At 52.0% G+C, this 60948-nt stretch overlaps 1 protein-coding gene across 1 annotated transcript; it reads left to right on the top strand.

The window, feature by feature from the left end:
• The first annotated feature begins 3513 nt into the window (after positions 1–3513).
• On the top strand, positions 3514–13107 carry LOC309328558 (maestro heat-like repeat-containing protein family member 7). The gene is made up of 5 exons (XM_081838550.1): positions 3514–3867; positions 4177–4358; positions 5183–5320; positions 12517–12631; positions 12862–13107. Exons 1-5 carry the CDS (start codon positions 3856–3858, stop codon positions 12898–12900), a joined length of 486 nt encoding a protein of 161 aa, XP_081694676.1. The 5' UTR covers positions 3514–3855; the 3' UTR covers positions 12901–13107.
• Positions 13108–60948: the final 47841 nt, after the last annotated feature.

Here is a 60948-nt window from a genome sequence, read left to right as displayed (position 1 = left end):
TGAATGGGGTAACTGTGCCCCTGAAGGACCAGGTGCGCAGCCTGGGAGTCATTTTGGACTCACAGCTGTCCATGGAGGCACAGGTCAAATCTGTATCCAGGGCAGCTGTTTACCAGCTCCATCTGGTACGTAGGCTGAGACCCTATCTGCCTGCAGACTGTCTCGCCAGAGTGGTACATGCTCTGGTTATCTCCCGCTTGGACTAGTGCAATGCGCTCTACGTGGGGCTACCTTTGAAGGTGACCCGGAAACTACAACTAATCCAGAATGCGGCAGCTAGACTGGTGACTGGGAGCGGCCGCCGAGACCATATAACACCGGTCTTGAAAGACCTACATTGGCTCCCAGTACGTTTCCGAGCACAATTCAAAGTGTTGGTGCTGACCTTTAAAGCCCTAAATGGCCTCGGTCCAGTATATCTGAAGGAGCGTCTCCTCCCCTATCATTCTGCCCGGACACTGAGGTCCAGCTCCGAGGGCCTTCTGGCGGTTCCCTCACTGCGAGAGGCCAAGTTGCAGGGAACCAGGCAGAGGGCCTTCTCGGTGGTGGCGCCCGCCCTGTGGAATGCCCTCCCATCGGATGTCAAGGCGATGGACAACTACCTGACATTCAGAAGACATCTGAAGGCAGCCCTGTTCAGGGAAGTTTTTAATATGTGATATTTTAGTGTATTTTTCATCTCTGTTGGAAGCCGCCCAGAGTGGCTGGGGAAACCCAGCCAGATGGGCGGGGTACAAATAATAAATTATTATTATTTATTATTATTCTGCCGGTCAACTCTGCCAGTCCCATATATTCTGTCATCTTCATCTGCCATTCTTCCAGGGTGGGTAGATCTGATGTCTTCCAATACTTTGCGATAAGGATCCTTGCTGCTGTAGTAGCATACATAAAAAAAGTTCTATCCTTTTTTAACACCACATGGCTTACCATACCCAGGAGAAAGGCCTCTGGTTTCTTCAGGAAGGTATATTTAAATACCTTTTTCATTTCATTATATATCACACAATATCATTTCCCAGAAAGCCTTAATCCTTGGGCATGTCCACTAGAGGTGAAAAAATGTACCTTCATTTTCTTTACATTTCCAACATTTATTATCTGGTAAGTGGTAAATTTTTGCAAGCTTGACTGGGGTCATGTACCACCTATAGATCATTTTCATAATATTCTCTCTCAAGGCATTACATGCCGTGAATTTCATACCGGTGGTCCACAACCTTTCCCAGTCAGCAAACATAATGTTATGACCAATATCTTGAGCCCACTTAATCATAGCTGATTTAACTGTTTCATCCTGTGTATTCCATTTCAACAGCAAGTTGTACATTTTTGACAAATTCTTAGTATTGGGTTCTAGCAACTCTGTTTCCAGTTTTGATTTTTCCACCTGAAAGCCAATTTTCCTGTCCAACTTAAAGACCTCCAATATTTGATAATAATGAAGCCAGTCTCGCACTTTATCTTTTAGATTCTCAAAACTCTGCAATTTCCACTTATCACCCTCCTGTTCTAAAATTTCACAATATTTTGGCCATTTAACCTCCATATTGAGTTTTTTCAAAGCTTTTGCCTCCATTGGTGACAGCCACCTTGGAGTTTTGTTCTCCAGCAAATCTTTATATTTGATCCAGACATTATATAATGCTTTCCTGACAATATGGTTTTTAAAACCTTTATGCACCTTAACCTTGTCATACCACAAATATGCATGCCATCCAAAAGAATTGTTAAATCCTTCCAAATCCAAAATGTCTGTGTTCTCGAGAAGCAGCCAGTCCTTTAACCAGCAGAAAGCTGCTGATATTTTGGCTAAAAGATTAAAAAGGGTGTTAGTAGAAGAAATTCATAAAGACCAAGCGGGCTTTCTCCCGGGCAGACATTTGTCTGATAATACGAGGAATATAATTTATATTCTAGAAAAATTACAAGTGAATATCAATACTAAGGCAGTTTTGATTTTTGTGGACGCAGAGAAGGCCTTTGACAACATTTCTTGGAGTTTTATGAAGAAGAATCTACAGGGGATGGGGGTAGGTCAAGGTTTTGAAAATGGTATAGGTGCAATTTATTCAGAACAAAAGGCAAAATTAATTGTGAACAATGCAGTGACAGAAGAGTTTAAGATTGAGAAAGGAACGCGACAAGGTTGCCCAATCTCTCCATTGCTTTTTATATCGGTCCTGGAGGTTTTGTTAAATATGATCAGAAAGGACCAATTGGTTAAAGGCATACAAGTGGGTGCTAAACAGTACAAACTGAAAGCATTTGCTGACGATTTAGTATTGACTTTGCAGGAGCCAGAATCTAGTACCAAAAGGGTACTGGAATTGATTCAAAACAAAGATCACCACAGCCAATCACAAACAAACAACCACACCCTAGGCCAACCCCAACCTCTCTCACCACCAAAGGAACACAAGTGAACGGCAGAGAACCGGCACGAGTAACGCTGACACCAAACCCCACATACATTAAGCAAAATAGAAACAGGTTCACCACACTTTCTCATCCTGGTCTTCTTTTATCTTCTTCCAGCTGCCTATGGTTGTGAAGGAGATTTACAACCGTCTCCACCAGATCCCCGACACCCGCACTAAGGAAGTGACACTTTCGGCTATTGTCAGCCTAGCCACCAAGCGCATGCAGCCGGTCGTAGACAGCCTGTTGGACTGTTCGATGGAGTGTGATGAGTAAGTGTCAGAGCTGCCCGAGGTCCCAGCTCACAAAGGACCAACGCCAGTTCTTGTTATATACAAAAGTCTTTATTGAAGTTCAGTTTCGATTCCAAAGCCGCGCCGCGCAGCTCTACGTCTTGAACTCTAGACCGCTGAAGCTCCGTCTGAATCTTCTCCCCCCAGACACCAGTTTAAGACTCTAGCCTTGCTCCACCTCTTCCTTTGCTCTTTCCTCCTCTGGGTCCGCCTGTCCACTGGGGTCTTACCCTTTCTAGACTCTTCTGACGCTGAGTCCCCTGAGTCTTCCCCCTGCCGACCTGGTTCCCAATCCGGGTTTTCTGCCGTCCCACGCGCCTGTACATTTGAACTTGGCGCGCTCGCCCAGCCGGCAACCTTTCTCCTGACCGTTACACTGCTCCTGTCACTGCTTCCCCCTTCGGGGGGGCTAGCTGGACCTGACTCCCCCTCCGTTCCCTCACTCTCTGATAGAGGCGTGGTCAGCCCGGACTCATCTTCTCTCCCTACTGGAGGAGACGCTGGCCCTGATACATGGGACTCTTCCCCCCCACTACGCTCTGGTGGGGGAACTGGTCCTGATCTCCCGCTGCTGCTTTGGGAGTCCCCGCTGGCTCCTTGCTTCTGGTGCGTCCCCCCTGGGACCCCCCTTGCCCTGGCCATCGGCGCCCCCCTCTGGGAATCTTCTGAATCGCTGGAGAAGCTCATGGAATCTCTCGGGCCACTGTCATACTCCCCTACGCTGCCCTCAGATTCTTCCCCTTCGCTCTCCGTTTCCTCTCTCCCCTGTGCCTCTGCTCCTGAGCCCCTGACAGTAAGTTTTTGTGATGTGAAAATGGGGAGGGGTAGATTTAAGGGGTTTCTTAATTTATATTTATTTATATTGAATTTCGTACTTGCAAAAAATTGTGCTCCGAGTTGTGGTTTCCTTCTTTGCTAATGTATGTGCAATATAAAGAAAATATCAAAGGCCTGACTTTTTTTAAGAAAAGGAAAAAGGAAAAATTCTGTTTTGAAAAATTGCAGAAGTGCCACGGTGATCTGGAAGGCCTTGGTCGCTGATCAGTATTCCAGCGTCAAGCTGCTGAGACCCCTCCTGAAAAGGCTGCAGGATGAAGACCCCAAAGCGGAAGTCACTACCAGGCGACGCAGCACTTCTCAAATGCCAATGGCGGTACGAAACCACTCAGTTTCTCTCTCCTGGATTGTTTTGAATGGGAGCTGGATGGGGCTGGGGGCTTCTTGCTGGGAGGGGGTGCATCTTAATAAGTGGTCCATCCTGTGAGCACCTGCTTTGTATGCAGAAGGGCCCCAGCATATCCATGTCGGGGAGTTCCTTGCCTGAAACCCTGGACAGCCACTGCTAGTCAGTGTAGACAACACTGAGGGAAATGGACCGGGGCTCTGAGTCGCGTCTGAGTCTGAGATCTTGATCTGACGATGACCTCTGCTGAATGCCGTTATCCTGTCCTTGTCCCTCCAGGCTACCAACGCTCTGTGTCATATCCTGTCGTTCCCTGAGGCTGCAGGTATCCTGAAGAGCAAGTTCCACCACCTGCTGTTTGCACTTAGCACTCAGATCTGTTTTGTCCATGAGGCGAGAAGAAGAGGTTCGAGGGCGGCAAGTCTAATCCCGGAGCCCTCTTCGCATCTCGATCCACTGATGTAAGGGACCTGCTAATGCATTTGGGGGGGCCCTCCCTTCTCTCTCTGACCCATAGCGGTGATGGCTCAGCCCTCCCCCAAGAGATAGGCTTCATTTGGACATGGAGGTTCTGCTTAGGTTAGATAGCTAGGAGACCCAGGCTTCCCCAACCCCTGTGCTCTTCAGTCACTTTGGACCACAACTCCCACCAGCCCCAGCCAGCACAACTGGGCTGAAGATGGGAGTTATTGTAGCCCAAAACATCTGAAGGACACTAGGATGGGAGAGGATGTTGGAGACTCTCCCGCATGATGGGCTGATTTGGGCGTGGTGGGACTCACGTGTCATGAAACCTTAAGTCTCCATCACAGCCGAAAGGTTGCCGCTTGTGCTGGAAACATGGGGGAGGCTGCAGGGGGTGATGGTTGGGGTTGGACTGCAAGATGTCAAGGACCTAAAACTCCCCAGATGAACCTACCCAGACCTTGTGCTCATCATCGGAAGCCCCTTTTCACGTGCCCCCTCCACACAAGAAGGGGCCTTTTCTGTAGTGGCTCCCCATTAGTGGGTTGCTCTCCCCAGGGAGGCTTGCCTGGTGCCTTTAGATGCCAGGCAAAAATGGTCCTCTTCAATCATGCCATTGGCTGATTAATCTCCTATGCCCTTTCAACTGCGTTTGTTGGAGGGAGAGGAGTTATTGGTTTGCTTTGGTTCTTGTTTTTATTCTGTATTTTGTGCTTTTTAACTTGCATTTTTATGTTGTGATCTGCCCGGAGATCTACGGGTGAAGGGCAGTATACAAATTTTTAAAATATAATATTCTTATTTCCTTCACTTGACTCAGGACCGCTGTGCAGGCCCTGAAACAACTGATTGGGCGTGTTGAATACCTTGACGATTTTGAGGTTTTGGGGTTGCAAAGCTGCTGGGATATGCTGTCAAGTCCAGAAAGCTTTTTCAAAGGCATTCGTCTTCTGGCAAGGTAAGAAGGTGAAAAGGACTGGCAGGTGAGGCATGAAGAGCAAGGCCTGCTTTCTGGGGAAATGGGGATAAACTTCTTATTTATTTCAGAAAATGTACCATATTGTTCACTCTATGAGACGCACTTTCCCCCTCCTAAAAAGTAAGGGGAAATGTGTGTGCGTCTTAGGGAGCGAATGCAGGCGGGAGGCTCTGCTCAGCGTTCAAGTAACCTGGTGGTGGTTGTTGTTGTGCAGGAACGCTGGGTGGTTCTTCCTGCCAGCTTCAGACTTGTAAATTCTTTGTCTCTTTCTCGAAGAATGAGCTCCTTGAACATTCTGAATGATATACTGCCAGGCGCAGTAAAGCCAAATGATATTACTTCTGTAGATTATTTGCATCATGATGGCTGTTCTATGAGAGCAATGATCACATTTAGAGACCTGAACCTGGCCAAGTTTATTTACAGATCAAGATATATATTCTTAAAGGCCCAGATACAAATTCTCAGATTTTTTGAAAATAAGGCACCACTGAATCCCCTTCTGGAAGCTAAGCACGCAAACCTTAGTAAGGAGAAACAACCTCCCAAATCCCGGCCTGGTCCCCAGAAACAAGTGCCTCTAAACCTAAAAAGGAAATACGTTCACCTGCAAGACCCGCAATTCCAAGCGAACGAAGATGAGGACCCCTTCTCTATGGAAGAAAATACCTTAATCAGGCAATTTTGCCAATTTCCATCTCCAATACAAACTGAAATATTAGAAAGATTAGACATGCTAAGAATTAAGCTGGCTGGGAGAGATATAAATAAGGAAATCAATGTGGACGCCCACAAAAAGGACCAGACTTCCTTTAATTTGAACTCTATACAAGAACAAAACCCGGCGGCCTGTCGGCCACGTTACCTTCAGACAATGGCTGAGATTAATCTACTTCCAATCAAGGAAGCCCAGCACACCGAAGAGTACACTACATCACCTCCAATAGGGAGAACCATCCCCAAGGTGAACTCACCAGGCTCTTGGGACAAGCTGTGGTACCTAGACGAGGCAGAGTTAGGCCACAATCAAGTCCCGGAAGAACACCTACGGAAAGAGATAACATACTTCAAAGGCCCGGTGACCACTAATGTCAGTATTCAACATTTACCAGCCGAAACTATAGAACATTTGGCCAGTTTGCCATGCCCGGAAAACAATGGGCCGGCTCATAAAAGAGTAATCCCTAAAAGTTCCTTGGGAAATAATTGACAAAGATCAGACCAGAGGCAAACACCAGCCGGCTCCCTATCTCCGCGGAAATTCGACACCATTAGAAACAAACAGGCTCAATCCTTACCCACAAATCAAGCAAAAGTAGTTCTTTCCCCGAAAGGCGCATCCAACCCACCCCAGAGCCTTAAAATTGTCTCCTGGAATGTTAACGGCTGGGCGACAAAGCAAATGGATCCTGAGGCAATAAACTTTATCTCTTCTTTTGACATTGTGTGCCTCCAAGAGACCTGGTCCCAACAAAGTATCGCTCTCCCAAATTATTGTTCCTTTAGCTCCTGTGCTCGCAAACTAGCTGTCAGGACTGCCTCTGGGTCCCAGCTCACAGAAGACCCACGCCCGGTGGATGTAATATACAAAAGTCTTTATTGAAGTTTAGTTTCCATTTCAAAGCTCTGGGCGCGCAGACCCACGTCTTGACGCTAGATCGGCTAAGTCCCCTCTGACTCACTGCTCCTCCCACACCAGTTTAAGATCCTAGCCCGGCTCCACCTCCTACGCTGTTCTTTCCTTCGCTGGGTCCTTCTGCCCTCTGGGGTTTCCTCCTTCCTGGACTCCTCAGACGCTGACCCCCCTTGGTCTTCCCTTTCCTTCCGGCGGGCTTTAGGACCTGGCTCCCTACCCGGGCTCCCTGCTGTGCCGCTCGCCTGTACATTTGAACTTGGCGCGCGCGCCCAGCCGGTAACCTTCCTCCTGACCGTTTCCTCACTTCCTGATGTGGGCGTGACCAAACCTGACTCCTCTCCTCCCGCTGGTGGTGAGAGCCCTGGTCCCGCTTCCTGGGACTCCCCCTCCCCACTGCGCTCCGGTGGGGAAGCTGGTCCTGATTTCCAACTGCTGCTCAGGGACTCCCCGCTGGCCCCTTCCTCCTGGGGCTTCCCCCCTGGAACCCCCCTTGCTCTGGCCACCGGCGCTCCCTTCTGTGAGTCCTCCGATTCGCTGGAGAGGCTTGTGGAATAACTCTTTCCACTGTCACTGCCTGCACCCCCCTCGGACTCCTCCTCCTCACCCTCCATTTGCTCCCCCTCCTGTGCCTCTCCTTCTGAACCCCTGACACTAGCTAACAGGGGTCGCCCTCAAGTTGGCCTCGCCTGTCTTATCTCAACCAGCTTATCCCTCACTATCTGCGAGGAACTTAAATCTTCCCCTTACTTTCTCACTATAAAGATCCACCTTCCAAAGACCAAAAGCCCATGGTTGATAACTACAGTATATCTGCCTCCAGCAATTAATGATTCCGACCGTAATGAAAGGTGGTCTGAACTTTCGTCTTGGCTTCATGATCTTCAAACAACCAACCCAGGACTTCCTCAAATCCTCTTAGGCGACTTTAACGCAAGAATAGGTCCCAACAACGATGCTATATTATCTTCCGCAGCACTCCTGGACAATCCCCTGCAGCCCCCCTGGGGAAACAGATGCTCTCTTGATCCCATAACAAATGCGTCGGGGAGGCTGATGGCCCAATTGGCCATCGAAAACGATCTCTGCATCGCAAATGGCAACGTTACTCCCTTGTCCTTGCAGCAGTTAACGTGCATCTCTTCCCAGGGGACCAGTGTTGTCGACTACATTCTATTGACGCCAGAGCTATTCTCAATTTCTACAAAAATGGAAGTGGCTGAATATTTTGGTGGTGACCACCTTCCATTGACTTTAATGTCAAACCTAATAGAGCCATTCTCAGTCCCCTCAAACTATAGTTCCACCGTACAAAGCTACCCTGTATATAAAACAAAGAAATGGACAAGCCTCAGCTCCTCTCTTGCCCTGGACATACAAAAATCACTTGATATGCCTACAGTTCTTTCTGACTCAATTCCGCCCGCTGACCAATACCGGAAATTAATTGATGCTTTTTCAACAACTTACATAACCATCACCTCGCCTACCCACCAACGCTTCTTCTCTGAATCACCTTGGTTTGACAAGGAATGTAAAGTCCTAAGAAGGCGAATTAGGAAAATGGTCAGAATCATCAAATTTTCCAACGACCCCCAAACCCGTGCAGAGCTTCTAGTTACTAAAAGGACATACAGAAACATGATTCATTGCAAGAAACAGCAACACATCCTTGAGGCTTGGTCCACTCTTCGTTCAGCTGTAGAGAGGCATGACTCCTGCTCCTTTGGGCGCTTAGTTAGGCCTTCGGCACCACTCAATTCAGCCATCCTGATTTCCGCTGACGAATGGATCGCTTATTATTCAGCCAGTTTCGCCTCTCCAAATCATCTTACAGATCACCTTCAATCCCCGTCGGACCTCTGTTCCTGTTCTCTTAGTTCCACCTCCTCAGTAAATTTTACCTCAACCCGCATCTTCAACATCATAATGTCCATGTGTAGGAATAAGGCCCCCGGCCCAGACATGGTCCCGTTGGACCTTTTCCTGACTGATCCTCTTTGGTGGAGTGAACAGCTGACTCCTGTATTCACCGCTATCTCCTCCGCCTTAGACATCCCCGACTCCTGGAGAGAAGCTACAATAGTTCCGATTTTCTTTTTTTTGTATATAAATTTTTATTAAAAAAATTTTTCCATGAAAAACTCCAATCATACCAGTTTACACATCACATATTTTAGCTTATTGGACTTCCCTCAACTTCTCTGACAATCATTCGTGGTTAAAATCCTATCTTCACATTCCTTAGTTTCAATATTGCCATTAGATACTATATTTCTGTCCTTATTTACTTTCTTACAATATTCCTTATATTTTCACAAAGCTTCTTTAAAGCACACTAGCGTTGTACATTCCTCACATACAGTTTTCAAATACTCTGTAAATTTTCTCCAGTCCTCAAAAAACCTATGATCCTTTTGGAATCTAATTTTCCCAGTTAATTTGTCCAGTTCTGCATAATCTGTTAATTTTGTTCTCCATTCTTCCAAAGTCGGTACTTCTTCCTGTTTCCATTTTTGGGCCAACAATGTTCTTGCTGCTGTTATTGCATACTGAAAAAGTTTACAGTCTCTCCTATTTATGTCCCTTCTTGTTATTCCCAGCAGGAAGGTTTCTGGTTTCTTAACAAAGCTATATTTTAGCATTTTCTTTAGTTCGTTATATATCATCTCCCAGAACCCCCTTACTTTCTTACAATCCCACCACATATGCATAAATGTACCTTCTTTCTCATTACATTTCCAACATTTATTGCAAGTTTTGTACATTTTTGCTAATTTTACTGGTGTCATATACCACCTATATACCATCTTCATAACATTTTCTTTTAATGTGATACATGCTGTAAACTTCAGGTTTTCATTCCATATTCTTTGCCAATCATCCATTTCTATGTTATATCCTAAATCTTTGGCCCATTGAATCATTACCACTTTTACTTCCTCATCCATTGTATGCCATTCCAACAAAATTTTATACATTTTGGAAATTATCTTACAATCATTATTGACAATTTCTGTTTGAAATTTTGAGTCTTTTTCTTTATACCCTTTTTCTTTCACATCCTTTTTAAACATTTCACTTATTTGATAGTAGTGCAGCCAGTCAAAAACATGTTCTTTTACTTGTTCGTATGGTTTCAATCTCCACTTCCCCCCTTCCTTCACCACCAAATCTCCATAGGTAATCCAATCACTTCTCATATTGGTTTTTTTGACACCTATAACCTCTAATGGGGATAACCAATGTGGAACCCCCATTTCTAATATGTTTTTGTATCTGTCCCAAACTTCCAATAGCGATCTCCGGAAGATATGGTTTTCAAATGATTTGTAACCCTTTTTCTTTTCTTTCCAAAGGTGCGCATGCCATCCAAATCTGTTGTCAAATCCTTCCAAATCCAGGAGCTTTGTATTTTTAAGTTCAATCCATTCTTTTATCCAGCAAAGACATGATGCTTCATAGTATAACTTCAAATCTGGCAGGGCAAAGCCTCCTCTTTCTTTTGCATCTGTTAGTAGTTTATATTTAATTCTCGGCTGGCCGCCTTTCCGGTTTTCAAAGGCGGCCAGCCAAACATCCCTAGGAACTATCGCCCCATCAGCTTACTATCTATTCCGGGGAAAATATTTGCCGCTGTCTTACTGGAAGAACTTCTTTCATGGGTCCATGAGAGAAACATTCTACCGCCAGAACAGATTGGCTTCCGGAAGTCAGCATCAACCATGGACCACTGTCTAACTCTTTATCACCTTGCCAGTAAATACACTGCACCAAGGCAAGGCCACCTGTTTGCCGCTTTCATGGACCTGGAGGCCGCCTTTGATTCCATCCCTAGGCAGAGATTATGGTCCAAACTTGCCCATTTGGGAATTGATCCGCACCTCCTTTCCCTAATTATTTCCCTTTATTCAAACACCACAGCTCGCGTTCGAATTGGTCCCAACGGCTACCTTACCACTCCATTCCCAACGGCCAGGGGCGTCCGACAAGGTTGTCTCTTGGCCCCTTTACTGTTTAATCTTTATCTTCATGATGCCCTTTCCCCTTTGAAGCTAGCAACTAAGTACCCTCCTCACTTAGCAGGCCACCCCGTTGCTTCCCTTTTCTATGCGGATGATGCCGTCATCTTATCCAGAACAGCTGCGGACCTAGCAAATGCAGTTAATGCATTTATTGCCTATTGTAAGGCGGAAGCTCTTAATATTAATTATAAAAAATCGAAAGTTCTCCACTTCACTCGTTCCCGCAAACTCAAGCTGGAGCCGCTTAAGATCACAGGTGGCTACTTAGAAAAGGTAAAAGCCTCTAAATATCTAGGCTTAATATTTACTTATAATCTCTCCTGGACCATCCATCTACAATCTGCCTCTCTTGCTGCAACCACGACCTCTAATGCCATTGTCCGATTCTATCACCAGAAGGGCGGCAAACACCTTCCAGCAGCAATTCAAATGTTTAATGCCAAAGTTGTCCCTAAACTATTATATGGCTGCGAAGTATGGACTACAGCAATATCAGGTAACCTGGATCGCCCACTTCACATGTTTCTGAGATCTCTTTCCGGTGTCCCAAGATGTGTCTCAGGTGCAGCCCTACGACTTGAGTTCGCCCAGCCCTCAATTGTAAAACGAGCATGGAGTCCAGCCATTTCCTACAGCTCCCACCTACTACCATCAGATGCTCGAATTAGAGGTGGTTTCTCCAATCTGATCCTAAGAGATATTCATAATTCTCCTTGGAAAACTACAATTAATCTCAAATTCCGCTCTCTTCTCAATTTGAACCGCAAAACTGTTTTTAATTTAGAGTGTATTAGCCCGGCGGCCCTACCTCTAATCAAAAAGAAGCTACAGCAACTTGACTTCTCTAACACAGCTTCCCATGCAAGAGGGCCGTGTTCAGGCTTAGCCCTAGCTATTCCACCCCCTGAAGGGATCCCTCTATACTGCTTTACAATTCCTTCGGAGGCTAAACGAAGGGCCTTTACCTGTGCCCGTCTCAACTGTTTTCCTACAGCAGTTCTGTCGGGTCGTTACTCCAGAGTTCCCATCGCAAATAGAACATGCTCCTGCAATGACACGGCTCTGGAGACTATGGAACATGTAATGCTCTTCTGTCCCAACTGGACAGATGAAAGATCTCGGTTTCTAACTCCTCTCGTGAACAAGCTTCATCTCCCAATCCAGCCTTGGATAGTGTCCCTTCTTCTGCAGGATTCTGACTGTTGGATTACCGAGATGACAGCTAATTTCCTGCTTAGTGTGATGAAGAGGAAAGCGGCACCAACTCCTTCCTCAATACCACAGATGTAGTCGATACGCCGCACAATCGAACCTGTTTTTTGTATTCTCTGTCACTTGATGTTTTAAATCTCCCGTTACCTTTGTTATCCCCATTTTCTCAAAGTATTCGCCCAGGACGACATACACTTTTATCTCCCCACCCCCATTTTATGTTGTTATTTCTATGTATATTATGCTATGGCCGCATGGCTAATGCAATAAAATCATTGTTGTTGTCTCTTACTCTTATGTTTCAGGACCTTGTTCAGCTCCTCAACAGAACAGTACAAGAGGATTGCCCGACTGGCTCGGGAATATATGTGCTGTCCGAACAACAAGAAGAGAGCCATTGGCATGGCGTTTTACTTGGAGGTAGGAACTGGAAACAGGGAATGCCTGTTCTAATGTTTCTAATGGTTTCTTTATTCCTCACAATTTAACTGTCAAATGTTCTTTAGTATTTACACATTTTTTATTTAATTGTACAACTTCAGCTGCATTCACTGCTATCATGTCTAATATATATGGACAGTGTTTTTTTGATAGAAGATGAATGTATACATAATAAAAGATGCACTTACAGTGGCTTTGCTCCAACTTAGGGGATGTCCGACTCTGATACAGACACTTCCATGACCTAGCGCGCAAGTTACTGCAGGCAGCAATCATACAGGTATTCCGTTAATGGATGAGCAAGTCTTCACCTTTGGAAGGCTAAGATTTTTCTTAAAATTACATTTTTATATGTACTATTGGAAACACCTTAAAGCTGGTATAAGTTCATATGTATTTATTTTTGCCTGCTTTAAAGATTGATTTTTGTATGTCTGCTGGTTTATTATATATCTTTTTTCCTCTTTGTTCCACTATGTATCGGGGTGGGGAGACATAATAATAATGTCAGGGGCTCAGGAGCAGAGACACAGGGGAGAGAGGAAACGGAGAGCGAGGGGGAGGAATCTGAGGGCAGCGTGGGATAGTATGACAGTGGGCCAAGAGATTCCGTGAGCTTCTCCAGTGATTCAGAGGATTCCCAAAGGGGGGCGCCGATAGCCAGAGCAAGGGGGGTGCCAGGGGGGACACACCAGGAACAAGGGGCCAGCGGGGACTCCCAAAGCAGCAGTTGGAGATCAGGGCCAGCTTCCCCACCAGAGCGTAGTGGGGGGGAAGAATCGCAGGCTTCAGGGCCAGCATCTCCTCCAGGAGGGGGAGAAGAGGAGTTAGGGCTGACCACGCCTCCATCGGAGAGCGAGGGAACGGTCAGGAGGAAGATTGCCGGCTGGGCGCGCGCGCCAAGTTCAAATGTACAGGCGAGCGGCACAGCAGGTAGCCCGGACAGGGAACCAGGTCCTAAAGCCCGCCGGAGGGTGGGGGATGAATCAGGGGATTCAGCGTCAGAGGAGTCCAGAAAGGGGGAGACCCCAGCGGACAGGAGGACCCAGAGGAGGAAGGAGCAAAGGAAGAGGTGGAGCAGGGCTAGAGTCTTAAACTGGTGTCGAGGGGGAGGAGACTCAGACGGAGCTTCGGCGGTCTAGAGTTTAAGACGTAGAGCTGCACGCCATGGCTTTGAAATAGAAACTGAACTTCAATAAAGACTTTTGTATATAACAAGAACTGGCGTTGGTCCTTTGTGAGCTGGGACCTCGGGCAGCCCTGACAAATAATAATAATAATAATAATAATAATAATAATAATAATAACAGCAGCAACAACAACAACAACAACAACAACAACAATAATTCTTTGCTCGTCCAAATAAGCTTTTTTCATATATTTATTGAGGCCACTGAGTCTTCTCCAGTTTCAAACGTCATCTCATGCTCTTTATGAGCCAAGTCCAAACCCTCCTGCAGTTCAGACCCAGCTTAGGATGTGTTTGGTTCAGCATGATTCCAACCAGCTCATACTCTTTCCTTCCCTTTCCCACCAAAATGTACCTGACTGTGAGAGCAGAGGTGAATTAGATTGGGAGGGCCATGCCCAGCCCTAGAGGTTGGAAGGTGGGGTCCAGGCCGACCAGAAACCAGCAGAGAACTCCATAGTTCCAAATGGAAGCACCAGCCCAGCTTCTGCTGCAGCCATGCTGGGATGAGAAGGGGCAGGAGGGGACATGCGTGGCTGGGTGCTTCTTGCTGGAGACCATTGAACTGAAGTGAGCTGCTTTGGGGGCCAACCTGAATCAATCCCAAAATAACCCGTTCAAGAGGTGCTTTTTAGAAACTGAGCTCACACTAAAACTGTAAAACCATGAAAATATATGCTTATGAAATACATGATATTTGTTGTCTGATAAGGGGGGGGGGGGGCGGCAGCTCTATACTTTCCATTGGTCACAACAAGCCTGGGGGTCAAAACAAAGCACCACCATCTCAGGTGAATATCAGGATTGAGTCCATTGCTCAACTTTATCTGGTGTCACTTAGGCTCTGCCAGTGAGACCACTTGTGCTGCTGCCGCTGCCCTGTCTGGCTGTCAAAGCCTCAACGACCTGCGCTGCTGCTGCAGCACCTTCTGACGGTCAAAGCCTCGATGACCTGCGCTGCTCCCGCTGCCCTGCCTGGCTGTCAAAGCCTCGACAACCTGCGCTGCTGCCTCTTCCTTTTCTGGCTGTCAAAGCCTCGAAGATCTGCGCTGCTGCCGAAGCACCTTCTGGCTGTCAAAGCCTCAACGATCTGCGCTGCTGCCGCTGCCCCTTCTGGCTGTCAAAGTCTCAATGATCTGCGATGCTGCCTCTTCCTTTTCTGGCTGTCAAATACTCGACGACCTCCGCTGTTGCCGCTTCCCCTTCTGGCTGTCAAAGCCTCAACGACCTGTGCTGCTGCCGCTGCCCCTTCTGGCTGTCAAAGCCTCGACGATCTGCGCTGCTGCCTATGCCTCTTCTGGCTGTCAAAGCCTCGATGACCTGCACTGCTGCCTCCGCCTCTTCTGGCTGTCAAAGCCTTGACAACCTGCACTGCTGACACTGATGCTTCTGGCTGTCAAGGCCTCGATGACCTGCGCTGGTGCCGCTGCCCCTTCTGGCTGTCAAAGCCTCGACGACCTGTGCTGCTGCCTCTGTCGCTTCTGGCTGTCAAAGCCTCAACGATCATCGCTGCTGCCTCTGCCTCTTCTGGTTGTCAAAGCCTCAACGACCTGCACTGCTGCCTCTTCCCTTTCTGGCTGTCAAAGCCTCAACGATATGCGCTGCTGCCTCTGCCTCTCCTGGCTGTCAAAGCCTTGACGACCTGCGCTGCTGAACGCTTCTGGCTGTCAAAGCCTGGACGACCTGCTGCCTCTGCCGCTTCTGGCTGTCAAAGCCTCGACGATCTGCGCTGCTGCCTCTGCCTCTTCTGGCTGTCAAAGCTTCGACAATCTGTGCTGCTGCCTCTGCCTCTTCTGGCTGTCAAAGCCTCGACGACCTGTACTGCTGCCTCTTCCTTTTCTGGCTGTCAAAGCCTCGACGACCTGCGCTGCTGCCTCTTCCTTTTCTTGTTGTCAAAGCATTGATGACCTGCGCTGCTGCCGCAGCCCCTTCTGTCTGTCAAAGCCTCAACGATCTGCGCTGCTGCCACAGCCTCTTCTGGCTGTCAAAGACTTGACAACCTGCGCTGCTGCCTCTGCCTCTTCTGGCTGTCAAAGACTCGACAACCTCGTCAAAGCCTCGATGACCCGCGCTGCTTCCTCTGCCTCTTCTGGCTGTCATAGCCTCGATGACCTGCGCTGCTGCGACTGCCCCTTCTGGCTGTCAAAGCCTCAACGACCTGTGCTGCTGCCTCTGCTTTTCTGGCTGTCAAAGACTCAACAATCTGTGCAGCTGCTGTTGCCCCGTATGGCTGTCAAAGCCTCAACAACCTGTGCTGCTGCCTCTGCCTCTTCTGGCTGTCAAAGTTTCGACAACCTGCGCTGCTGCTTTTGCCTCTTCTGGCTGTCAAAGCCTTGATGACCTGTGCTGCTGCCGCCGCCCCGTCTGGCTGTCAAAGACTCGACAACCTGTGCTGCTGCCTCTGCCTCTTCTGGCTGTCAAAGACTCGACAACCTGCGCGGCTGCCTCTGCCTCTTCTGGCTGTTAAAGCCTCAACGACCTGTTCTGCTGCCGCTGCCCGGTCTAGCTGTCAAAGCCTCGACGACCTGCGCTGCTGCCTCTGCCCCTTCTCACTGAGAAAGCCTCAATGGCCTGCGCTGCTGCCTCCGCCCCTTCTGGCTGTCAAAGCCTCAACGACCTGTGCTGCTGCCTCTGCCTCATCTGCTTATCAAAGACTCGACGGCCTGTGCAGCTGCCTTTGCCTCTTCTGGCTGTCAAATCCTCGACGACCTGTGCTGCTGCCTCTGCCTCTACTGCTTGTCAAATCCTCGACGACCTGTGCTGCTGCCTCTGCCTCTTCTGGATGTCAAAGATTCGAAAACCTGCGCTGCTGCCTCTGCCTCTTCTGGCTGTCAAAGCCTCGACGACCTGCACTGCTGCCGCAGCACCTTCTCACTGTCAAAGCCTCGATGACCTGCGCTGCTGCCTCCGACCCTTCTGGCTGTCAATGCCTCAATGACCTGCGCTGCTGCCTCTACCTCTTCTTGCTGTCAAAGACTCGACGACCTGCGCTGCTGCCTCTGTCTCTTCTGGCTGTCAAAGCCTCGACCACCTGCACTGCCGCCGCAGCCCCTTCTGGCTGTCTAAGCCTCGACCACCTGTGCTGCTGCCTCTGCCTCTTCTGGCTGTCAAATCCTCGACGACCTGTGCTGCTGCCGCTGCCCCTTCTGGCTGTCAAAGACTCAATGATCTGCGCTGCTGCCTCTTCCTTTTCTGGCTGTCAAATACTCGACGACCTCCGCTGTTGCCGCTTCCCCTTCTGGCTGTCAAAGCCTCAACGACGTGTGCTGCTGCCGCTGCCCCTTCTGGCTGTCAAAGCCTCGATGATCTGCGCTGCTGCCTATGCCTCTTCTGGCTGTCAAAGCCTCGATGACCTGCACTGCTGCCTCCGCCTCTTCTGGCTGTCAAAGCCTTGACAACCTGCACTGCTGCCTCCGCCTCTTCTGGCTGTCAAAGCCTTGACGACCTGGGCTGCTGACACTGATGCTTCTGGCTGTCAAGGCCTCGATGACCTGCGCTGGTGCCGCTGCCCCTTCTGGCTGTCAAAGCCTCGACGACCTGTGCTGCTGCCTCTGTCGCTTCTGGCTGTCAAAGCCTCAACGATCATCGCTGCTGCCTCTGCCTCTTCTGGTTGTCAAAGCCTCAACGACCTGCACTGCTGCCTCTTCCCTTTCTGGCTGTCAAAGCCTCAACGATATGCGCTGCTGCCTCTGCCTCTCCTGGCTGTCAAAGCCTTGACGACCTGCGCTGCTGAACGCTTCTGGCTGTCAAAGCCTGGACGACCTGCTGCCTCTGCCGCTTCTGGCTGTCAAAGCCTCGACGATCTGCGCTGCTGCCTCTGCCTCTTCTGGCTGTCAAAGCTTCGACAATCTGTGCTGCTGCCTCTGCCTCTTCTGGCTGTCAAAGCCTCGACGACCTGTACTGCTGCCTCTTCCTTTTCTGGCTGTCAAAGCCTCGACGACCTGCGCTGCTGCCTCTTCCTTTTCTTGTTGTCAAAGCATTGATGACCTGCGCTGCTGCCGCAGCCCCTTCTGTCTGTCAAAGCCTCAACGATCTGCGCTGCTGCCACAGCCTCTTCTGGCTGTCAAAGACTTGACAACCTGCGCTGCTGCCTCTGCGTCTTCTGGCTGTCAAAGCCTCGACGACCTGTGCTGCTGCAGCAGCACCTTCTCACTGTCAAAGCCTCAATGACCTGCGCTGCTGCCTCCGACCCTTCTGGCTGTCAAAGCCTCAATGACCTGCGCTGCTGCCTCTACCTCTTCTTGCTGTCAAAGACTCGACGACCTGCGCTGCTGCCTCTGTCTTTTCTGGCTGTCAAAGCCTCGACGACCTGCGCTGCTGCCGCAGCACCTTCTCACTGTCAAAGCCTCGATGACCTGCGCTGCTGCCTCCGACCCTTCTGGCTGTCAAAGCCTCAATGACCTGCGGGGCTGCCTCTGTTCCTTCTGGCTGTCAAAGACTCAACGGCCTTTGCAGCTGCCTCTGCTTCTTCTGGGTGTCAAAGCCTCGATGACCCGCGCTGCTTCCTCTGCCTCTTCTGGCTGTCATAGCCTCGATGACCTGCGCTGCTGCGACTGCCCCTTCTGGCTGTCAAAGCCTCAACGACCTGTGCTGCTGCCTCTGCTTTTCTGGCTGTCAAAGACTCAACAATCTGTGCAGCTGCTGTTGCCCCGTATGGCTGTCAAAGCCTCAACAACCTGTGCTGCTGCCTCTGCCTCTTCTGGCTGTCAAAGTTTCGACAACCTGCGCTGCTGCTTTTGCCTCTTCTGGCTGTCAAAGCCTTGATGACCTGTGCTGCTGCCGCCGCCCCGTCTGGCTGTCAAAGACTCGACAACCTGTGCTGCTGCCTCTGCCTCTTCTGGCTGTCAAAGACTCGACAACCTGCGCCGCTGCCTCTGCCTCTTCTGGCTGTTAAAGCCTCAATGACCTGTGCTGCTGCCGCTGCCAGGTCTGGATGTCAAAGCCTCGACGACCTGCGCTGCTGCCTCTGCCCCTTCTCACTGAGAAAGCCTCAATGGCCTGCGCTGCTGCCTCCGCCCCTTCTGGCTGTCAAAGCCTCAACGACCTGTGCTGCTGCCTCTGCCTCTTCTGCTTATCAAAGACTCGACGGCCTGTGCAGCTGCCTTTGCCTCTTCTGGCTGTCAAATCCTCGACGACCTGTGCTGCTGCCTCTGCCTCTTCTGCTTGTCAAATCCTCGACGACCTGTGCTGCTGCCTCTGCCTCTTCTGGATGTCAAAGATTCGAAAACCTGCGCTGCTGCCTCTGCCTCTTCCGGCTATCAAAGCCTTGATGACCTGCGCTGCTGCCTCTGTCTCTTCTGGCTGTCAAAGCCTCGACGACCTGCACTGCTACCGCAGCACCTTCTCACTGTCAAAGCCTCGATGACCTGCGCTGCTGCCTCCGACCCTTCTGGCTGTCAAAGCCTCAATGACCTGCGCTGCTGCCTCTACCTCTTCTTGCTGTCAAAGACTCGACGACCTGCGCTGCTGCCTCTGTCTCTTCTGGCTGTCAAAGCCTCGACCACCTGCACTGCTGCCGCAGCCCCTTCTGGCTGTCTAAGCCTCGACCACCTGTGCTGCTGCCTCTGCCTCTTCTGGCTGTCAAATCCTCGAGGACCTGTGCTGCTGCCTCTGCCTTTTCCGGCTGTCAAAGATTCGAAAATCTGCGCTGCTGCCTCTGCCTCTTCTGGCTGTCAAATCCTCGATGACCTGTGCTGCTGCCTCTACCTCTTCTTGCTGTCAAAGACTTGACAACCTGCGCTGCTGCCGCTGCCCCTTCTGGCTGTCGAAGCCTCAACGACCTGCGCTGCTGCCGCTGCCCCTTCTGGCTGTCAAAGCCTCAACGACCTGCACTGCTGCCACTGCCCCTTCTGGCTGTCAAAACCTCAGCGACCTACGCTGCTGCCTCCGTCTCTTCTGGCTGTCAAAGCCTCAACGACCTGTGCTGCTGCCTCTTCCTTTTCTGGCTGTCAAAGTCTCGACAACATGTGCTGCTGCCGCTGCCCCTTCTGGCTGTCAAAGCCTCAACGATCTGCGCTGCTGCCTCTGCCTCTTCTGGCTGTCAAAGCCTCGATGACCTACACTGCTGCCTCTGCTTCTTCTGGAAGTCAGAGACTCGATGACCTTTGCTGCTGCCGCTGCCCCGTCTGGCTGTCAAAGCCTCAACAATATGCTCTGCTGCCGCAGCCCCTTCTGGCTGTCAAAGCCTCAACGATCTGTGCTGCTGCCTCTGCCTCTTCTGGCTGTCAAAGCCTCGACGACTGTACTGCTGCCTCTTCCTTTTCTTGTTGTCAAAGCCTCAATGACCTGCGCTGCTGCCGCAGCCCCTTCTGGCTGTCAAAGCCTCAACGATCTGTGCTGCTGCAACAGCCTCTTCTGGCTGTCAAAGCCTCAACGATATGCGCTGCTGCCTCTGCCTCTTCTGGCTGTCAAAGCCTCGACGACCTGTGCTCCTGCGGCTGCCCCTTCTGGCTGTCAAAGCCTCAACGACCTGCGCTGCTGCCTCTTCCTTTTCTGGCTGTCAAAGTCTCGACAACCTGCGCTGCTGCCGCTGCCGCTGCCCCTTCTGGCTGTCAAAGCCTCAACGACCTGCGCTGCTGCCACAGCCTCTTCTGGCTGTCAAAGCCTCAACGACCTGCACTGCTGCCTCTTCCTTTTCTGGCTGTCAAAGTCTCGACAACCTGCGCTGCTGCCGCTGCCCCTTCTGGCTGTCGAAGCCTCAACGACCTGCGCTGCAGCCGCTGCCCCTTCTGGCTGTCAAAGCCTCAACGACCTGCGCTGCTGCCACTGCCCCTTCTGGCTGTCAAAGCCTCGACGATCTGCGCTGCTGCCGCGGCCCCTTCTACCTGTCAAAGCCTCAACGACCTACGCTGCTGCCTCCGTCTCTTCTGGCTGTCAAAGCCTCAACGACCTGTGCTGCTGCCTCTTCCTTTTCTGGCTGTCAAAGTCTCGACAACCTGTGCTGCTGCCGCTGCCCCTTCTGGCTGTCAAAGCCTTCGATGACCTACACTGCTGCCTCTGCTTCTTCTGGAAGTCAGAGACTCGATGACCTTTGCTGCTGCCGCTGCCCCGTCTGGCTGTCAAAGCCTCAACGACCTGCTCTGCTGCCGCAGCCCCTTCTGGTTGTCAAAGCCTCAAGGATATGTGCTGCTGCCACAGCCCCTTCTGGCTGTCAGAGCCTCAACAATATGCGTTGCTGCCTCTGCCCCTTTTGGCTGTCAAAGCCTCAATGATCTGCGATGCTGCCATAGCCCCTTCTGGCTGTCAGAGCCTCAATGATATGCGCTGCTGCCTCTGCCTCTTCTGGCTGTCAAAGCCTCAACGACCTCTGTTGCTGCCGCTGCCCCTTCTGGCTGTCAAAGCCTCAACGATCTGCGCTGCTGCATCTGCCTCTTCTGGCTGTCAAAGCCTCAACGATCTGCGCTGCTCCCTCTGCCTCTTCTGGCTGTCAAAGCCTTGATGACCTGCGCTGGTGATGCTGACGCTTCTGGCTGTCAAAGCCTCACTGACCTTTGCTGCTGCCTCTGACTCTTCTGGCTGTCAAAACCTCGACGACCTGTGCTGCTGCCTCTTCCTTTTCTGGCTGTCAAAGCCTCGATGACCTGCGCTGCTGCTTCTGCCCCTTCTGGCTGTCAAAGCCTTGACGACCTGCGCTGCTGCCGCAGCCCCTTCTTACTATCAAAGCCCAGACAACCTGTGCTGCCTCCTCTGCCCCTTCTGGCTGTCAAAGCCTCGACAACCTGTGCTGCTGCCTCTGCTTCTTCTGACTGTCAAAGCCTCGATGACCTGCGCTGCTGCCTCTGCCTCTTCTGGCTGTCAAAGACTTGACAAGCTGTGCTGCTGCGACTGCCCCTTCTGGCTGTCAAAGCCTCAACGACCTGCTCTGCTACCGCAGCCCCTTCTGGCTGTCAAAGCCTCAATGACCTTTGCTGCTGCCTCTGCCTCTTCTGACTGTCAAAACTTCAGCGACCTGTTCTGCTGCCTCTACCTCTTCTGGCTGTCAAAGACTCGACAACCTGCGCTGCTGCCCCTGCCTCTTCTGGCTGTCAAAGCCTTAATGAACTGCCCTGCTGCCTCTGCCTCTTCTGGCTGTAAAAGAGTCAACGATCTGCGCTGCTGCCTCTGCCTCTTCTGGCTGTCAAAGCCTTGAAGACCTGCCCTGCTTCCTCCGCCTCTTCTGGCTGTCAAAGCCTCGACGACCTGCGATGGTGACGCTAACGTTTCTGCTGTCAAAGCCTCGATAACCTGCACTGCTGCCTCCGCCTCTTCTGGCTGTCAAAGCCTCGACGACCAGTGCTGCTGCTGCTGCTGCTGCTGCCTCTTCTGGCTGTCAAAGCCTCGACGACCTCTGTTGCTGCCGCTGCCCCTTCTGGCTGTCAAAGCTTCAATGATCTGTGCTGCTGCCTCTGCCTCTTCTGGCTGTCAAAGCCTCAACGAACTGCACTGCTGGCTCTTCCTTTTCTGGCTGTCAAAGTCTCGACAACCTGCGCTGCCGCCGCTGCCCCTTCGGGCTGTCGAAGCCTCAACGACCTGCGCTGCTGCCGCTGCCCCTTCTGGCTGTCAAAGCCTCAACGACCTACGCTGCTGCCACTGCCCCTTCTGGCTGTCAAAGCCTCGATGATCTGCGCTGCTGCCACGGCCCCTTCTACCTGTCAAAGCCTCAACGACCTACGCTGCTGCCTCCGTCTCTTCTTGCTGTCAAAGCCTCAACGACCTGTGCTGCTGCCACAGCCCCTTCTGGCTGTCAGAGCCTCAACAGTATGCGTTGCTGCCTCTGCCCCTTTTGGCTGTCAAAGCCTCAACGATCTGCACTGCTGCCATAGCCCCTTCTGGCTGTCAGAGCCTCAATGATATGCGCTGCTGCCTCTGCCTCTTCTGGCTGTCAAAGCCTCGACGACCTCTGTTGCTGCCGCTGCCCCTTCTGGCTGTCAAAGCCTCAACAATCTGCGCTGCTGCCTCTGCCTCTTCTGGCTGTCAAAGCCTCGATGACCTACACTGCTGCCTCTGCTTCTTCTGGAAGTCAGAGACTCAATGACCTTTGCTGCTGCCGCTGCCCCGTCTGGCTGTCAAAGCCTCAACGACCTGCTCTGCTGCCGCAGCCTCTTCTGGCTGTCAAAGCCTCGAGGATCTGTGCTGCTGCCACAGCCCCTTCTGGCTGTCAGAGCCTCAACAATATGTGTTGCTGCCTCTGCCCCTTATTGGCTGTCAAAGCCTCAACAATCTGCGATGCTGCCATAGCCCCTTCTGGCTGTCAGAGCCTCAATGATATGCGCTGCTGCCTCTGCTTCTTCTGGCTGTCAAAGCCTCGACGACCTCTGTTGCTGCCGCTGCCCCTTCTGGCTGTCAAAGCGTCAACGATCTGTGCTGCTGCCTCTGCCTGTTCTGGCTGTCAAAGCCTTAATGAACTGTCCTGCTGCCGCTGCCTCTTCTGGCTGTCAAAGCCTCAACGATCTGCGCTGCTGCCTCTGCCTCTTCTGGCTGTCAAAGCCTTGATGACCTGCGCTGGTGACGCTGACGCTTCTGGCTGTCAAAGCCTCACTGACCTTTGCTGCTGCCTCTGACATTTCTGGCTGTCAAAACCTCGACGACCTGTGCTGCTGCCTCTTCCTTTTCTGGCTGTCAAAGCCTCGATGACCTGCGCTGCTGACGCTGACGCTTCTGACTGTCAAAGCCTCGATGACCTGCACTGCTGCTTCTGCCCCTTCTGGCTGTCAAAGGCTCCACCACCTGCGCTGCTGCTGCTGTGCCTTCTGGCTGTCAAAGCCTTGACGACCTGCGCTGCTGCCGCAGCCCCTTCTTGCTATCAAAGCCTCGACAACCTGTGCTGCCGCCTCTGCCCCTTCTGGCTGTCAAAGCCTCGACAACCTGTGCTGCTGCCTCTGCTTCTTCTGACTGTCAAAGCCTCGATGACCTGCGCTGCTGCCTCTGCCTCTTCTGGCTGTCAAAGACTTGACAAGCTGCGCTGCTGCGACTGCCCCTTCTGGCTGTCAAAGCCTCAACGACCTGCTCTGCTACCGCAGCCCCTTCTGGCTGTCAAAGCCTCAATGACCTTTGCTGCTGCCTCTGCCTCTTCTGGCTGTCAAAACTTCAACGACCTGTTCTGCTGCCTCTGCCTCTTCTGGCTGTCAAAGACTCGACAACCTGCGCTGCTGCCTCTGCCTCTTCTGGCTGTCAAAGCCTCGACGACCTCTGTTGCTGCCGCTGCCCATTCTGGCTGTCAAAGCTTCAACGATCTGCGCTGCTGCCTCTGCCTCTTCTGGCTGTCAAAGCCTTAATGAACTGTCCTGCTGCCTCTGCCTCTTCTGGCTGTCAAAGAGTCAACGATCTGCGCTGCTGCCTCTGCCTCTTCTGGCTGTCAAAGCCTTGATGACCTGCCCTGCTTCCTCCACCTCTTCTGGCTGTCAAAGCCTCGACGATCTGTGCTGCTGCCTCTGCCTCTTCTGGCTGTCAAAGCCTCGATGACCTGCGCTGGTGACGCTAACGTTTCTGGCTGTCAAAGCCTCGATGACCTGCACTGCTGCCTCCGCCTCTTCTGGCTGTCATAGCCTCAACGACCAGTGCTGCTGCTGCTGCCTCTTCTGGCTGTCATAGCCTTGACGACCTCTGTTGCTGCCGCTGCCCCTTCTGGCTGTCAAAGCCTTAATGATCTGCGCTGCTGCCTCTGCCTCTTCTGGCTGTCAAAGCCTTAATGAACTGTCCTGCTGCCTCTGCCTCTTCTGGCTGTCAAAGAGTCGACGACCTGTGCTGCTGCCGCTGCCTCTTCTGGCTGTCAAAGCCTTGACGACCAGTGCTGCTGCTGCTGCCTCTTCTGGGTGTCAAAGCCATGACGACCTGTGCTCCTGCCTCTTCCTCTTCTGGCTGTCAAATCCTTGATGACCTCTGTTGCTGCCGCTGCACCTTCTGGCTGTCAAAGCCTCGACGATCTGCGCTGCTGCCTCTGCCTCTTCTGGCTGTCAAAGCCTCGATGACCTGTGCTGGTGACGCTGACATTTCTGGCTGTCAAAGCCTCGATGACCTGCACTGCTGCCTCCGCCTCTTCTGGCTGTCAAAGCCTTGACGACCAGTGCTGCTGCTGCTGCCTCTTCTGGGTGTCAAAGCCATGACGACCTGTGCTCCTGCCTCTTCCTCTTCTGGCTGTCAAAGCCTTGATGACCTACGGTGGTGACGCTGACGCTTCTGGCTGTCAAAGCCTCGATGACCTGCGCTGGTGATGCTGACGTTTCTGGCTGTCAAAGCCTCGATGACCTGCGCTGCTTCCTCCGCCTCTTCTGGCTGTCAAAGCCTCGACGATCTGCGCTGCTGCCTCTGCCTCTTCTGGCTGTCAAAGCCTCGAAGACCTGCGCTGGTGACGCTGACGTTTCTGGCTGTCAAAGCCTTGATGACCTGCACTGCTGCCTCCGCCTCTTCTGGCTGTCAAAGCCTTGACAACCTGCGCTGCTGCTTCTTCCTCTTCTGGCTGTCAAAGCCATGACGACCTGTGCTCCTGCCTCTTCCTCTTCTGGCTGTCAAAGCCTTGATGACCTGCTCTGATGTCTATGTCCTTTCTGGCGGTCAAAGCCTCGACAATCTGCACTGCTGCTGCTGCCTCTTCTGGCTGTCAAAGCCTAAATGAACTGTGCTGCTGCCGCAGCCCCGTCTGGCTGTCAAAGCCTCGACGATCTGCGCTGCTGCCTCTGCCTCTTCTAGCTGTCAAAGCCTCGATGACCTGCGCTGCTGACGCGGCCCCTTCTGGCTGTCAAAGCCTCAATGACCTGCGCTGCTGCCGCTGCCCCGCCTGGCTGTCAAAGCCTCAATGACCTGCGCTGTTGCTGCAGGCCCTTCTGGCGGTCAAAGCCTCGTCAACCTGTGCTGCTGCCTCTTCCTTTTCTGGCTGTCAAAGCGTCAATGACCTGCGCTGCTGCCGCAGCCCCGTCTGGCTGTCAAAGCCTCGATGACCTGCGCTGCTGCCTCTGCCTCTTCTGGCTGTCAAAGCCTCGATGACCTGCGCTGTTGCTGCAGGCCCTTCTGGCGGTCAAAGCCTCGATGACCTGCGCTGCTGCCTCTGCCTTTTCTGACTGTCAAAGCCTTGAGGACCTGTTCTACTGCCTCCGCCTCTTCTGGCTGTCAAAGCCACGACGACCTGCGCTGTTGCCTCTGCCTCTTCTGGCTGTCAAAGACTCGACAACCTGCGGTGATGTCTTTGCCCCTTCTGGCTGTTAAATCCTCGATGGCCTGTGCTGCTTCCCCAGCCCCTTCTGGCGGTCAAAGCCTTGATGACCTGCGCAGCTTCTTCTGCCTCTTCTGGCTGTCAAAGACTCAACGACCTGCGCTCATGTCTCTGCCCCTTCTGGCTGTCAAAGCCTCAATGTCCTGCGCTTCTTCCGCAGCCCTTTCTGGCGGTCAAAGCCTCGACGATCTGCGCTGCCTCCTCTGCCCCTTCTGGCTGTCAAAGCCTCGACAACCTGTGCTGCTGCCTCTGCCGCTTCTGGCTGTCAAAGCCTTGATGACCTGTGATGCTGCCTCTTCCTTTTCTTGGTGTCATGGCCTTGATGACCTGCGCTGCTGCTGCAGCCCCTTCTAGCTGTCAAAGCCTCAACGATCTGCGCTGCCGCTGCTGCCCCTTCTGGCTGTCAAGCCTCGACGATATGCGCTGCTGCCTCTGCCTCTTCTGCCTGTCAAAGCCTCGATGTCCTGCGCTTCTTCCGCTGCCCCTTCTGGCTGTTAAAGCCTCAACGATATGCGCTGCTGCCTCTGCCTCTTCTGGCTGTCAAAGCCTGTATGAACTGTGCTGCTGCCGCTGCCCCTTCTCACTGTCAAAGCCTCGACGGCCTGCACTGCTGCCGCTGCCCCTTCTGGCTGTCAAAGCCTCGATGACCTGTGCTGCTGCCGCAGCCCCTTCTGACTGGGAATCTGGAGACCCGTTAAAAATCACAGGCGGGTTAAACCTGTGAACGTGGGATTCGGCGGGCACCCTTTGCACCTCCCCTACTCGCGGGGAAACCCGGTTTCAGGTATCCGGAGCGACGTGGGGTGAGCGGCACGGTGCCTCGAATCGACTGCTTCTTCCACGGAGCGAAGCCACTATGCTGTTGCCCGAGAGCGCTGACTTTTTTCTTGTGGACAATTTGACTTTAAAGCAACTACCCATGAGTAGAGCTGAAGCAGGAGAATTGAATTTTTAAACGTCTAATTTGGTATCGAAACGGGGAGGTTCAACACAGGAAGTCCGCCTTCCCCTTTTGTAAATAGACTGAAGCAACGAGGCTGCAAGCTGAAGTCTTCGAAAGCCTATCGTAAAGGACTAAATTTCCATTGGTAAAAAACATTAAACCCCTCTTGGAGGCCGGAGAAGGGGGGAGGGAGTTTTGGACGGAGCATGTCTGCAGGAGAGAGCGAAGAGAGTTAAAATACCACTGCTCCGACCCTGGAAACGGGCTGGTAGCAGGACTGACGTTCATTGACAGTGATTAGAACGTTCATTGACAGCTAGCTAAATAAGAGAAATACATTGTTTCCACTGTCTCCGTCTGCTCTTAAAAAGGAGTAAAAGTAACTGAAAATTGAAACTAACTTCATTGTTTGAACTGTGTTTAAAAGGGGACATTATGGATTAATATAAATAGAAACTTTTTCCCCCTAGAGGAAGCTTTTGAAACTGTTATAAGTGCTGGGCTGGGGGAATTTCCAGCTGCAAGATAAAAAACTGTGTGACTCTGGGACTGACCTTGAATCTTTTAAGTGTTATGGCAAATGGAAAGGAAAAAACAGACCTTTCAATTCCTGAAAAAACATTAAGGTCTGGGAAGACTTTGCAGCAACCCAGGAGAGCCTCAACATCAGGCCCCCCTGCCTCTTCGGCTGCTGTACCAGCATACTCAAAATCAAGAGGAATGTCAACAGAAGAGGCCTTAGCGGTTGCATTAAGCAAGATAAATGATTCATTGTAACAGCTTAACAAGAAAGTGGATGTGGCAACCACTAAAATTGATTTAGTATAAATAATCTGGGACAAAAGGTGAATACCAATACAGAAACCATTCAGAAATTGATACAGGAATCTACTTTGATACAGCAGACTGTGGAGGAAGCCAGGGAAAAAGCTGTTGCTGTGGAATGCAAAGTAACACAACTGGAGAGAGAGAGAGTCCCAGCCCTACAGAGGCAACTTGATGACCATAAGTTGAAGCTTGCTATGATTGAACTTAAAAAAAACAGACGAATCTGAGGATCAGAGCTTTACCTGAATTGGAGAAGGAAAGTTTGATCAGAGCTTTACCTGAACTGGAGAAGGAAAGTTTGATAGACTTTCTCACGCAGGAATTTGCCAACTTTTGGGACTTGGACTTGGGCCGAGAAGAGTTTAGAATTGTGAAGGCCTTCAGACTTGGAAGAGGAGGGGGAAAAAGAGAAGAATAGAATAAGAGATTGCTTGATTACCCTCCAAATCAAAGAAGAGAGAGACAGAATATTGGGTTGACACTACCAGAAGAACTTAGAAGTACAACAGTCAAGAGTGGAAATTTTTTAAGACATCCCGAAATATCTCTTGGATCTTAGGCCTAACTACAGAGACTTGGTTGCCCTGCTGAGAAGGAATAAAATCATCTTTAGGTGGGAGTTTCCCCAAGGTCTATCTTTCAGTTTCAAAGGAAGGAAAATAAAAATAAGATCAGTAGAAGATAAAGTAAAGTTTTTGTATGAATACGAAGAAGATATGCAGAAGGAACTTGGAAAAGAGCCACGAGCATCGGATAGAAGATCACCAGATAGAGGACTAGAGCAAAGAGCGTCGGATCACCAAATAGAGGAATATTGGATATATCAGCATTACCCTTTGGATTGGATCCCCCAGTGAACGTGTCACCAACACCACCAACAGAAGAGCAAGCATTGGGCGCAGTTGGAGGAATATCAGTGTGTCAGGGACGCAGCGGGAGCGCAGGGAGGGGAGGAGATGGAGAGCGAGGGGGAGCAATCCGAGGGCAGCGTAGGAGAAGAAGACAGTAGCCCGAGAGATTCCATGAGCCTCTCCAGCGAATCGGAAGATTCACAGAAGGGGGCACCGGTGGCCAGGGCAAGGGGGGCCACAAGGGGGACACCCCAGAAGCAAGGGGCCAGCGGGGACTCCCAGAGCAGCAGTTGGAAATCAGGACCAGCTTCCCCACCAGAGCGCAGTGGGGGGGAGGAGTCCCAGGTATCGGGACCAGCGTATTCACCACCAGCGAGAAGAGATGAGTCAGGATTGACCACGCCTCCATCGGAGAGCGGGGAAACGGTCAAGAGGAAGGTTGCCGGCTGGGCGCGCGCGCCAAGTTCAAATGTACAGGCGAGCGGCACAGCAGGTAGCCCGGATAGGGAACCAGGTCCTAAAGCCGGCCGGAAGGAGGGGGAAGAATCAGGGGGGTCAGCGTCAGAAGAGTCCAGAAAGGATAAAACCCCAGCGGGCAGGAGGGCCCAGAGGAGGAAGGAGCTAAGGAAGAGGTGGAGCACGGCTAGAGTCTTAAACTGGTGTGGAAGGGGAGGAGACTCAGATGGAGCTTCGCCGGTCTAGGGTTTAAGAAGTAGAGTTGCACGCTGCGGGACAATTCTTGATAGTAGGCATCTATGCACCAAATGAAGGAAAATCGGAGTTCTTTAAGAAGTTACATGAGACTCTGATGGATTATATGGACTATAATATGATTTTGATGGGAGATATGGAGTGGTGTCTACAAATATGGACAAGGCACAGAGACAGGTAGTCACTAAAGATGGTAGACTACCAAAAACCTTTTTTGACATGACTGAAAATATGGACTTAGTTGACTTTTGGAGAATGAAGAGTCCTCGGGGAAGAGAGGGAACTTTCTTCTCTGAGGCTAAAATGACATGGACAAGAATTGACCAAATTTGGATAACTAGAGGACTGGTTCCAAAGACTAGCAAAGTGGAGATTTGCCCCAAAACTTGTTCTGACCATAATGCTGTGGAGATGGAAATATTAAATTGACGCCAATTGGTTCCTTTAGATGGAGGATGAACGATACATTGTTCAGGAATGAAGAAGTGACCAAGAAGGCCCAAAAAACTCTGAGAGACTATTTTGAGATAAATATGACTACTACAGTGGAAAAAAAGAATAATTTGGGACGCAAGTAAAGCGGTTATGAGAGGATTTTTAATACAACAGAATGCAGTTAAGAAGAGAACTCAAAATGAAAAAAGGATAAAATCCTGGAGAAAATAAAGGAAGGAGAGAAGAAACTGAGAGCAAAACCAAAATCACAGGAGATCCTGAAAGAGATAAAGTTATACCAAGTACAATATACGCAGCTGATGAATCAGGAAATAGAATGGAAGATTAAACAGATGAGGCAAAAGACATTTGAATCGGCAAATAAGTGTGGAAAATTGTTGGCCTGGCAAATGAAAAAAAAGACAAAAACTTAATACTATTACTAATTTGGAAGTGGAAGGAAAGAATATACAGAACCCAGTGGAGATTAGGAAGTGCTTTCAGAGGTATTTTAAACAACTTTATACACAGGAGAAGCAGAAAGAAATGGATATTGATCGATTTTTGAAAATAAATGGACTACATAAAATCTCTCAGGAAAGCCAGCTAATGTTGAATTACAAAATAACAGATCAGGAAGTGGAAGGGGCCATCCAGAACATGCAATTAGGTAAATCTCCAGGACCGGATGGTTTGACTTCAAGATATTACAGACCTTTGAAAGAATGGTTAATACAACCATTGAAGGAAGTCTGTAATGAAATATTGGAGGGGAAAAGGGCACCAGAGTCGTGGAAGGAAGCTTATATTACACTTATACCGAAAACAGAGACTGAAAAGACACAACTTAAGAATTACCGCCCCATATTGCTGCTTAATGTGGATTACAATTTTTTTGCAGATATTTTGGCTAAAAGATTAAAAAAGGTGTTAGTAGAAGAAATTCATAAAGACCAAGCGGGCTTTCTCCCGGGCAGACATTTGTCTGATAATACGAGGAATATAATTAATATTCTAGAAAAATTACAAGTGAATATCAATACTAAGGCAGTTTTGATTTTTGTGGACGCAGAGAAGGCCTTTGACAACATTTATTGGAGTTTTATGAAGAAGAATCTACAGGGGATGGGGGTAGGTCAAGGTTTTGAAAATGGTATAGGTGCAATTTATTCAGAACAAAAGGCAAAATTAATTGTGAACAATGTAGTGACAGAAGAGTTTAGGATTGAGAAAGGGACACGACAAGGCTGCACAATTTCTCCATTGCTCTTTATATCGGTCCTTGAGGTTTTGGTAAATATGATTAGAAAGGACCAAGAGGTTAAAGGTATACAACTGGGATCTAAACAGTACAAACTGAAAGCATTTGCTGATGATTTAGTATTGACTTTACAGGAGCCAGAATCTACTACTAAAAGAGTACTGGAACTGATTCAAGAATTCAGACAGGTAGCAGGTTTTAAGTTGAACAAGATGAAAACTAAGGTTTTAGAGAAAAACTTAACTGTGAATGAGAGAGAGAAGTTTCAGGAGGAGACAGGACTAACATTGGTTAAGAAAGTGAAATATTTAGGGGTTAACATGACTGCTAAGAATGTGAACTTATTTAAGGATAATTATGAAAAATGTTGGATTGAAGTGAAAAGGGACTTAGAAATATGGTCAAATTTGAAGTTATCATTGTTAGGCTGAATTGCTGTGATAAAAATGAATGTATTGCCAAGTTGTTTTTGTTTCAAACATTGCAAATTCTGGACAAGATGGATTGTTTCAAGAAGTGGCAGAAAGATATTTCTAGATTTGTCTGGCAGGGCAAGAAGCCTAGAATAAAATTTAAGATATTAACTGATGCTAAAGAAAGAGGTGGATTTGCCCTGCCAGACCTCAAACTTTACTATGAATCAGCTGCTTTTTGCTGGCTGAGAGAATGGCTGCTTCTTGAAAACACTGACGTGCTGGATCTAGAAGGTTTCAATAATGCATTTGGTTGGCATGCATATTTGTGGTATGATAAGGTAAAAGCACATAAAGCGTTTAAAAACCATATTGTTAGAAAAGCACTGTTCAATGATTGGATAAGATATAAGGATTTGTTAGAAAAGAAAACCCCAAGATGGTTGTCACCAATGGAAGCGAAGGCACAGAAAAAACTCAATATGGAGGACAAATGGCCGAAATATTGGGAAATTTTGGAACAAGATGGTGACAGAATAAAATTGCAGAGCTTTGAAAAATTGAAAAATAAAGTGCGAGATTGGCTCCATTATTACCAAATAATGGAGGCATAAAATTTGGACAAAAAAGTTGGCTTCCAGGTGGAAAAATCAAAATTGGAAACAGAATTATTAGATCCAAAAACTAAGCATTTGTCAAGAATGTATAACTTGTTGCTGAAATGGAACACTCAGGATGAAACGGTGAAATCTGCTATGATTAAATGGGCACAAGATGTTGGACATAACATAATGATGGCTGACTGGGAACAGTTATGGACCACAGGTATGAAATTTACGACATGTAATGCCCTGAGAGAATTTAATGAAAATGATTTACAGGTGGTACATGACACCAGTCAAGCTTGCAAAAAATTATCATTTACCCGACAATAAATGTTGGAAATGTAGTGCCTTCCATAGTTCCAGTTACAGATAGGTAGCCGTGTTGGTCTGCCATAGTCAAAACAAAACAAATTCCTTCCAGATACGAAGAAGAAGTGTGCATGCACACGAAAGCTCATACCAAGAACTGACTTAGTTGGTCTTTAAGGTGCTACTGGAAGGAATTTGTTTTGTTGGAAATGTAATGAGACTGAAGGTACATTCTATCACCTTTGGTGGACATGCCCAAGGATTAAGACATTCTGGGAAATGATTTATAATGAAATGAAAAAGGTATTCAAATATACCTTCCTGAAGAAACCAGAGGCCTTTCTCCTGGGCATGGTCAGCCAATTGGTGCCAAAGAAGGATAGAACATTTTTAATGTATGCAACAACAGCAGCAAGAATACTCATCGCAAAGTATTGGAAGACACAAGATTTACCCACCCGGGAAAAATGGCAGATGAAGTTGATGGACCACATGGAACGGGCGGAAATGACTGGCAGAATCCGAGACCAGAGAGAAGAGTCGGTGGAAGAAGACTGGAAAAAGTTTAAAGATTATTTACGGAAATATTGTGAAATTAATGAATGTTAGGAAAATGTTGGAATGAAGCTATATGGCTTTAGTAGAAATGTTATAAGGAATTAAGTATAAACGGATTAATAGAGTATTAAAGGAAAAAATAAGGTTAGAATGTGTTAAGATAATTATAGGATAGAAAACAGAGGAAGATGGAAAGGAATTGCTGAAACAATTAATAGAAGTGGAATACGAAAAGGGAGGTGTGAGGAGGTCGTGGAAATAAGTGAATGAAAGATAAGATACTGAAATTATTTGATGTGTTTTAAACTGTTTTTGTTTTGTTTTGTTAGTTTAATGTGTTAGTGTTATGTAGTGTTTTTGTATTGTATTGTATTGTTTTTCTGTTTTGTAGTGTTTAAATTGTTGGAAAAGTAATAAATATTATTTTTTAAAAAAATGAAGAAAGTAGGAAAAACCACTGGGCCGGTAAGATACAATCTAAATCAAATCCCTTATGAATACACAGTGGAAGTGAGGAACAGGTTTAAGGATTTAGATTTGCTGGACAGAGTGCCTGAAGAACTATAGATGGAGGCTCGCAACATTATACAGGAGGCAGCAACAAAAAACATCCCAATGAAAAGGAAATGCAAGAAAGCAAAGTGGCTGTCCAACAAGGCCTTACAAATAGTGGGGGAGAGAAGGCAAGCAAAATGTGAGGGAGATAGTGAAAGATACAGGAAATTGAATGCAGATTTCCAAAAAATAGCAAAGAGAGACAAAAAGGCCTTCTTAAATGAGCAATGCAAAGAAATAGAGGAAAACAATAGAATGGGAAGAACCAGAGATTTGTTCAAGAAAATTGGAGATATGAAAGTAACATTTCGTCCAAAGATTACCATAATAAAGGACAAAAGTGGTAAGGATGCTAGCAAGGTTATGCTTAAAATTCTAAAAGGAAGACTCCCAGAAGTGCAGGCTGGATTTAGAAGAGGTAGAGGAACCAAAGACCCAATTTCAAACATGCGCTGGATTATGAAGAAAGCTAGAGAGTTCCAGAAAGACATCTACTTCTGCTTCATTGACTATGCAAAAGCCTTTGACTGTGTTGACCACAGCAAACTATGGCAAGTTCTTAAAGAAATGGGAGTGCCTGATCACCTCATCTATCTCCTGAGAAATCTCGATTGGTTCAAAATTGGGAAAGGAGTACGACAAGGCTGTATATTGTCTCCCTGCTTATTTAACTTATATGCAGAATTCATCATGTGAAAGGCATGGCTGGATGAATACCTAGCCGGAATTAAGATTGCCGGAAGAAATATCAACAACCTCAGATATGCAGATGTGTCAGGGGTTCAGGAGGAGAGACACAGGAGGGGGAGCAAATGGAAAGCGAGGAGGAGGAATCCGAGGGGGATGTAGGCAGTGACAGTGGCCAGAGTCATTCCACGAGCCTCTCCAGCGAATCGGAGGACTCACAGAAGGGAGCGCCGATGGCCAGGGCAAGGGGGGTTCCAGGGGGGAAACCCCAGGAGGAAGGGGCCAGCGGGGACTCCCTGAGCAGCAGCTGGAAATCAGGACCAGCTTCCCCACCAGAGCGCAGTAGGGAGGGGGAGTCCCAGGAATCGGGACCAGTGTTCTCACCATCAGCGAGAGGAGATGAGTCAGGTTTGGCCACGCCCACATCGGGGAGAGGGGAAACGGTCAGGAGGAAGGTTACCGGCTGGGCGCGCGCGCCAAGTTCAAATGTACAGGCGAGCGGCACAGCAGGGAGCCCGGATAGGGAGCCAGGTCCTAAAGCCTGCTGGAAGGAAGGGCAAGACTCAGGGGGGTCAGCGTCAGAGGAGTCCAGGAAGGAGGAGACCCCAGGGGGCAGAAGGACCCAGCGGAGGAAAGAACAGCGCAGGAGGTGGAGTCGGGTTAGGATCTTAAACTGGTGCGGAAGGAGTAGTGAGTCAGAGGGGACTTAGCCGGTCTAGAGTCAAGACGTGGGGCTGCACGCCCTGGGGTTTGAAATGGAAACTAAATTTCAATAAAGACTTTTGTACATTACATCAACCGGGCGTTGGTCCTCTGTGAGCTGGGACCTAGAGGCAGTCCTGACAAGATGAAACAACACTGATGGCAGAAAGTGTGCAGGAATTAAAGAACCTTTTAATGAGGGTGAAAGAGAAGAGCGCAAAATATGGTCTGAAGCTCAACATCAAAAAAACGAAGATCATGGCCACTGGGCCCATCACCTCCTGGCAAATAGAAGGGGAAGAAATGGAGGCAGTGAGAGATTTTACATTCTTGGGCTCCATGATCACTGCAAATGGTGACAGCAGCCATGAAATTAAAAGCTGGAGAAAGATGGGGAAAGATGGAGGATGCAAAGAGAAGGGGACAACAGGATGAGATGGTGGGACAGTGTTCTTGAAGCTACGATCATGCGGGAGGCAGTGGAAGACAGGAGGGCCTGGCGTGCTCTGCTCCATAGGGTCACGAAGAGTAGGACATGACTAAATGACTAAACAACAAAAATCCATTAGTCTTCAAAGCAGGGGTTGCGAACCTTTGGCTTGTGAGCCAAATTTCAGCCAGCACAGGTCTCAATTTGACATGTAAGGCTCTTTTTTCCAAACCACAAACCTGTCCTATAATATGCGACATCAGGTGTGCGGCACAGGCAGCAGCACAGGTCGTTGAGGCTTTGACAGCTAGAAGGGGCAGCGGCGGCAGCGCAGGTCATCGAGATTTTAACAGCCAGAAGAGGCAGAGGCAGCAGTGCAGGTCATCGAGGCTCTGACAGCCAGAAGAGGCAGAGGCAGCAGCGCAGGTCATCAAGGCTTTGACAGCCAGAAGAGGGAGAGGTAGCAGCACAGCTTGTCGAGGCTTTGAAAGCAAGAAGGGACTGCGGCAGCAGCGCAGGTCTTCGAGGCTTTGACAGCCAGAAAAGGCAGAGGCAACAGCACAGGTCGTTGAGGGTTTGACAGCCAGAAAGGGCAGAGGCAGCAGCGCAGGTTGTCGATTCTTTGACAGCCAGAAGAGGCAGAGGAAGCAGCACAGGTCATCGAGGCTTTGACAGCCAGAAGGGACAGTCGCAGAAGCGCAGGTTGTCGAGTCTGTCACAGCCAGAGTAGGCGGAGGCAGCAGCAAAGATCATCAAGGCTTTGACAGTGAGAAGAGGCGGAGGCAGCAGCGCAGGTCATCGAGGCTTTGACAGCCAGAAGAAGCAGAGGCAGCAGCACAGGTTGTCGAGTCTCTGACAGCCAGAAGAGGCAGAGGCAGCAGCGCAGGTCATCGAGGCTTTGACAGCCAGAAGAGGCTGTGGCAGCAGTGCAGGTCATCGAGGCTTTGAGAGCCAGAAGTGGCAGTCGCAGCAGCGCAGGTTGTTGAGTCTTTGACAGCCAGAAGAGGCAGAGGCAGCAGCGCAGGTCATCGAGGCTTTGACAGCCAGAAGGTGCTGCGGCAGCAGCACAGGTCGTCGAGGATTTGACACCCAGAAGAGGCAGAGGCAGCAGCGCAGGTCATCAAGGCTTTGACAGCAAGAAGGGACTGCGGCAGCAGCGCAGGTCATCGAGGCTTTGACAGCCAGAAGGGGCTGTGGGAGCAGCACAGGTCATTGAGGCTTTGACAGCCAGAAGAGGCAGAAGCAGCAGCACAGGTCGTTGAGGATTTGACAGCCAAACGGGACAGCGGCAGCAGCTCAGGTCACTGAGGCTTTGATAGCCAGAAGAAGCAGAGGCAGCAGCGCAGGTCATAGAGGCTTTGACAGCCAGAAGCGGCTGTGGCAGCAGCGCAGGTCATCAAGGCTTTGACAGGCAGAAGAGGCAAAAGCAGCAGTGCAGGTTGTCGAAACTTTGACAGCCAGAAGAGGCAGAGGCAGCAGCACAGGTTGTTGAGGCTTTGACAGCCATACGGGGCAACAGCAGCTGCACAGATTGTTGAGTCTTTGACAGCCAGAAAAGCAGATGCAGCAGCACAGGTCGTTGAGGCTTTGTCGAGTCTCTCACAACCAGAGTAGGTGGAGGCAGCAGCGCAGGTTGTCGAGTCTTTGACAGCCAGAAGAGGCAGAGGCAGCAGCGCAGGTTGTCGAGTCTTTGACAGCAAGAAGAGGTAGAGGCAGCAGCACAGGTCATCGAGGATGTGACAGCCAGAAGAGGCAGAGGCAGCAGCGCAGATTTTCGAATCTTTGACAGCCGGAAAAGGCAGAGGCAGCAGCACAGGTCGTCGAGGATTTGACAGCCAGAAGAGGCAGAGTCAGCAGCACAGGTCGTCGAGGCTTAGACAGCCAGAAGGGGCTGCGGCAGCAGCGCAGGTCGTCGAGGCTTTGACAGCCAGAAGGGGCGGAGGCAGCAGCGCAGGTCATCAAAGCTTTGACAGTGAGAAGGTGCTGCGGCAGCAGCGCAGGTCGTCGAGGCTTTGACAGCCAGAAGAGACAGAGGCAGCAGCGCAGGTTGTCGAGTCTTTGACAGCAAGAAGAGGTAGAGGCAGCAGCACAGGTCATCGAGGATTTGACAGCCAGAAGAGGCAGAGGCAGCGGCGCAGGTTTTCGAATCTTTGACATCCAGAAGAGGCAGAGGCAGCAGCACAGGTCGTCGAGGATTTGACAGCCAGAAGAGGCAGAGGCAACTGCACAGGCCGTCGAGTCTTTGACAAGCAGAAGAGGCAGAGGCAGCAGCACAGGTCGTCGAGGATTTGACAGCCAGAAGAGGCAAAGGCAGCTGCACAGGCCGTCAAGTCTTTGACAAGCAGAAGAGGCAGAGGCAGCAGCACAGGTCGTTGAGGCTTTGACAGCCAGAAGGGGCAGAGGCGGCAGTGCAGGGGGTTGAGGCTTTGACAGCCAGAAGGGGCAGAGGCAGCAGTGCAGGGGGTTGAGGCTTTGACAGCCAGAAGGGGCAGAGGCAGCAGCGCAGGTCGTTGAGTCTTTGACAGCCAGAAGAGGCAGAGGCAGCAGCACAGGTTGTCGAGTCTTTGACAGCCAGACGGGGCGGCGGCAGCAGCACAGGTCGTCAAGGCTTTGACAGGCAGAAGAGGCAAAAGCAGCAGCGCAGGTTGTCGAAACTTTGACAGGCAGAAGAGGCAAAAGCAGCAGCGCAGGTTGTCGAAACTTTGACAGCCAGAAGAGGCAGAGGCAGCAGCACAGGTTGTTGAGGCTTTGACAGCCATACGGGGCAACAGCAGCTGCACAGATTGTTGAGTCTTTGACAGCCAGAAAAGCAGAGGCAGCAGCACAGGTCGTTGAGGCTATGACAGCCAGAAGAGGCAGAGGAAGCAGCGCGGGTCATCGAGGCTTTGACACCCAGAAGAAGCAGAGGCAGCTGCAAAGGCCGTCGAGTCTTTGACAGCCAGAAGGAACAGAGGCAGCACCGCAGGTCATTGAGGCTTTGACAGCCAGAAGGGTCGGAGGCAGCAGCGCAGGTCATCGAGGCTTTGACAGTGAGAAGGTGCTGCGGCAGCAGCGCAGGTCGTCGAGGCTTTGACAGCCAGAAAAGACAGAGGCAGCAGCGCAGGTCGTCGAGGCTTTGACAGCCAGAAGGGGTAGTGGCTGCAGCGCAGGTTGTCGAGTCTTTGACAGCCAGAAGAGGCAGAGGCAGCAGGGCAGGTTGTCAAGTCTTTGAAGAGGTAGTCAGCAAGAAGAGGTAGTCAGCAGCACAGGTCATCGAGGCTTTGACAGCCAGAAGAGGCAGCGGCAGCAGCACAGGTTGTTGAGGCTTTAACAGCTAGAAGACGCAGAGGCACCAGCGCAGGTTGTCCAATCTGTGACAGGCAAAAGAGCAGAGGCAGCAGCACAGGTCCTTGAGGCTTTGACAGCCAGACGGTACAGCGGCAGCAGCAAAGGTCCTTGAGGCTTTGACAGCCAGGAGAGGCAGAGGCAGCAGCGCAGGTCGTCGAGTCTTTGACAGCCAGAAGAGGCAGAGGCAGCAGCACAGGTTGTCGAGTCTTTTACAGCCAGACGGGGCGGCGGCAGCAGCACAGGTCGTCGAGGATTTGACAGCCAGAAGAGGCAGAGGCAGCAGTGCAGGTCATCGAGGCTTTGACAGGCAGAAGAGGCAAAAGCAGCAGCGCAGGTTGTCGAAACTTTGACAGCCGGAAGAGGCCGAGGCAGCAGCACAGGTTGTTGAGGCTTTGACAGCCATACGGGGCAACAGCAGCTGCACAGATTGTTGAGTCTTTGACAGCCAGAAAAGCAGAGGCTGCAGCACAGGTGGTTGAGGCTTTGACAGCTAGAAGGGGCAGTCGCAGCAGCGCAGGTCATCGAGGCTATGACAGCCAGAAGAGGCAGAGGAAGCAGCGCGGGTCATCGAGGCTTTGACACCCAGAAGAAGCAGAGGCAGCTGCACAGGCCGTCGAGTCTTTGACAGCCAGAAGGAACAGAGGCAGCAGCGCAGGTCATTGAGGCTTTGACAGCCAGAAGGGTCGGAGGCAGCAGCGCAGGTTTTTGAATCTTTGACAGCCAGAAGAGGCAGAGGCAGCAGCACAGGTCGTCGAGGATTTGACAGCCAGAAGAGGCAGAGGCAGCAGCGCAGGTTTTCGAATCTTTGACAGCCAGAAGAGGCAGAGGCAGCAGCACAGGTCCTCGAGGCTTAGACAGCCAGAAGGAGCTGCAGCAGCAGCGCTGTTCGTCGAAGCTTTGACAGCCAGAAGGGGCGGAGGCAGCAGCGCAGGTCATCGAGGCTTTGACAGTGAGAAGGTGCTGCGGCAGCAGCGCAGGTCGTCGAGGCTTTGACAGCCAGAAGAGGCAAAGGCAGCAGCGCAGGTCGTCGAGGCTTTGACAGCAAGAAGAGGTAGAGGCAGCAGCACAGGTCATCAAGGATTTGACAGCCAGAAGAGGCAGAGGCAGCAGCACAGGTCATCGAGGCTTTGACAGCCAGAAGAGGCAGCGGCAGCAGCACAGGTTGTTGAGGCTTTGACAGCTAGAAGACGCAGAGGCACCAGCGCAGGTTGTCCAATCTGTGACAGGCAAAAGAGCAGAGGCAGCAGCACAGGTCCTTGAGGCTTTGACAGCCAGACGGTACAGCGGCAGCAGCACAGGTCCTTGAGGCTTTGACAGCCAGGAGAGGCAGAGGCAGCAGCGCAGGTCGTCGAGTCTTTGACAGCCAGACGGGGCGGCGGCAGCAGCACAGGTCGTCGAGGCTTTGACAGCCAGAAGAGGCAGAGGCAGCAGTGCAGGTCATCGAGGCTTTGACAGGCAGAAGAGGCAAAAGCAGCAGCGCAGGTTGTCGAAACTTTGACAGCCAGAAGAGGCAGAGGCAGCAGCACAGGTTGTTGAGGCTTTGACAGCCATACGGGGCAACAGCAATTGCACAGATTGTTGAGTCTTTGACAGCCAGAAAAGCAGAGGCAGCAGCACAGGTCGTTGAGGCTTTGACAGCCAGAAGGGGCAGTCGCAGCAGCGCAGGTCATCGAGGCTTTGACACCAAGAAGAAGCAGAGGCAGCTGCACAGGCCGTCGAGTCTTTGACAGCCAGAAGGAACAGAGGCAGCAGCGCAGGTCATTGAGGCTTTGACAGCCAGAAGGGTCGGAGGCAGCAGCGCAGGTTTTCGAATCTTTGACAGCCAGAAGAGGCAGAGGCAGCAGCACAGGTCGTCGAGGATTTGACAGCCAGAAGAGGCAGCAGCAGCAGCGCAGGTTTTCGAATCTTTGACAGCCAGAAGAGGCAGAGGCAGCAGCACAGGTCCTCGAGGCTTAGACAGCCAGAAGGAGCTGCGGCAGCAGCGCAGGTCGTCGAAGCTTTGACAGCCAGAAGGGGCGGAGGCAGCAGCGCAGGTCATCGAGGCTTTGACAGTGAGAAGGTGCTGCGGCAGCAGCGCAGGTCGTCGAGGCTTTGACAGCCAGAAGAGGCAGAGGCAGCAGCGCAGGTCGTTGAGGCTTTGACAGCCGGAAGAGGCAGAGGCAGCAGCGCAGGTTGTTGAGTCTTTGACAGCAAGAAGAGGCAGAGGCAGCAGCACAGGTCGTCGAGGCTTAGAAAGCCAAAAGGGGCTGCGGCAGCAGCGCAGCTCGTCGAGGCTTTGACAGCCAGCAGAGGCAGAGGCAGCAGCACAGGTCATCGAGGATTTGACAGCCAGAAGAGGCAGAGGCAGCAGCACAGGTCGTCGAGGATTTGACAGCCAGAAGAGGCAGAGGCAGCAGCACAGGTCGTCGAGGCTTAGAAAGCCAAAAGGGGCTGCGGCAGCAGCGCAGGTCGTCGAGGCTTTGACAGCCGGAAGAGGCAGAGGCAGCAGCGCAGGTTTTTGAATCTTTGACAGCCAGAAGAGGCAGAGGCAGCAGCACAGGTCGTCGAGTCTTTGACAGCCAGAAGAGGCAGCGGCAGCAGCACAGGTTGTTGAGGCTTTGACAGCTAGAAGACACAGAGGCACCAGCGCAGGTTGTCCAATCTGTGACAGGCAAAAGAGCAGAGGCAGCAGCACAGGTCCTTGAGGCTTTGACAGCCAGACGGTACAGCTGCAGCAGCGCAGGTCACCGAGGCTTTGACACCCAGAAGGGACTGCGGCAGCAGCGCAGGTCACCGAGGCTTTGACAGCCAGAAGGGGCTGCGGCAGCAGCGCAGGTCATGCAGGCTCTTAAAGCCAGAAGAAGCAGAGGCAGCAGCACAGGTCGTTGAGGCTTTGACAGCCAGAAGAGGCAGAGGCAGCAGCACAGGTCATTGCGGCTTTGACAGCCAGAAGAGGCATAGGCAGCAGCGCAGGTCACCGAGGCTTTGACAGCCAGAAGAGGCAGAGGCAGCAGCGCAGGTCATCGAGGCTTTGACAGCCAGAAGGGGCTGCGGCAGCAGCAAAGGTCATGCAGGCTTTTAAAGCCAGAAGAAGCAGAGGCAACAGCACAGGTTGTCGAGTCTTTGACAGTCAGAAGAGGCAGCGGCAGCAGCACAGGTCCTTGAGGCTTTGACAGCCAGACGGGTCTGCGGCAGCAGCACAGGTCACCGAGGCTTTGACAGACAGAAGAAGCACTGGCAGCAGCGCAGGTCACCGAGGCTTTGACAGCCAGATGAGGCAGAGGCAGCAGCGCAGGTCAACGAGGCTTTGACAGCCAGAAGAGGCTGCGGCAGCAGCACAGGTCATGCAGACTCTTAAAGCCAGAAGAAGCAGAAGCAGCAGCACAGGTCCCTGAGGCTTTGACAGCAAGAAGAGGCAGAGGCAGCAGCACAGGTCCTTGAGGCTTTGACAGCAAGACGGGACAGCACAGCGCAGGTTATCAAGTCCTTGACAGCCAGAAGAGGCAGAGGCAGCAGCGCAGGTCATTGAGGCTTTGACAGCCAGAAGAGGCAGAAGCAGCAGCGCAGGTTGTCGAATCTTTGACTGCCAAAAGAGGCAGAGGCAGCAGCTCAGGTCCTTGAGGCTTTGACAGCCAGACGGGGCAGCGGCAGCAGCACAGGTCGCGATGCTTTGACAGCCAGAAGAGGCAGAGGCAGCAGCACAGGTCATTGTGGCTTTGACAGCCAGAAGAGGCATAGGCAGCAGCGCAGGTCACCGAGGCTTTGACAGCCAGAAGAGGCAGAGGCAGCAGCACAGGTCCTCGAGTCTTTGACAGCAAGAAGAGGTAGTCAGCAGCACAGGTCATCGAGGCTTTGATAGCCAAAAGAGGCAGCGGCAGCAGCACAGGTTGTTGAGGCTTTGACAGCTAGAAGACGCAGAGGCACCAGCGCAGGTTGTCCAATCTGTGACAGGCAAAAGAGCAGAGGCAGCAGCACAGGTCCTTGAGGCTTTGACAGCCAGACGGTACAGCGGCAGCAGCACAGGTCCTTGAGGCAGGAGACAGCCAGGAGAGGCAGAGGCAGCAGCGCAGGTCGTCGAGTCTTTGACAGCCAGAAGAGGCAGAGGCAGCAGCACAGGTTGTCGAGTCTTTGACAGCCAGACGGGGCGGCGGCAGCAGCACAGGTCCTTGAGGCTTTGACAGCCAGAAGAGGCAGAGGCAGCAGTGCAGGTCATCAAGGCTTTGACAGCCAGAAGAGGCAGAGGCAGCAGCACAGGTTGTTGAGGCTTTGACAGCCATACGGGGCAACAGCAGCTGCACAGATTGTTGAGTCTTTGACTGCCAGAAAAGCAGAGGCAGCAGCACAGGTCGTTGAGGCTTTGACAGCCAGAAGGGGCAGTCGCAGCAGCGCAGGTCATCGAGGCTTTGACACCAAGAAGAAGCAGAGGCAGCTGCACAGGCCGTCGAGTCTTTGACAGCCAGAAGGAACAGAGGCAGCAGCGCAGGTCATTGAGGCTTTGACAGCCAGAAGGGTCGGAGGCAGCAGCGCAGGTTTTCGAATCTTTGACAGCCAGAAGAGGCAGAGGCAGCAGCACAGGTCGTCGAGGATTTGACAGCCAGAAGAGGCAGCAGCAGCAGCGCAGGTTTTCGAATCTTTGACAGCCAGAAGAGGCAGAGGCAGCAGCACAGGTCCTCGAGGCTTAGACAGCCAGAAGGAGCTGCGGCAGCAGCGCAGGTCGTCGAAGCTTTGACAGCCAGAAGGGGCGGAGGCAGCAGCGCAGGTCATCGAGGCTTTGACAGTGAGAAGGTGCTGCGGCAGCAGCGCAGGTCGTCGAGGCTTTGACAGCCAGAAGAGGCAGAGGCAGCAGCGCAGGTCGTTGAGGCTTTGACAGCAAGAAGAGGCAGAGGCAGCAGCACAGGTCGTCGAGGCTTAGAAAGCCAAAAGGGGCTGCGGCAGCAGCGCAGCTCGTCGAGGCTTTGACAGCCAGCAGAGGCAGAGGCAGCAGCACAGGTCATCGAGGATTTGACAGCCAGAAGAGGCAGAGGCAGCAGCACAGGTCATCGAGGATTTGACAGCCAGAAGAGGCAGAGGCAGCAGCACAGGTCGTCGAGGCTTAGAAAGCCAAAAGGGGCTGCGGCAGCAGCGCAGGTCGTCGAGGCTTTGACAGCCGGAAGAGGCAGAGGCAGCAGCGCAGGTTTTTGAATCTTTGACAGCCAGAAGAGGCAGAGGCAGCAGCACAGGTCGTCGAGTCTTTGACAGCCAGAAGAGGCAGCGGCAGCAGCACAGGTTGTTGAGGCTTTGACAGCTAGAAGACACAGAGGCACCAGCGCAGGTTGTCCAATCTGTGACAGGCAAAAGAGCAGAGGCAGCAGCACAGGTCCTTGAGGCTTTGACAGCCAGACGGTACAGCTGCAGCAGCGCAGGTCACCGAGGCTTTGACACCCAGAAGGGACTGTGGCAGCAGCGCAGGTCACCCAGGCTTTGACAGCCAGAAGGGGCTGCGGCAGCAGCGCAGGTCATGCAGGCTCTTAAAGCCAGAAGAAGCAGAGGCAGCAGCACAGGTCGTTGAGGCTTTGACAGCCAGAAGAGGCAGAGGCAGCAGCACAGGTCATTGCGGCTTTGACAGCCAGAAGAGGCATAGGCAGCAGCGCAGGTCACCGAGGCTTTGACAGCCAGAAGAGGCAGAGGCAGCAGCGCAGGTCATCGAGGCTTTGACAGCCAGAAGGGGCTGCGGCAGCAGCAAAGGTCATGCAGGCTTTTAAAGCCAGAAGAAGCAGAGGCAGCAGCACAGGTTGTCGAGTTTTTGACAGTCAGTAGAGGCAGCGGCAGCAGCACCGGTCCTTGAGGCTTTGACAGCCAGACGGGTCTGCGGCAGCAGCACAGGTCACCGAGGCTTTGACAGACAGAAGAAGCACTGGCAGCAGCGCAGGTCACCGAGGCTTTGACAGCCAGATGAGGCAGAGGCAGCAGCGCAGGTCAACGAGGCTTTGACAGCCAGAAGAGGCTGCGGCAGCAGCACAGGTCATGCAGACTCTTAAAGCCAGAAGAAGCAGAAGCAGCAGCACAGGTCCCTGAGGCTTTGACAGCAAGAAGAGGCAGAGGCAGCAGCACAGGTCCTTGAGGCTTTGACAGCAAGACGGGACAGCACAGCGCAGGTTATCAAGTCCTTGACAGCCAGAAGAGGCAGAGGCAGCAGCGCAGGTCATTGAGGCTTTGACAGCCAGAAGAGGCAGAAGCAGCAGCGCAGGTTGTCGAATCTTTGACTGCCAAAAGAGGCAGAGGCAGCAGCTCAGGTCCTTGAGGCTTTGACAGCCAGACGGGGCAGCGGCAGCAGCACAGGTCGCGATGCTTTGACAGCCAGAAGAGGCAGAGGCAGCAGCACAGGTCATTGTGGCTTTGACAGCCAGAAGAGGCATAGGCAGCAGCGCAGGTCACCGAGGCTTTGACAGCCAGAAGAGGCAGAGGCAGCAGCACAGGTCCTCGAGTCTTTGACAGCAAGAAGAGGTAGTCAGCAGCACAGGTCATCGAGGCTTTGATAGCCAAAAGAGGCAGCGGCAGCAGCACAGGTTGTTGAGGCTTTGACAGCTAGAAGACGCAGAGGCACCAGCGCAGGTTGTCCAATCTGTGACAGGCAAAAGAGCAGAGGCAGCAGCACAGGTCCTTGAGGCTTTGACAGCCAGACGGTACAGCGGCAGCAGCACAGGTCCTTGAGGCAGGAGACAGCCAGGAGAGGCAGAGGCAGCAGCGCAGGTCGTCGAGTCTTTGACAGCCAGAAGAGGCAGAGGCAGCAGCACAGGTTGTCGAGTCTTTGACAGCCAGACGGGGCGGCGGCAGCAGCACAGGTCCTTGAGGCTTTGACAGCCAGAAGAGGCAGAGGCAGCAGTGCAGGTCATCAAGGCTTTGACAGCCAGAAGAGGCAGAGGCAGCAGCACAGGTTGTTGAGGCTTTGACAGCCATACGGGGCAACAGCAGCTGCACAGATTGTTGAGTCTTTGACTGCCAGAAAAGCAGAGGCAGCAGCACAGGTCGTTGAGGCTTTGACAGCCAGAAGGGGCAGTCGCAGCAGCGCAGGTCATCGAGGCTTTGACAGCCAGAAGAGGCAGAGGAAGCAGCGCGGGTCATCGAGGCTTTGACACCCAGAAGAAGCAGAGGCAGCTGCACAGCCCGTCGAGTCTTTGACAGCCAGAAGGAACAGAGGCAGCAGCGCAGGTCATTGAGGCTTTGACAGCCAGAAGGGTCGGAGGCAGCAGCGCAGGTTTTTGAATCTTTGACAGCCAGAAGAGGCAGAGGCAGCAGCGTAGGTCGTCGAGGCTTTGACAGCCAGAAGAGGCAGAGGCAGCAGCACAGGTCATCGAGGATTTGACAGCCAGAAGAGGCAGAGGCAGCAGCACAGGTCGTCAAGGATTTGACAGCCAGAAGAGGCAGAGGCAGCAGCACAGATCGTCGAGGCTTAGAAAGCCAAAACGGGCTGCGGCAGCAGCACAGGTCGTCGAGGCTTTGACAGCCGGAAGAGGCAGAGGCAGCAGCGCAGGTTTTTGAATCTTTGACAGCCAGAAGAGGCAGAGGCAGCAGCACAGGTCGTCGAGGTTTGACATCCAGAAGAGGCAGAGGCAGCAGCACAGGTCCTCGAGTCTTTGACAGCAAGAAGAGGTAGTCAGCAGCACAGGTCATCGAGGCTTTGACAGCCAGAAGAGGCAGCGGCAGCAGCACAGGTTGTTGAGGCTTTGACAGCTAGAAGACACAGAGGCACCATCGCAGGTTGTCCAATCTGTGACAGGCAAAAGAGCAGAGGCAGCAGCACAGGTCCTTGAGGCTTTGACAGCCAGACGGTACAGCGGCAGCAGCACAGGTCCTTGAGGCTTTGACAGCCAGAAGAGGCAGAGGCAGCAGCGCAGGTCACCGAGGCTTTGACACCCAGAAGGGGCTGCGGCAGCAGCACAGGTCACCGAGGCTTTGACAGCCAGAAGGGGCTGCGGCAGCAGCGCAGGTCATGCAGGCTCTTAAAGCCAGAAGAAGCAGAGGCAGCAGCACAGATCGTTGAGGCTTTGACAGCCAGAAAAGCTAGAGGCAGCAGCACAGGTCATTGCGGCTTTGACAGCCAGAAGAGGCATAGGCAGCAGCGCAGGTCACCAAGACTTTGACAGCCAGAAGAGGCAGAGGCAGCAGCGCAGGTCATCGAGGCTTTGACAGCCAGAAGGGGCTGCGGTAGCAGCAAAGGTCATGCAGGCTTTTAAAGCCAGAAGAAGCAGAGGCAGCAGCACAGGTTGTCGAGTCTTTGACAGTCAGAAGAGGCAGCGTCAGCAGCACCGGTCCTTGAGGCTTTGACAGCCAGACGGGTCTGCGGCAGCAGCACAGGTCACCGAGGCTTTGACAGACAGAAGAAGCACTGGCAGCAGCGCAGGTCACCGAGGCTTTGACAGCCAGATGAGGCAGAGGCAGCAGCGCAGGTCAACGAGGCTTTGACAGCCAGAAGAGGCTGCGGCAGCAGCACAGGTCATGCAGACTCTTAAAGCCAGAAGAAGCAGAAGCAGCAGCACAGGTCCCTGAGGCTTTGACAGCAAGAAGAGGCAGAGGCAGCAGCACAGGTCCTTGAGGCTTTGACAGTAAGACGGGACAGCACAGCGCAGGTTATCAAGTCCTTGACAGCCAGAAGAGGCAGAGGCAGCAGCGCAGGTCATTGAGGCTTTGACAGCCAGAAGAGGCAGAAGCAGCAGCGCAGGTTGTCGAATCTTTGACTGCCAAAAGAGGCAGAGGCAGCAGCTCAGGTCCTTGAGGCTTTGACAGCCAGACGGGGCAGCGGCAGCAGCACAGGTCGCGATGCTTTGACAGACAGAAGAGGCAGAGGCAGCAGCGCAGGTCATCGAGGCTTTGACAGCCAGAAGAGGCAGCAGCAGCAGCAGCAGCAGCACAGGTCGTTGAGGCTTTGACAGCTAGAAGAGGCAGAGGCACCAGCGCAGGTCTCCGAGGCTTTGACAGCCAGAAGAGGCAGAGGCAGCAGCGCAGGATGTCGAGTCTTTGACAGCCAGATGGGGCAGCGGCAGCAGCACAGGTCGTCGAGGCTTTGACAGCCAGACAGGTAAGAGGCAGCAGCGCAGGTCATCGAGGCTTTGATAGTCAGAAGGGGCTGCGGCAGCAGCACATGTCGTCGAGGCTTTGACAGCTAGAATAGGCAGAGCCAGCAGCGCAGCCCATCGCGGCTTTGGCAGCCAGAAGGGGTAGTGGCAGCCGTGCAGATCATTGAGGCTTTGACAGCCAGAAGAGGCAGAGGCAGCAGCACAGGTCGTCAAGGATTTGACAGCCAGAAGAGGCTGAGGCAGAGGCAGCAGCACAGGTCGTCAAGGATTTGACAGCCAGAAGAGGCAGAGGCAGCAGCACAGGTTGTCGAGGCTTAGAAAGCCAAAAGGGGCTGCGGCAGCAGCGCAGGTCGTCGAGGCTTTGACAGCCGGAAGAGGCAGAGGCAGCAGTACAGGTCGTTGAGGCTTTGACAGCCAGAAGGGGTAATGGCAGCCGTGCAGATCATTGAGGCTTTGACAGCCAGAAGAGGCAAAGGCAGCAGGACAGGTAATTGAGGCTTTGACAGCCAGAAGAGGCAGAGGCAGCAGCACCGGTCGTTGAGGCTTTGACACCCAGAAGAGGCAGAGGCAGCAGCGCAGGTCAACAAGGCTTTGACAGCAAGAAGAGGCAGAGGCAGCAGCACAGGTCGTCGAGGCTTTGACAGCCAGAAGGGGCTGCGGCAGCAGCACAGGTCATCGAGGCTTTGACAGCCAGAAGAGGCAGCGGCAGCAGCACAGGTTGTTGAGGCTTTGACAGCTATAAGACGCAGAGGCACCAGCGCAGGTTGTCCAATCTGTGACAGGCAAAAGAGCAGAGGCAGCAGCACAGGTCCTTGAGGCTTTGACAGCCAGACGGTACAGCGGCAGCAGCACAGGTCACCGAGCCTTTGACAGCCAGAAGAGGCAGAGGCAGCAGCCCTGGTCACCGGGGCTTTGACACGCAGAAGGGACTGCGGCAGCTGCGCAGGTCACTGAGGCTTTGACAGCCAGACGGGGCTGCGGCAGCAGCGCAGGTCATGCAGGCTCTTAAAGCAGGAAGAAGCAGAGGCAGCAGCACAGGTCGTTGAGGCTTTGACAGCCAGAAGAGGCAGAAGCAGCAGCGCAGGTTGCCGAATCTTTGACTGCCAAAAGAGGCAGAGGCAGCAGCTCAGGTCCTTGAGGCTTTGACAGCCAGACGGGGCAGCGGCAGCAGCACAGGTCGCGATGCTTTGACAGACAGAAGAGGCAGAGGCAGCAGCGCAGTTCATCGAGGCTTTGGCAGCCAGAAGAGGCAGCAGCAGCAGCAGCAGCAGCAAAGGTCGTTGAGGCTTTGACAGCTAGAAGAGGCAGAGGCACCAGCGCAGGTCACCGAGGCTTTGACAGCCAGAAGAGGCAGAGGCAACAGCGCAGGTTGTCGAGTCTTTGACAGCAAGATGGGGCAGCGGCAGCAGCACAGGTCGTCGAGGCTTTGACAGCCAGACAGGAAAGAGGCAGCAGCGCAGGTCATTGAGGCTTTTACAACCAGAAGAAGCAGGGGCAGCAGCGCAGGTTTTCGAGTCTTGGACAGCCAGAAGAGGCAGAGGCAGCAGCGCAGGTTGTCAAGTCTTTGACAGCCAGAAGGAACTGCGGCAGGTGCGCTGGTCGTTGAGGCTTTCACAGTCGGACGGGGCAGCGACAGCAGCACGGTTAGTCGAGGCTTTGACAGCCAAAAGTGGCAGTCGCAGCAGCGCAGGTTGTCGAGGCTTTGACAGCCAGAAGAGGCAGCGGCGGCAGCGCAGGTCATTGAGGCTTTGACAGCCAGAAGAGGCAGAGGAAGCAGCTCAGGTTGTCGAGTCTTGGACAGCCAGAAGAGGCAGAGGCAGCAGCACAAGTTGTCGAGTCTTTGACAGCCAGAAGGAGCTGCAGCAGGAGCGCTGGTCGTTGAGGCTTTAACAGCCAGACGGGGCAGCGACAGCAGCACAGGTCCTCGAGGCTTTGACAGCTAGAAAAGCAGAGGCAGCAGCACACGTTGTCGAGTCTGTGACAGCCAGAAGAGGCAGAGGCAGCAGCGCAGGTCACCGAGGCTTTGACAGCCAGAAGAGGCTGCGGTAGCAGCACAGGTCACCGAGGCTTTGACAGCGAGAAGTGGCTGCGGCATCAGCACAGGTTGTCAATTCTTTGATAGCCAGAAGAGGCAGAGACAGCAGCACAGGTCGTCGAGGCTTTGACAGCCAGAAGAGGCAGAGGCAGCAGCACAGGTCAACAAGGCTTTGACAGCCAGAAGAGGCATAGCAGCAGCACAGGCCATTCAGTCTTTGACAGCCAGAAGGGGCTGTGGCAGAGGCAGCATCACAGGTCATCGAGGGATTGACTGCCAGAAGGGGCGGTCGCAGCAGTGCAGGTTGTCGAGTCTTTGCCAGCCAGAAGTGGCAGATGCAGCAGCGCAGGTCATCGAGGCTTTGACGCCCAGAAGAAGGAGAGGCAGCTGTGCAGGTGGTCGAGGCTTTGACAGCCAGAAGAAGCAGAGGCATCAGCACAGGTTGTCGAATTTTTGACAGCCAGAAGAGGCAGAGGCAGCACCGCAGGCCATCGAGGCTTTGACAGCCAGAAGATGCAGACGCAGCAGCGCAGGTCATCGATGCTGTGACAGCCAAAAGGGGCTGCGGCAGCAGCACAGGTCATGCAGGCTTTTAAAGCCAGAAGAAGTAGAGGCAGCAGCACAGGTTGTCGAGTCTTTGACAGCCAGAAGAGGCATAGCAGCAGCACAGGTCGTTGAGTCTTTGAAGGCCAGAAGGGGCTGTGGCAGAGGCAGCATCACAAGTCGTTGAGGCTTTGACAGCCAGAAGTGGCGGTCGCAGCAGCGCAGGTTGTCGAGTCTTTGACAGCCAGAAGGGGCTGTGGCGGAAGCACAGGTCATCGAGGCTTTAACAGCCAGAAGAAGCAGAGGCAGTAGCACAGGTTGTCGAGTATTCGACAGCCAGAAGAGGCAGAGGTAGCAGGACAGGTCGTCGAGGCTTTGACAGCCAGAAGAGGCAGCGGCAGCAGCACAGGTCGTCGAGGCTTTGACAGCCAGAAGAGGCGGAGGCAGCAGCGCAGGTCATGGAGGCTTTGACAGCCAGAAGGGGCTGAGGCAGCAGCACAGGTTGTTGAGGCTTTAACAGCCAGAAGAAGCAGAGGCAGTAGCACAGGTTGACGAGTATTCGACAGCCAGAATAGGCAGAGGCAGCAGCACAGGTCGTCGGGGCTTTGACAGCCAGGAGAGGCAGAGGCAGCAGCGCAGGTCATCGAGGCTTTGACAGCCAGAAGGGGCTGCGGCAGCAGCACAGGTCATGCAGGCTTTTAAAGCCAGAAGAAGTAGAGGCAGCAGCACAGGTTGTCGAGTCTTTGACAGCCAGAAGAGGCATAGCAGCAGCACAGGTCGTTGAGGGATTGACAGCCATAAGGGGCGGTCGCAGCAGCGCAGGTTGCCGAGTCTTTGACAGCCAGAAGTGCCTGTGGCGGAAGCACAGGTCATCGAGGCTTTAACAGCCAGAAGAAGCAGAGGCAGTAGCACAGGTTGTGGAGTATTAGACAGCCAGAAGAGGTAGAGGCAGCAGCACAGGTCTTCGAGGCTTTCACAGCCAGAAGAGGCAGCGGCAGCAGCACAGGTCGTCGAGACTTTGACAGCCAGAAGAGGCATAGCAGCAGCACAGGTCGTTGAGTCTTTGACAGCCAGAATGGGCTGTGGCAGAGGCAGCATCACAGGTCGTTGAGGGTTTGACAGCCAGAAGGGGCGGTCACAGTAGCACAGGTTGTCGAGGCTTTGACAACCAGAAGAGGCAGAGGCAGCAGCACAGGTCGTCGAGGCTTTGACAGCCAGAAGAGGCAGCAGCAGCAGCACAGGTCATCGAGGCTTTGACAGCCAGAAGAAGCAGAGGCAGCTGCGCAGGTGGTCGAGGCTCCGACAGCCAGAAGAGGCAGAGGCAGCAGCACAGGTCGTTGAGGCTTTGACAGCCAGAAGTGGCAGTCGCGGCAGCGCAGGTTGTCAAGTCTTTGACAAGCAGAAGAGGCAGAGGCAGCAGCACAGGTCGTCGAGGCTTTGACGGCCAGAAGAAGCAGAGGCAGCACCGCAGGCCATCGAGGCTTTGACAGCCAGAAGACGCAGACGCAGCAGCGCAGGTCATCAATGCTTTGACAGCCAGAAGGGGCTGCAGCAGCAGCGCAGGTCACCAAGGCTTTGACAGCCAGAAGGGGCTGTGGCAGCAGCACAGGTCATGCAGGGTTTTAAAGCCAGAAGAAGTAGAGGCAGCAGCACAGGTTGACGAGTCTTTGACAGCCAGAAAAGGCATAGCAGCAGCACAGGTCGTTGAGTCTTTGAAGGCCAGAAGGGGCTGCGGCAGAGGTAGCATCACAGGTCGTTGAGGCTTTGACAGCCAGAAGTGGCGGTCGCAGCAGCGCAGGTTGTCGAGTCTTTGACAGCCAGAAGGGGTGTTGCGGAAGCACAGGTCATCGAGGCTTTAACAGCCAGAAGAAGCAGAGGCAGTAGCACAGGTTGTCGAGTATTCGACAGCCAGAAGAGGCAGCGGCAGCAGCACAGGTCGTCAAGGCTTTGACAGCCAGAAGAGGCAGCGGCAGCAGCACAGGTCGTCGAGGCTTTGACAGCCAGAAGAGGCAGAGGCAGCAGCGCAGGTCATGGAGGCTTTGACAGCCAGAAGGGGCTGCGGCAGCACCACAGGTTGTTGAGGCTTTGATATCCAGACGGGGCAACGGCAGCAGCACTGATCATCGAGGCTTTGACAGCCAGAAGGGGCAGTCGCAGCAGCGCAGGTCTTCGAGGCTTTGACAGCCAGAAGAAGCAGAGGCAGCTGCGCAGGTCGTCGAGGCTTTGACAGCCAGAAGAGGCAGAGGCAGCAGCACAGGTCGTCGAGGCTTTGACAGCCAGAAGTGGCAGTCGCAGCAGCGCAGGTCATCGAGGCTTTGACACCCAGAAGAAGCAGAGGCAGCTGCGCAGGTCATCGAGGCTTTGACAGCCAGAAGTGGCAGTCGCAGCAGTGCAGGTTGTCGAGTCTTTCACAAGCAGAAGAGGCAGAGGCAGCAGCACAGATTGTCGAGGCTTTGACAGCCAGAAGAAGCAGAGGCAACAGCACAGGTTGTCGAGTTTTTGACAGCCAGAAGAGGCAGAGGCAGCAGCGCAGGTCATTGATGTTTTGACAGCCAGAAGGGGCTGCGGCAGCACCGCAGGTCATCGAGGCTTTGACAGCCAGAAGGGGCTGCAGCAGCAGCACAGGTCATGCAGGCTTTTAAAGCAAGAAGAAGTAGAGGCAGCAGCATAGGTTGTCGAGTCTTTGACAGCCAGAAGGGGCTGTGGCAGAGGCAGCATCACAGGTTATCGAGGGATTGACAGCCAGAAGGGGGGTCGCAGCATGGCAGGTTGTCGAGTCTTTGACAGCCAGAAGGGGCAGAGGCAGCAGCACAGGTCGTCGAGGCTTTGACAGCCAGAAGTGGCAGTCGCAGCAGCGCAGGTTGTCGAGTCTTTGACAAGCAGAAGAGGCAGAGGCAGCAGCACAGGTTATCGAGTTTTTGACAGCCAGAAGAAGCAGAGGCAGCAGCACAGGTCATCAAGGCTTTTACAGCCAGAAGAAGCAGAGGCAGCAGCACAGGTTGTCAATTCTTTGACAGCCGGAAGAGGCAGAGGCAGCAGCACATGTTCTCGAGTCTTTGACAGCCAGAAGGGGCTGCAGCAGCAGCGCAGGTCATTGAGGCTTTGACAGCCAGACGGGGCAGCGGCAGCAGCACAGGTCATCGAGGCCTTGACAGCCAGAAGAGGCAGAGGCAGCAGCGCAGGTTGTCGAATCTTTGACAGCCAGAAGGGGCTGCAGCGGCAGCGCTGGTCGTTGAGGCCTTGACAGCCAGAAGAAGCAGAGGCAGCAGCACAGGTTGTCAATTCTTTGACAGCCGGAAGAGGCAGAGGCAGCAGCACATGTTCTCGAGTCTTTGACAGCCAGAAGGGGCTGCAGCAGCAGCGCAGGTCATTGAGGCTTTGACAGCCAGACGGGGCAGCAGCAGCAGCACAGGTCATCGAGGCCTTGACAGCCGGAAGAGGCAGAGGCAGCAGCACATGTTCTCGAGTCTTTGACAGCCAGAAGGGGCTGCGGCAGCAGCGCAGGTCATTGAGGCTTTGACAGCCAGACGGGGCAGCGGCAGCAGCACAGGTCATCGAGGCCTTGACAGCCAGAAGAGGCAGAGGCAGCAGCGCAGGTTGTCGAATCTTTGACAGCCAGAAGGGGCTGCAGCGGCAGCGCTGGTCGTTGAGGCTTTGACAGCCAGAAAAGGAAGAGGCAGCAGCACAGGTCGTTGAGGCTGTCAAAGGGAATATTGTGGTCCTGAGCCATTTCAGGCTTTAGAGGTCAAAAGCGGCGCTTTGAATGATGCCCGGAAACTAAGTGGCAGCCGGTGCAGTCGGGAAAGGATCGGTGCAATAGCCTTAAACCATCTTGCCCCAGTGATTAAACTAGCCACTGAATTCCCAAAGCGGCAACTTTCCCCCCATGAAACGCTGCAGCCTCGATGCCTCCAGATGCTTTTGGGATCAGAGGCAGCTCTGCTTTGGAAGGCCAGGAGGTGGGAAAGATGCTCTTGTGCTCGGATCCTGCCTGTGGGTTTCGCTCAGGGGCATTTGGTCAGCCACGGTGAGAACAGGATGCTAGACTGGATGGGCCCCTTTCTCTTTTATATATAATTTTTTATTAGCTTTTTAACGTCATTTTCAACAGTAATTAAACATACTTTTACATCTTCTTCAATTTTTTTGACTTCCATCAGTCCTGCCTGAAAATTTTCCAATCTAATCTCTTAGTATGAATTTCTTATTTTCCCTATTGCATTTCAAACTCATAACCAATATCTCTATCTTTTTCTACTTTGTAACACTTTGTATATTTCTCCTTACAAAACTTCTTGTAGTCCTACTAGCGTAATTTGTTGATTACAGTTGCTCTTCAAATAATTCATATACTTCTTCCAATCTTCTGTAAATCTCTGGTCCTGCAGGTTTCGAATCCTTCCTGTCATTTTGTCCAGTTCTGCATAGTCCATTCTGCCATTCTTCTTTCGTCGGAATTTATTCTTGCTTCCATTTCTGGGCTAACAATACTCTTGCCGCTGTTGTTGGATATAAGAACAGTTTGACGCCTTGTCGATTAATGCCTTGGACTATAATATCAAGTAAAAATGCTTCTGGTGTTTTTAAAAATGGATGGGCCCCTTTCTCATGCTCCCATGTTCTTCTTGGTAGTGGTGCCCGCCCTGTGGAACCGCCCTCCCTTCAGATGTGAAGGAAATAAGTAGCTATCTTATCTTTAAAAGACATCTGAAGGCATCCCTGTTTAGGGAACTTTTTAATATTCAATACTGTATTGTTTTTAACACTTGATTGGAAGCCGCCCAGTGTGGCTGGGGAAATTATTATTATTATTATTATTATTATTATTATTATTATTATTATTATTATTTGCAGGATGGCATCCTACAGAACCACCACCTCTGGCTTCTGATCAAGGCCCTCTTCCGCTTCCGCTCCTCCAGCCAGTACCGGAAGCTGCAGTGGCAGCTGGAGGAGGACGCAAAGTGGCCACCCACCAGCCAGAAGGACTTTGCAGAAGAGCCCAAGAGTGGCACTTACGTCAACCCCGTCTATGATGAGGCGGGAGAGAACTAGCTGGGGAGGCTGCAGCTGGCCCAGGAGGACTTGTCAAAAAGGACTTTTTGTGTGCGGAGAGACTGATGGAAACCCACGGGAGATCGTGCTCCTAGGAAGCCCCTCTGATGGTGCGCACAGAGCCTGCCTTTGCACATCCAGCTCAAGGAGGTTTGCCGGGGGGGCATTTTGCTGTTGGCTCTGCCTGAGTGGGGAAATCTAGGGCTTGATCCCTGTGTCCATGCAAGAGATCTCAGCCTCTTCCATGGGGATCCAGGCTGCTCCAGCGGAAGGGACACACGAAGGAACTGTTGGGATACTGCCAGGGAGACAAAAGCCATCACTGCCTCCGTGTCGACTCCGGACGTCCATCGACCTCCCGTAGATACAGTATCAGCAATTAGCGACATGAGCTCCAGAAAATACCTTTCCACATTCCAGAACTGATGCACACTCTATCAGCAGATAATGTACAGCGAAAGTTGCACTAAGGAGAGTATCATATAGAATGTTTATTCAGCGTTGGTCAGAACAAAGAAAAACATGACTGACTGTTACCGTGTTCTGGCGCAGAGAGAGAGAGACAGACAACAGCTCTATCTAAACACAAACATCCTGTGAACAGGAAATACACAGACTCTGTGACTCACATAGCCTGCTCCCTTTTAAGGTGGAAGGGAAATATCCTAACAGGAACACCGTCTGCCATGTGGAAAACAAAGACAACTCTGTCTTTTTGCTTTCCAAAAGAGAATAAAGTGGGGGTTTTTTTCTTTTATGATCGTTGCCAGCCATTTATTTGGGGTTCTGCTACTTGCAAAAATGTGCCGCAGAGTTGGTGCATCTGTGTGTATATGGAGGGCAGGACAAGATTTGGGGGGTTTGGGGAGGAGAGGGAAGACTTCACGGGCATTAAGATGAACGTCATTGAGTTGTCGGGTTGGAAGGGATCCCAAGGGTTATCTAGTCCAACCCCCTGCAAGGCAGGAATCTCAGCGACAGAATCCCTGAGAGATGGCCATCCAACCTCTGCTTAAAAGCTTCCAAGGAAGGAGAGTCCTTCATCTCCCAAGGTCATTTGCTCCGCTGTCAAACAGCAATCACTGTCAGAAGCCTATTCTTGATGTTGGGTCGGAATCGCCCTTTTTGTAACTTGAAGCCCTGTGTTCAGGTCCTGCCTTCTGGGGCAGCAGAAAACCTTCCAAGGGGCAGTCCTTGAAGTGTTTGAAGACACTGGCTCTCGTCCTGCCTCCCAGACTGCTTTTCTCCAGGCTTATCCTGACCCGACTCCCTCGACCATTCCTAATAAGGCTTCAGTAATTCTCTCTCAAACAGCCAGAAAGTTGGTGATTAACATGCTCATCCTCTGTGTAGAAATTCAAGGGTCTCAAATATAGAATAGGTAAAGGTAAAGGGACCCCTGGCCGTTAGGTCCAGTCGTAGCTGACTCTGGGGTTGCGGCGTTCATCTCGCTTTACTGGCCGTGGGAGCCGGCGTACAGCTTCCAGCTCATGTGGCCAGCATGACTAAGCCGCTTCTGGCGAACCAGAGCAGCACGCGGAAACGGCGTTTACCTTCCCGCCGGAGCGGTACCTATTTATCTACTTGCACTTTGACATGCTATTGAACTGCTAGGTTGGCAGGAGCAGGGAGCTCACCCTGTCGCGGGGATTCGAACCACTGACCTTCCGATCAGCAAGCACTAGACTCTGTGGTTTAATCCACAGCGCCACCCGCATTGATAATTGCACAAGGCAAACACACATGTCAGGACTGCCTGACAACACATACATAAGTATATAAACCACATGTCTAGAGCAGTGCAGCAGAGAAATCCAAAAGCCATCTTGGCTCTCCGAAAGACCCCACGGAGGCAGAAAGCCATCCAGGGAAGTTCCTGAAGGGATTCCTCTCCTAAATCGAGGGACCTCCTCGGCCTTAATGGTTGTGGTTTGCCCATTGCAAATGTTTTGTGTAAACTGTGGCTGGAACTAGGTGAAACTTGCTTAATCCTCAGGAATATCACCCCTTGGCCTGCCTGAGCAACAGGAACCTGGTGTGCGATGTGCTTTCTGACTCTCCAGGCCAAAATGCCAAAGCCAACTGTTATAAGAAACAAAATAAAAAAAAATCCTTCAAGCTAAGTTTGTTATTGGTATGAGCTTTCGTGTTCATGCACACTTCTTCAGATACACGCACATGAAAGCTCATACTAATAACTAAGTTAGTTGGTCTCTAAGGTACTACTGGAATGAATTTTTTTATTTTCTTTTGACTATGGCAGACCTACCTGTTATAAGAAAAAAAACCTTCTCCTTTATCCCTTATGGGGTACCCAAGAGCCTGTATAGAGTCCTTATGTAGGTTCTCCATCAGTAAGAGAAAAGAGGCCAACTAGAGAATATGGTTTTGTTAAACACAATTGAAAGTTGATACCAGTGACTGGGGTGATAAGACAATGGGTCAAGGTCGGAAATATGAAATTAGGGAAAAACAAGAGAGGAAAAAGTAGGAACAAGTAAAAAAAATATTTCTCCCGATCAGCCAGAACATGGGATGTCCCCTCAAAAATTTTAATTTGGAATGTATAATTGTCTTTATTATTTGTATTATGATGTGGCAAGATTTGATAGGTGATTAATTGGAATGTTATGAATGAAAAATTATTATTATTATTTTAAACCACTTTCCACATCACCACGTAACTCTTCCCACAAGGAATTTGGGGGAAGACGCTTTCACAGTTTCCCCCCACAACAACCCGGTGAGGTAGCGTTGCAAAGATTTTAGAAAGGTACCAGTGACCAACTCAAATAGAGTCCAAGAATTGACAGATGCAGCAAATGGAGAAAAAGAAGGTGAGGTTTATTGCTGAGCAGTAATTGACCCAGTTGGAATCCTTTCCAAAAGACTGGGCCCCGAGCTCTGTCACTCTGGGGTTTTATACCTGAGTACAACATCACCTGCCAACCTAGCAGTTTGCCTGCCAACCTAGCAGTTCGAAAGCACCCCCGGGTGCAATAAATAGGGACCGCTTACTAGCGGGAAGGTAGACGTCGTTTCCGTGTGCTGCGCTGGCTCGCCAGATGCAGCTTTGTCACACTGGCCACGTGACCCGGAAGTGTCTCCGGACAGCGCTGGCCCCCGGCCTCTTGAGTGAGATGGGCGCACCAACCCTAGAGTCTGTCAAGACTGGCCCGTACGGGCAGGGGTACCTTTACCTTTACCTTTACAACATCACAGATCATGACATAATCAAATACAATTGCGAACAGTAGCAAAAATAAGCTAATGAGCACATTTGATCCTAGCTCCTGATTGTACTGTTAAGGAAAAATCTAGGTGTGAGGCTGCTCAGTCGCCCAGCTCGTCGGGCAGAGCCTGCGGGTCCCTGCGGAATAAAGGAAGGAGTCCAGCCACCAACCGGAGGAAATAGCTGTAGACCAAAGTTTATTGCGCAATAGATTCAAAGAGCAAATTTTGAACCCCAAGGATGGAGTGACAAAGACTTTTAAAACTTTCCCACCACATCCCAGAATACAGTTCGAAGGGGAGGGGTTAACCTTGGTGTCAGGGGCTCAGGAGCTGAGGCACAGGGAAGATGGGAGATGGAGAGCGAGGGGGAGGAATCCGAAGGGAGCGTAGGAGGGGACAGTGGTCCGAGGGATTCCATGAGCCTTTCCAGCGAATCGGAAGATTCACAGAAGGGAGCGCCAGTGGCCAGGGGCAGGGGGGTCCCAAGGGGAACGCCCCAGGAGCAAGGGGGCAGCAGGGACTCCCAGAGCAGTAGTTGGAAATCAGGACCAGCTTCCCCACCAGAGCAGAGTGGGGGGGGGAAGAGTCCCAGGCATCGGGGCCAGTGCTTTCCCCACCAGGGAGAGGAGACGAGGCAGAGTCTACCACGCCTCCCTCGGAGAGTCGGACAACGGAAGGGAGGTCAGATCCGGCCAGTGTCACGGAAGAGGGAAGCAGTGATAGAAGTAGTGTAACGGTTAGGAGAAAGGTCACTGGGTTGGCGCGAGAAGCAAGTTCAAATGTACAGGAGCGCGGGACAGCAGAGAGTGAGGATTGGGAACCGGGTCCTAAAGCACGCCGGAGGCAGGGGGAGGAGCTAAGCGACTCAGCGTCGGAAGAGTCCAGAAAGGGCAATGCCCCAGAGGGCAGGAGGACCCAGAGGAGAAGAGAGCAGCGCAGGAGGTGGAGCAGGGCTAGGATCTTAAACTGGTGTGGAAGGGGCGGAGACTCAGACGGGACTTCGCCGATCTAGAGTCTAGACGTAGGGCTGCACGCTCTGGCTTTGAAATGGAAATTAAACTTCAATAACGACTTTTGTACATAACATCAGCCTGGCGTTGGTCCTCTGTGAGCTGGGACCTAGAGGCAGCTCTGACACTTGGCAAACATGTTCAGACAAGTCCTTGGTACAAGATTAGCATAAGCAGACATGGCAGAGCAAGACTCAGGTATAAGATAAGCATAGACAAATATGTCTTAAGTGCCCACCACCCAAAAGTACAATAGAAGTTCCTTTGCATGTCTGGAGCCTGAGGCGAGTCAGGTGATGAGATTTGGCTTCCTTTGGCTAACAATGAAACCACCAGTTGTCACCTCTGAGAACTTCCTGGAGTCCTTTTGCAAGGGGGAAATAGCTTTGGAATGAGGGGAACTGGGAAAGGAAATTATTTTATATTATTTTTAAAGCTAGGTGACTTCCCTGAGCTGTCAAGTTGGAAGGACATATTCAGGCATAATATTTGTAATATTTAACTTTAAAGATGTGCCCCCCCCCCATAATTTCCGTAACAGTACAAAGAGTTCTTCTTCCAACTTCTGCTTTTAGATTGAACAGAGAGGGGTTAGGGTTAGGGTTAGGGTTAGGGGTTAGGGGTTAGGGGTTAGGGGTTAGGGGTTAGGGGTTAGGGGTTAGGGGTTAGGGGTTAGGGGTTAGGGGTTAGGGGTTAGGGGTTAGGGGTTCGGGGTTCGGGGTTCGGGGTTCGGGGTTCGGGTTCGGGTTCGGGTTTAGGGTTAGGGTTAGGGGTTAGGGGTTAGGGGTTAGGGGTTAGGGTTAGGGGTTAGGGGTTAGGGGTTAGGGGTTAGGGTTTAGGGGTTAGGGTTAGGGTTAGGGTTAGGGTTAGGGTTGGGTTAGGGTTAGGGTTAGGGTTAGGGTTAGGGTTAGGGTTGGGGTTAGGGTTGGGGTTAGGGGTTAGGGGTTAGGGGTTAGGGTTAGGGTTAGGGTTAGGGTTAGGGTTAGGGTTAGGGTTAGGGGTTAGGGGTTAGGGTTAGGGTTAGGGTTAGGGTTAGGGTTAGGGTTAGGGTTAGGGTTAGGGTTAGGGTTAGGATTAGGATTACGGTTAGGGTTAGGGTTAGGGTTAGGGTTAGGGTTAGGGTTAGGGTCAGAGCCACCCGTGGTCCGAGCTCACAAGAGACCAAAGTCCAGTCCAGCTTATGTACAAAAGCTTTTATTGAAGAACATTCTTAGCTTTACATCCGAGCTCCGTGGCTCTACGTCTGTTACGCTTAGACCGCTGAAGTCCCCTCTGAGTCAGTCCCGCCTCTACACCAGTTTAAGAGGCTTGTACTGGTCCACCTCTTCCTCTCCTTCCTTTTCCGCAGGGTCTTTCTGCCCCCCTGTGTTCTCTCCCTTCGGGACTCCCCAGAGGCTGA

The sequence above is a fragment of the Podarcis erhardii genome, assembly GCF_964252035.2.
Source record: "Podarcis erhardii genome assembly, chromosome: 14".
Lineage (NCBI taxonomy): Eukaryota > Metazoa > Chordata > Lepidosauria > Squamata > Lacertidae > Podarcis > Podarcis erhardii.
The sequence above is the reverse complement of the archived record's forward strand: the minus strand, read 5'-3'. Positions and strand labels throughout refer to the sequence as shown.

Bases quoted from the DNA above. Each gene is read 5' to 3' on its own strand.
- LOC309328558 (XM_081838550.1), top strand. The intron at 5,321-12,516 runs GTAAGAAGGTGA...CTTATGTTTCAG, and splicing joins GGCATTCGTCTTCTGGCAAG to GACCTTGTTCAGCTCCTCAA. The intron at 12,632-12,861 runs GTAGGAACTGGA...GCTCCAACTTAG, and splicing joins GCATGGCGTTTTACTTGGAG to GGGATGTCCGACTCTGATAC.